The sequence below is a fragment of the Schistosoma mansoni genome (genome assembly GCF_000237925.1).
Source record: "Schistosoma mansoni, WGS project CABG00000000 data, chromosome 1 unplaced supercontig 0295, strain Puerto Rico, whole genome shotgun sequence".
Lineage (NCBI taxonomy): Eukaryota > Metazoa > Platyhelminthes > Trematoda > Strigeidida > Schistosomatidae > Schistosoma > Schistosoma mansoni.
In genome coordinates, this window is record NW_017385996.1 from 1 (window position 1) to 72089 (window position 72089).

Consider the following 72089-nt stretch of genomic DNA (forward strand, 5'->3'; position numbering starts at 1 on the left):
ACCTCACTGACTAGTCCCAAATATAATCAAACTGAGACGGTATAGTAATCATGACAGATTTATAAGTGAATGACGTCTCTACTCATTCTGAACTCAAAATTAACCAACAGTATGTTTTTGAGATGGTGGAGAACATTTGTAGCTCAGGTGAGTGATTTTGGTGTTGGTTTGTTCTCTGAGCTGGATGGTTGGGTTGTGGAGCCCGAAGTTTGTGTTGATAATGTCGTTCAGAAGGACGATGAAAGCTCCACAACCCAACCATCCAACTCAGAGAACAAACCAACATCAGCAGTATGTTTAAGTATCCTATTTCAGTAGTTGATGTAATTCACGTTATTTGAAAAGTACGAATGAACCATGAAGAGCAAGTCATAGTGGACTGAAAATTAGACAGAGAATTGGTGAAGATTTCAAAATCCTTGCATTCAGCGGGTCATCAGATTTTATTATGGACCTACCTAATTTTACATTTCACAGACCATATTAGTGGTAGGCACATACTGACATCACATAGACATATTGTGTTAGATGATTAATCAGTGATTAAAGTGAGTTTGTGGGTTTCGAACTGTTCGTATTTAGCAGAATACAGTAAACAGATGTATCATTCCTAACATGTGTTCATCAAAGTTAGGAGATCGATTCGTCCTATTTGACAAAAACATCAGGCTATTCAACAGATTCTACAATCTGCAGCTTAACTGTCCAACACTTATCTATGAGCCAAGTGAATACACTCATAGTAATCAATAAGAAGTCAGTAATGTTGATGTGAAGATAAATGAATTCATTCACCTCCCAGTCGTTTTTGTCTTCTGTCATCCAAAAGGAATTGTAGTTGCTAAAACTCCATGAACCAATACCAAAGTCAGTCACCAGCCTTCAAGGAATAAACTGGTACTTTCTTCATCACAGGAAGGCACACAAAACCGAAATTCCCTGACAAACTCCAGCGTATTCCTCACGTAAAAATATTTGAGCAACCTGACGAATAACATACTGTATATCCGTGGAAGTGTCTGAAGAGGAACTAACTGCATCACGTTTCATCAACATAAAAATAAACAAAACGTATGGAGTTGAATCGAGTCCTACTTTTATCACTGATACTAAAACCGAAAGAACAAGGGATAGACTGAACTATTGTAATTATTCATCTGGCAGTTCAACTTTCAAACACACATTATTATTTATAGTTAGTATGTTTCATAAGTCATTTCGGCGTTATTGAAAACGCCACGATAAAATACTGATCAGTGTTTAAAGACAAACTCTAGTCATAAACACATCCCCCTTTATCCCTATGCATTTCAGTTAAGTAATATTAGTGAATTTACATTGATGTTGTTACGAACTTCACACTGTTTATATCCACTTAGAAGATGTAGGTGAAATGTACTTACATAAAATGGTAGAACAGAATTACTTCTGTGTAATATATATGTGTACATATACTCATAGATAATCATTACCTTCATACGAGCGTGATTTGATTTCCAACAACAGATCCTTGATTCTCTGATTATCTGGTTCAATTGTTAATGAACACTGACAATAAATGGTAGTATTGTAGTAGGTATCGAGTAGCGACTGACTGTGATTATCGCTACAGGAATACTACGTGCCAGTTACTAGGTTAGATCCTTCCGTAGGCCAAATATTAGAAGGCAATAGGAAGTTGTAGAAAGATGTACGTGTTGGCGATTTCACGATATTGAAAGAATACTGAGATCGTGCCAAAATCCAAAAGCGAGACTACTCAGCGTACGCGAGTTCCTACCAGCTCACAAACGACAGAAGAGTGTTTTTTCGTACTACTGAAAGAATAGGTAGAGTGAAATAATGAAACAATTGATTATAATAATTGCTTCCTTTATACTAATCTTATATGCTTCATTAATGCAGCACACCACAGGGGCCATCCGCTACAAAGTGTTTACACTTTTGTTACCTAGTGGTTTCGTTCGTGGGACTGACCGGCAAACGTGAGATTGTAGGACGAAAGGGCTGATGAACAAGCAGCTATCACTGATCCTTGATTTGTCAGCGAATGTCTATTATGCGGGACGGTACCAGGATTAACGTGCTATATTTTTTGTTTGAGTTAGCTATCAAAAGGTGTAGCTACGTTCAATGACCGATAGTCGCCACATGTTCTCCAACTAACCCAATCCATTTTGCTAACCATGTGGAGGGGTGAGGCCCAGGGACTATGAGAAGGGCGAATAGTACCAGTAGCCAGTAAATTGTCGAACTCACGTTTATTGAAAGCCAATTTGTCAGTGACAGTCGGCAAGGTTTTGCTGCGACTGGGGTCAGTGAGTGACTATGTGGTATACCACACAATTAGTCCCCGATGGGATCTCCTCGAGAGGTTTACTTAGTTGTGGAAATTTCTAAAAAAAAGCGTGGAATATATCGTCACGTGAATTAAATACGCCTGAGATTCGTTTGCTTGAGCTTTCAAGTCTATGAATTTGCTGTTCGACAAAACGTCCATTATCTGCAGTGCTGTAGGAAATGGGACATCGGCAATGATGAACGATGCTTATCACTCTGAGCCGAAAGGCGACTAGCGTGGAGATCGGCGTTCGAGAATGATGTTGAGGCGACTATATAGTTGTCTCGGATGCTAGTTCTTGCAAGTATCTTATCTGCTATGAAGGCACCTGTGTTAGTGTGGTGTCCTTGAGCAGTGCCGTAATGGTCGAGTATATATTTGCAGATAGGGATTCGGGCTATAATTCTTTTACCATTTCGGAATCTGTTAGAGGCGGATACATAACCTGAAGTCTGGAAAGTAACGTATGTTTTTCCCAAACACAAATCAGGACCGAGAAACCTGCTCGAAAACTATAGACCTATAAATATCACTTAATCTATATCACGCATAATGGAAAAAGTGATGCTAACTCAACTATCTGATCACCTACTTAAGGGAGATCTAATAGACCCATCACAACACGGCTTCATTAGAACAAGGTCCTGCAGTACATGTCTGATAAACTTCTTTAACAAGGTTACTCGCATACGTGACAAGAAGAAGCTAGTGATTGTACTATATTTCGATACAAAGGAAGCCTTTGATAAGGTACCTCATAATCTTCTAATCAACAAACTCCAGTCAGTTGGTATTATAAATCCCATATGGCAATGGATTGTCTTTCCTCACAAACAGATACCAAATAGCCAAGATTAATTCCACAACATCTACACCTTGACCAATAGCCAGTGGTGTTGTGCAGGGTAGTGTCCTAGGTCCATTGCTCTTTATAATCTTTATCAACAATATATGCAAGTGCTTTATCACAGGTAAGACCTACCTCTACACTGATGACTTAAAAGTCATCTACAAAACTGACATTGGCGATGTACGTAGTACTATGCAAACAATCCAAAATGAACTCAACGAGGTAGACAACTGGTGCAAACGCTGGGGGTTAGAGCCCAACATACAGAAATGCGGTTGGTTATGTATTGGAGATACGTCTCTCAAAATAAAACTAGCACTTAACAAAAACCCACTGCCCAGACTGATATCAGTAACAGACCTAGGGGTACATTACTCAGACAGTCTTAACTTCTCAGAACATATCTCAACTAAAGCATCTAAAATGTGGAGATCGCTTGGCTTCATTCTTCGTAATTTCTTTCGAAACGAAACCACAATCATTCCATCCTACGCGTATCCGATATACCTAAGGTGAAAGGAATACAGCGAGAATTCACTCGCAAAATACTTAAGAACGACCAACTCACTGACTACAGATCCCGACGCCATATTTAAGGACTAGAACCCCTCTGCAAAAGAAGGCTTAGGTCTAACTTGATTCTTTATTTCAAACTCCTTAAAAACCATACTTATTCCACATGTAATATAGTTCTCTCCCGAGACCCACATGGATACAACCTTTGAGACAAAGTATCCACAGTCAAAACTGAGAAATACAGATCAAAAACTCGGGAAAACTTCTTCCTCATCAAGTATGCATTAATACGGAACAGTCTTCCTTCTGAAATAGGCATGGCAGATAAATTACATACGTTTGTAAGACTTATCGATCAAGCCCTCACCTACATAGATCTAGCGCAAACGAATAAATCCGCGTCCCACACAGGCATCATAGGCTCTCCACATATATAGACTAAATTGCCTTATTTCACTATTTTGTGGTTGTATTAGATACTTTCCTACCCCTGATTTTTTTTTAAAAATTTAAGTATACAGGCAACTCGTTGGACGTATCAATACTCGGTCGCTAAACGACGCTTACGAATACCCTGAAAAGTCAAAAGAAACTCACAATTGACTGCCTACCAACAGTGGTCGTGCATCTATAGAACCTGTTACCCATCAACCTGTTAGGATAAGACAAAAGAACATCAGTACGAAGTTAATGTGAGTTCCTTCTTGTCTATTCTTTATCAGCTTTTTACTCTTCTATACACTATATTGCCTTGCCATTAATATTATTTCGCCACTCGTTATCTTAACTTATCTGTAACTAATATATATCTACACTTTTCCGCCTACTTTGGTAAGCAACTATCCTACATTATACCTTCTTAATGCCTATACTCTGATTGGCAACCTTTACTTCACACTATAGTCAATTCAAGCATTGCATCGAAGCCTTACCCACAGTCCATAATTTGTAACTGTCTGATAAACTTGAAGATACCACCAGTATTGTAGTTTGACAACTCTTTACCAGTAACACCTATAATCGAATTGCACCCACCCAGTTAAAATCAGAAGTCAGAAGCGAAGAGGTTGGAAGACATATTTGATGGGTTATCAATCTATCGCGAAGTGACTGATCTAATCTGGCTAATGATCGTAGGAGATGTTTCCCACGCTGTACTGTAACGTGATCTGGTGCGGATGATTGACCGAACGCCTTCAGACAAACAAGTCCACTTAAACTAATGTGGTCAGCATCCAATGTCGAATACTTACAGAGCTATTGATTTTGGGGATTTATTTACCGCTACAAACCTTTGAACCTCTTTCTAACCTTGACAAGTTTTTAGATCATTCAAAAGAAGTGCATCCACTTTAATTCTTTGGTTTTGTATAATATTTTACTCTATGCTGACTGTTTACTGAATGGCTAATACTTCTCAAGGTCACTCAGGATTCGTTCAAAGGTCGTCCATGAATTATCGTCTCACCGATTTCGAAACATCATTGCCTTTTGTCTCGTGTTACTTTTCCTAAGTGTTCAATTCAATTTTTATAGGGGCTTAGAGCCTGAAAGCCTTTATTAACGTGAATCACTAGGTTATGTAGTCTGTGAACATGTTTCTTCCAAATAATCGCTATTTAGTTAAAACAGTTTGATTTACCAAACGTTCATTTCGATTACAGGGCACAATCGTTTAGTTTTTAGGTCTTATTTCGTACAGCCGATTATTATGTGTGGGCAAGAAAATGTAGTGTGTGGTTTTGGATCGTTGGGTTCTATTTTTCACTCTACTCTTCCCACCGTTCCACGCATTTAATGTCGTATGTGATCCAGCAGGTTCGCCATGTCTTTTATAGACATTAGAGATCTTAAAAATCAAAATACTCAGTAACTCTAGGTTAGTGAACTACCTTCTCAAACCTGTTGCTGTTCCAAGTGTTTTTTGACGCTAAAAGATGTTTATACTGCTTCCTCTACGTGCTTTATAGATATTTATGACTGTCCTCTACTTAGAATTTAAGTTCAAAGTAATTATTGTGAATGCAATCTTATTTTTGGACTTATATTGTATTTAACAATTAGTAGTGGTAGTCATTGTTTAGTTCCGTTTTAGCTTCTTACAGCTGAAGCATGCATGTCTGTTAAGGATCTTGACGAAGATCTAACTTGAAATGGTGCTTCGCTTGAAGTGTTTGAGCAGCAATGTTAACATATTGGGCAGTACTTGTGGTCTAATTCCTTAAAATTTTTTAAGAAAGTGAGGATCATCAACTACTAATTATTTATGTTGCTTTTTTAATTGATTGAATGCATCCTATCAATGGCTTTATTGGGGCAGGTTTTTTAGTTACTTTCACTTCCTATGTGTGTTTTTGACTCTAGGCAAACTTATTTTCAAATATTCAACTCGTGTAGTTCAACTGTTTTAATTCATGGCTTCATTTGCGGTTCATTATTTCGTCATTGGATTGATTTTAGCCATTGTAGGCACATTTTCTATAAGGTAAGTACTTCTTCCTTGTTAATCAAATATCTGGCTCTGTTTGAAATCATGGTTAGTTTACATTTGGAAATCTTTAATAATAAGTAATTCGCGAGACAGCATTTTCACGTTTTAGTGTTAGCAGATTTCGGTGACATCATCTTTAGGGAAAAATTTCCTCAATTCTTTAAGATAACTTGCTGTCTCAAACACTGGTTTCTTATCAGTTGTTAGTTGTATACTAAATAGTGTTAATAATAACTGAAACTCATTCTTTTACACGTTACCGTGAAGTACAGGTAATGTTAGAACATCAATTTTGTAATAGAGTCATTAATCCATGAAAACATTACATTCTCCCACAAAAGAACAATTTGTAGAAAAGTAGAGATATAATTTAATCTCAACCAAGGGCATTAATTAGTAATTTAAAAGTCGAAGGTATAGCAGCGAACCAGTCGGTATGATTGTGAATCCATTCAGTAACTTAGCGTATTTCCATTCCTCATAGTTTTCAAAGTTTTAAGTTTCTGTTCGCCAAAATTGACGGGGAAGACGTATATTATTTCATATAGTAGGTTATAAATCACTAATGTCATGTGGAGGTTGTTGATACTATATGTTATCTAAATCATTGAAATGAGACTTCTTTTATATGAATCAAGGAATTAGTCTGTCTATATTAGTGTCATAAAACATTTAACTGCCATCTAATATGACAGAACTTATTAACATGGTAAATTGCATTGGTTTTGCTGAACATTGTCATTTATTCGAACTTCTTTTTTTTCTAGCTACCTAATTTCGACATCAGACCATCATGCGTCTGTTATCTTTCCATACATAAGGTGAGCAATTTGTGGGGTATTGGATGTTTACATTTATATATCATGCATAGACTATGTTGCTTTTTACCTCCTAATTTTCGGTACTTTTTTCAGTCCCATATTTAGCCGCTTTCTATTCAGTTCGTTCCGTTTCTGTTGACTTGGCAGATATTTGTTTCTTTCTGCCCAGTTACTTGTCGTTGTTAGTCAGTACCTTTGGTAGTCGAAGTCATATTTAGGTTAGGTTAACATCTGGGTAACTAATTATCACATTCTGAAATGTACGCAAAATCAGTTGGATTTTTCACACAATATTTTCTGAAGCAGTAAGCAGTGCAGAGGGAATAATGATCATTTGCACGGGAAAATGTCCAGTTTATCATGGGGAACCGTTTTGTAGGATATGAGTAACTTTGTATTCTTTGTAACACCTTTACGTGTTCATTGGTAATGATTTACGTTGGTCCAAACGTGTCATCCATTTCCATTAATCTGGATATTTTATACTAATATCTAACTCTTAGAAAGAGATCATTGATTTCTACTGCACTCCCTTTGTTTAACGGGGTTCAGTAACAAAGATATACTATTCAGTTATGTTTTTAACTTTTATTGACCGAATGGTTTGGATACATTTTTCACAACTACAAAACTTTACTTTCTTGGACCATAATCTTATTTATAGACAGACAGGATTTTAAAGCTAAGACATAGTACCGTTCTGTAAAGTACTAGTTGGTTTTGCAAATGTGCGAGGAGCTACAAGCTTTAACGTCTAAGTCTTCGCAATATTAAAAACCAGTAGTTGGAGATTTGATAAACCATGTTAAATGTAACCAATGTGGAAATGGAAGTCCTTGTACTGACTGCTAAATTTAGTAAAGCACGGATTGCTATGTTGGAAAAGGACTCAGATTGCTTGCCTAAGTTGTATTAAGTCCCCTGTGACACGGATGTATTCACGAAAAAAGCCGTTGCATAAACTCTTTCTTTCTAGTCTTATTACTGACTAGTTCACCGATATTGTCAGCTGGAACGGTGACCCGTCTAAGTACTAGTTGACACATTGACCGAGGAACAACAATCAAAGCCTTAACACTTATTGGTCCTCAAGCTCCCGAACACTCAGCTAATCAGAAGACGAAATTAAAAAACAGATGCGTTCCTTTTTGTACTCAATTCAATTACAACTCAAAATCTATGCAGTAATGTACCTAAAATGTCTGACCGCACGGAAACACAAAAAAGTAGAATTTATGCATAACTTCGTCACAGATGATACAAAATCAAATTAAGAAAATAAGTAGTGATAAATCTGGAATAATAAGACATGGCAAAGATTTATGGATCAATTGAAAGCTTACAAATAAGAGAAGATAAAAATACAACATTGTAAGCGTCTACTAATTATGCAGTAAGATTATAAATGGTCCTCCATATATTAGTCCCAAAGGTTAACTTTCTGCATCTTTCGCCTCATTATATCATTTTTGCGTGGTAAATTGATTGATATAGATGGAAACGGAAGATAATTGAACAAACGATGTAGTTTATTTATAGTTATAATTACTATACATGCTTTTAGTCCATAGTTTTCTGATTTTGAACCTTGATGCCGTATTCACTTTCTTTACAGTTCTCATTATTGTTAAAATGTATGGAATTAAAAAAATCCACTATTTTGGCGAAATTGATGCTTTAGTTATCAGAGATTCCTTCATTTTTACTTGTTAGAAGATTACAGAAGGTATTTTTCGATCTAATTCATATATTTTAAAAATAGCTTATCAGTAATTATAGGTGTGGAGTCCATATATTTAGTATCAAGTTGAGTAAATACTGTGTTCTCAGGAAGCTCTAATCATTCCATTTAAAATCTTGTATTAGACTGCAAATTTTTGTCATGTTATTCAGTGCTGATTGGGTGATTAGTATTTTTTTTCATATCTTTACTTATTTCCTTCAGAGTCTTCACTTTTACATTTTCTACTGATTATTGATATTATGCTGTTTATCTTTTTTGCTGCTCTTAAAACTTTTTTTACCACGATATCTTATGGTTTCATCTTTGTTCCCGTGTAGGACTTTAACTGATCACTGTTGAGGATAATCAAACCTCGACGAAAACGTTTTTCAGTGACCCTTAGTTTTAAGTGGTCCTTCTTCTGATGACAGTTTATGAAAAACGTTACTTTCTAACTGAACGCTTGAATCGGTTTGCTAAGCTATTTTAATAGCCCCAGACCAAATCTACACGCCAAATCCGAACACAAGAGAAAAAAAGCCAAGAGTGGTGATAAGGATTTATTTTACTCCAAAAATAGATCGAAATGATTTAAGAATACACCACATTTTATATGATTTATTTGCTGTTAGGTTAACGGTCAGATATATGTAAATTGAACTGAGTCGTATTTAACAATAATAATCCAATAACTTACTATGCAAGCATACATTTACAATACTATACAACTAAGCATCTCATCAGGTTCTAAAATTATAAATACAAATCAATAATCCACAAAAAATTGGCCAAGTTTAAGGCAGAATACATCATTTGTGTATTATTAATTTGGATTTATAATTGTAGAACCTGATGAGAAATTATTGAAAAGAATATTCTTCGTTCATATAATTGTGTTTTAATATGATGGGAATTTTTCAGCAACTAAGCATCTATAATCGTTCTTACGATGTGATGGATACATGTCACACATGATTGGAAAAAATCTAGTTCATACATCATTCTCATTCTAATTGATCAGACTATTACTCGCCATATAACTAATTAAAACTATGTCCAAGGAAATCATTTCGGAATCAACACTCCCAGTTTAACACTGCATAAAAATTGTTTACCCGTTTATTTGTAATGTTTAGAAATTTATTGTTTACAATAATTTCAAATTAAATATTATTTCACTACATTTTATGTGTAATTACTATTAGCAATTAAATTCCTCATGAAGCAGGTTGTAATTGGGCCAAAGTTGGGTTATAGTACTCACAAACTGAAATATTGTAAGTAGTAGATATATTTTAAAAGAAATTGAGTAGTTTTATATGTTTTTCAGTTTTAAATTAACTCTATAGTTTTCACACATGATTACCTTCAAAGTTATCAAAGTATATAATAAAAAGGTCAATTTTGGGTGTCATATGACCGGAAGCTTATGGATGTAATTAAGTTTTAGGCATAGTTATTTAACCCTTAAAAATGGTATAATTATAAATACTTCACTACAGTTGCAGAAGTTTTTGGTGACTAGTAAAAACCCCTTCTTACGTTAGTTGTTTTGTCGCAGCAATTTTTAATTGTCTATAGGACAAAAAAATACAATTATAACTTATATGTGTTTGTTATTTTGCTTGGTTATAGATTTCTAAAACAAATACTTTATATTGAAGTTAGATTAATATTTACGCATAATATTCTGATCTACATATCTATTCACCTTTCATAGCGACTGATCATTCCAATCAAACGAAATTTATGTAACGTCAAAATGTAACCCTGATAACTATATTTCACTATATATATATCATTCACAGACTAATATTTGATAGTTCTCTATAGTTATAGACAAATGAGTACTATGTATTATTCCACATTTCATAAATGGTGGTTTTCTAATCTGTAATCCATTAGTGTGATTCATTTGTTTGCCTATAATTCGTAAATTGTTTCCATGCTTTTATTTGGATTTTTGTGTTATCCATGTGAAGCGATTCTCTTGGACTTTTTAAATTAGCCGTTATATGTTTTTAAATTTTGTTTTGTAACTCAGTGATACTGGTGCTCTACCGCCTGAAAGCTGCGTATTTGGTCAACTGCTCAATATATGTTCGTTTCTTTGTAAGTTGTTATTATATCCGTTGTCTTTTGTTCAAACATGACAGGTTTACTGAAAATGTACATTATTTATTGGTGATTTTTTCTTTTTTCTATAAACAAGTGATTGGTTGTTTCTTTGAAGTTTGAGATTTTACTGCAGTTACTAATCAAGATTTTATTTCCTTTAAAATATTTGGACGAATTCGATTCCAAAACGGATTATAAAGCCTTTTTCAGAACATTTGCTTTATAACGAACACTAAGGGGAGATTTAATTAATCTCCTCATCAAGATAAATTAATTGTCTACTTTTACCTTTTTTTAGACGCTTACTATTTACCTGTCAGTGAATTGAACTACATTGAACTGAATACACTGGTTAAGCTTGTTTGTTCACATCATCTAATTCGATTCTCTCATTTGTGACATCAAAACATTTCGTGCTTGCGTAATGAACTTCATTGAATTTTCTGTCTTAACTTTTTAATTGAACTACTTTACATCAAAATAACTCTATTTGTGGACATGTGGTATGTTGTTGAAGTGACTACGTTTCACAAAATCCAAATGAAATTGTTATGTTTGAACGAAGAATAAATGACTGGTTACTTCCAGGAATTATTTATAGACTATTACTATATAGATATCTATATTTATATTTCTTTGGTCATAAGCTTTCATTTGACCTATGAGCTACTATTCTTAAGTTATTACTAATCTACTAATTACGGTTTCTCTCACACAGTCACTTTTGGTTTGATCTTGTATCATTGTTATTGAATATCTTCAGCAGATAGTGGTGTTGCTTTCTTGGGGCTTCATGTTTCCTAGGATGTCGAAAATCACACGGTATAGCTGTTCAGTTAATCAATATTTTTAGGTGGATCCATCAGTTATTACAATCAGGATTCATTTTAGATAAGGGCAAGGATCCTTCACCTTCTATTGTCTATAAATATTGTTTTCATCAGTCTTCATGTTAATTGCGGATAGCTGTCTAGCGATTGCAAGTAGATTTGACTTCGAAATGATACTTAAGAAAACTTACTAGTTTGTCGTGTAAGTGTACCATTGTTAAAGTGAATCTTTTCAGCCTTGATAAATAGAATCTACACAAAGTGCTTACTATTCTCGCACAACACTTAATTTGTACTTCATTGTCATCTACGCTGTTTGTATTTGTTTATTTTTTTACCACAGCTTTTGTATGTATTTATTGTTGGTATCTACATGAGTGCAATGTAATGTACACACTTCAAGGACCTAACTCTCACATTGTTTTTGCACGTCTTACTTGCATCATTGGCTGTCTAAGCGCACTGGGAATGTCGATTGTAGCTAATTTCCAGGTATCTGCTTTTTGTTGAGGTTTTTATTCAGTGTATAAGATTTTGGAGTGAATGAAGGCTACAAAAATTAGGTGCGTGTTTTAAATAGCTTGAACAAAGCATGGTGGGACTGTGTTATAACTTGTGCTGCCTGGATGCCCTATTAATGTATAACGTGATAATACTGCCAATTAGGGAGCAGTGATTTATCAATCGGACCAAGGATAAGAAATAAAACTACAACAGGACTGTCATAGGTTTCTATTCTGATGCATGTCCGATAACGTCTTAAGCCACTAATTTGCACCATCTCTTGGACCCCAACCAGAGGATTATGACGGACCGACAGATATCTCTCCTGTACAGCTTTTTTATATTACGGCTCCAAGTCATAAAGTAATCTCCTCTCCGCTTTTTAAAACCAGCTCCAGTGTCGGAAAATTATGTTCAATATGGAAGTCTAACAGATCAGCACAACAATTAGGTGTTTGCACAGATATCTTCCAGCCCTCCAGATCCAAAGTTTCGAAGTACATACCATACATATGGATACTAATCACCACTTGATGAAGTGCACCCTGGGAAAGTGTATCATCATCTGTGTACTCGAAGTCAAAAGTTTTATCTCTGAGCTTCGATCAACAGTACTACTACTTTCTTTCTTTATTGGTATTTCCAAAATGTCATTAGTAGGAGCATTACAGAGGAGTGGTTAAATTTGACAGTCCTCCCCAACCCCACTTCTCGATTGGAACAATGAGGAGAGGTGGTTACCTACCCTCACATCGCCTAATTTGTTTGTATAAAGAGCCTTCAAAATGCAGATAAACTTCCTTTGCACACTCTTCCTCTACAGGTAATCTTATTGTTCAGTTCTGTGGAACGAATCGAATGTTTCCAAAGTGATAGTAACCTCTAACTACCAGATTTTATACTCTGTAAAATTTGTATGGGCAGGAATCTACGTCTAACTTTGAACTCATTACTTGCCTGAGTAGACTAGCTTGCATCTAAAAGTTTCAAGGAACTTTCAAAACTTCAGTGCTCATAAGCGGAACGTTCATGATTAAAGTTCCTAAGCTGTTAGAAAATAATGATGTGAGGTCCTATCTATCTTCGTTTATGAAGTGTCACTATAGTCGATTCTTTTACTTTTTATCTTATTCTTAATTATTATTGATGTCCTCTTTCTGTCCTGATATTATTTCCCGTTGATTCAATGATAGACGCATATTAATTCTGTCTAAAAATAATAATACTATCGAAAATTCCGACTATAGGGATATGCTCTTCAAATCGTCTGTAAATGAAAAATATTTCAATCAACTAATTTTTTGTATTCAAAATTGATCGCAGTAGTTTTGACTTATTCGTTTTACAATACTATTATTAAGCATCATAAGTGATACAAGTTACACGTGTCATTATATGTGTTTCAAGTTATTAAATGTTTATTTTACCTGGATTTATTAGTTTTCATTGACCATTAAATGCACATACATATACCCTATAAATGAAGTGATTTTGTGATGTTTTGATTAATTCTGAACCGTATCTCTTTGTTTTTAGTATTGTTATATGATGTAACACTTTTTAAATTCAGAAGTAGATTGCATGTTTCAGTTTCATTATGTGTAGGTTTGATGGATTGTTGACATTTTGAACTCAACTAATATACAATGAATTAATTTTAAATTTATTTAGATCATTTATCACTCTTATTATATCCGTAATGTCTGTGAAATTTTATACCACCAATAAAATCATTCATGGTCGCGAAATTCGTATTGTTATTATTCGTCTCAACCTAGATAGTATGTCACTTTAAGAGCTATCTAAAATAATTAATAACTGAAGTATCGAATATCATTTATGTTAGTGAATTTTGGTTTGGATGTAACTTCAATCGAAATCTCTGAACAAGATATCTGGAAAAATGAAAGTATTTGAAATTAACTCATTGACTAGTTGGCTTAATCCAAACCAAGAAATTCTTTCTCAACCAATGATTATTGAGGAACTTCAATTAATTAAGGAATGGACGACGATTTACTAAAGGTACTCTCAACTTTTCCACAGTACAACGTTCTCTCCAATTCTGATTAGTGACATTATTTAGTATTCTGTCCCTTCAATTTCACTAATTTAGACTATCATATGATATTAGCAACTTCGTGTGGAATAATTGTTTTTGCATCATGTTCTTGAATAAATCAGTAACCGACTGTCAAATTCAAAGTAAACTGTTACCCTAATTTTCATGATCAGAATGTTACTTTAAATGCTTCATCTACTTATTAGTAGTTTGGTTTAGGTTAGACGATTTTTTCTCCATATAACATGTATTTAGTTATCTTTTCATTTTGTTTTAGGAAGCATCTTTAATAGTTGTTCATTTAATCGGTGCAATGATGACTTTCGGATTGGGAGTCGTATTTTCAGCGTTAGTCACCTATTCTACACGTAAACATTTGGAATACAATTTCAAAATATATGTATTCCGTTTAATCTTAACTATTTGCGGTTTTCTCGCGAATCTGGGAGGTGCGTATAATTTTAAAAGTGTTTACTATTATATCAATCTTTATTTTCATTTATAATATTTCATGGCTTTTCAGTTAAGTTACATAAAATGTATCGGGGTAAACGTGTATACACATGTCCAACAATAACATTGACAGTTTTTACTTATATCTTTGCTTTACACTTATTTTTTTCATTGAGCTTAAAATTATTTTTAAAAATTCTGTTGACTATTGATAGCTGTGATTGATTTCTCCAGTTTCTCTCAGACAATAAGTTCAGTAAAGTTTTTTTATTATCATCTGATGAGTACACATCTAAATTGTTTCAAAAATCTATTGGAGATCAACTCAATTTTTTTCTTGTGTTTCCGAGGGTAAATCATTATCAGTTTGCTCTTATAAATACTTGTGACACAGTCTAACAAAATGGAAGTGTATATTTCTCAGGACAAGAGTTCTCAGTATTTGATTAAAATTATTCTTTATACATGGGAAACAGTTCTGATAATCACCTATTATATTGAGCCTTACAGTATAAAAGACGTCGCACTCTTCCCGTTGTTCAGATTATTCATTACAAATGTTAACTCAAAAAAAAAGAATTCTCATGATCAACTTCCCGTCACTATGTCGTTTTTTTTGTAACAAATTATCTTTTTAAACAACCATATTTATATATTCTCAGGATCGTGAACTTTGTGTTATTGTTTTTTTTTCATTAATTCTAGTGTTCATTTTTGGGCATTTATCTGGGGAAATCCACGGTCCATTCCCTAGAAAATGGGATCCATCTGAAACGGTAAGCTTATTTAGCTGCTGATACACTTTAAAACCAGTATATATATATATATATATACGGTCTTATTTTATTTACCTTATTTTTATTAGTGCTAGTTTAGGAGTTTTTTCTTTATGACTAATGTTATTGAGCTACAATTGTTTATTATAGTATAACTAGTAATCAACTCATAAGGTTTTAGTCTTAAACTAATTTGTTTCATTCCGCTCAACAATAATGTTTACTTGTTGCGGTCTCCTTCATCGTAACACTATTGAATCAACTCATTCCACCCTTTTTCACGTGTATTTATATCTCCCACCTTATTTCCTTACTATTTTTATTTTGATCTATGACTGCAGATAGTCACTTCAGCTATTGTGAACTGTTTCATGTTATTTTTTACTCAGTTGATCATAGATGTCATAATTGTTTACATTTATTTGGTAATTATACACGAAATTATTTTATTTTCTTACATGTATATTGTACATGTAATTATGATCAAGTCTTATTTAATTTATTTCTTCATAACTTGTGATCATCTGATGAAAAAATAGAACTTAAGTAATTAACTATGCTCGATTGTAAATAAGAAAACTAATTGTTGTTATGCAATACAGTGATTTACTTTGTATTGTTTAATTTATTGATCCTATATTCAGTTATACCGCACATCTGTAAATAAACAGAAATAAATTACTCTTTTCTTATATCTTTATGGTTACATTAATCTGGACATAATTCATTCATGTCGATTACAGCGGAATTTGTCGACTGTATAACTGAGATTCAAATGATTAGATTATTAAATTACACTGCTGTATCCGAAATAAAATTTAGTTTTACAGTCGTGATTCGATCCAATAGATTTAATCAAATTATAAAGTGTATTCTTGCTCATTTTTAGTTTTGTATAGATTACTGTATATTTTTGGAGGACTCTTACCTAGTGTTTTCCGCTTATTATTTCTAATTTAATCATCTGAAGGAATTGTAACGGATCATATTCTTTTTTGAGAACCGCGCTATGATATAAACCGCACTATGCTAATACATTACTCTATATTATTTAGCTTTTGGCAGTAATTTTAAACTTTCTATAGCTATAAAGTCTTAACTTTTTGTCAGTTTCTAGGAAAGTTCAATAAAGTTAAAAATCACTTATATCTGATGTATAACCATATTTTATTCTCTTTCTTGTAGGGTTTTAAATATCATGTAATGAGTAGCTTTTGCGAATGGTTAATGTCCTTCACATTTTTACTGTTTTTCGCTTCTATGATATTCGAATTGAGAAACTATGAGTTGGAATCGGTTAAAGTAAGCTTTTACTATTGTCATTATCATTTATGAAGGTAAAATTTACTTTACGGAGCAATGTTTAATGAGAACAAATATGCAGAAATATCATCCCGACACTCAGAATTTCCAGTAATCAATGTATCTCACTATCAAATTTCGCAAAGTTGGTATTACGACTTACTTATTCTAATATAATGCTCAATTACATTGGAAGAAATTTAAATGACTCAGGTGTGATATCGCAACGACTAAAACATTCTATTTCTGACTTTTTGTGACCTAATCCTAGTCACTTCTTCAAAGTCAGTAAATAAAATTTATTTTGTTCTAAAATAGTGTAGTGATCATATAATAAACTGAAAGTTCATCATGATTGTTTATGTTGTTCAGTATACCTAGAAAACCTAGGTAGTCTAAACAATACACTTAAAAGTGATGGAAATTTCATGTCAACCAGCATCATCAAGAGTTTTCTTGTTTGTCAAAAACACATACTAGACTCACCAGATGTAAAGTTTAACTCTTGACTACTTTCAGTAGTCACAGTGCGAAAAAATGATAAAAGTAAAGCCTCATATTTTCTGGATTTATAATTAAGATTACATACCCACAAAAATTTTGTTCGGGAGAAATAAAAAACTGAACCTGTTGATCATATCATAGGAGTAGCTATCAATGTTATCATCATCACGTTTTCAGTTCATATGCTTTTTTAAGTAATCCCAACTAATTTAATAAGAAAAATGAGTCATTTATCTTAGTTAAGATTTAGTAGCCCTATACCTGACTCCGATGGGATCGTATGAATGATTGTTGTCGAAATATACATGCCGCCGATTCTCGTATATTATTATCAACTCAACTCGCGTCAGTGAACAACGGGATTAAAGTAAGTCAAAGACAAGAATGGATTTCGAATACGTATGTTTCACAGACTCGTTGATCCAGGCACACGGTCAGAGAAACAAGATGACACGCAGTGGAGAAGGCGAGTGAGCCAAATCAACTTGACCAAGTTCAAACCCATATTTATAGTCATTAACACACATACGATAATAAAAAGTCAGGATTAATAAGCGAATAAATGACAGGGCAGAAATGTAGCTTCATGAGAATAAACAGACTGACCTGTCCAGAGGCTGAAATAACCCGTTGTTTATAATACTTTTGATCTATAGTGCCTAGACCTGTGTGGTGGTTATGGAATTATTACCATTATAGTTAGATGTAAACATAGACCCAGTTTTATTGTATTTACACTTTTTTCCCAGTTATTTGTTTATAATTCATTATTAAGATCATTCTGTTTAATGCTTACAGTACACCAGCTAACTAGCAAAATGTGTTTGAATTATGATTTTAAGTTAATGACTTTGACAGACTTATTAACATTGTGAATGACGATTCTTAACAGGATGATTAATCTGTCTAATTAATTTTGTTTTCTATTAGATAAGGCGCATAGTTATCGCGCCTGAAAACAATGAACAAGCACCTCTACTCGCTTAGGCCATCACTTTCTGTTCTTATGTGACTATAATTCAGTGAATAAGAAAATACTTTGATCCATTTCATTAGGACTACAATTTTCTATCATACTACGTAACAGTCATCTTTTTTACTTAATACACTATGTAATCTATTTCTTTATGTTGATTTTGTGATTTTTTTTCTACTTTTATCGGAAGAACAAATTTGATTCAGAAAAATATTAAGCCTTCTGTATTTTTTGGGACGGGAAAGAAAATGACACTTTGAAGATTCTTCCATTTTAGCGATGGTTTAACTTATAGGTCAATTACATATTCTAGTAGTCAGCCTTGAAACTCACAGTTTGTACAGGTCAGTGATACTGTAGTGAACAAGAACACAAGTGGGACAACCGAATGTATTTAGGCACAAAATTACAGAATATCTTAGTAAAATATGAGAAGTATATAGTAAACAGTTAATTTGCAAACTACCAATCGACTATCTCAATCTTGACCGTTTCTTCTGCAAATATCAGTCCATCGTCTCAGATGATTATTGTTCATGCATTTTCATGCCAATTGCGTCCCGTTCTCTCCTTATCGATCTTCTACTGAAATACATTCAATGGCCGACCATCGTTTCATACTACTTAAGTGGATATAAGTAGCCCACACCACAATACTACCCAGCCATTCGAACCGAAATTTTTGGCCCTTCCTCGAACCTGAGATCAAATGGCTAAAAGATATGTTATGACATTTGCTTACTAAATAAAACTCGCGATTGTTATCTACAGAATTGAGTTTATTTTCAAGCTTGGTGAATTCAGCTCCCATACATCAAATGCACTGGCCGAGTTATCCAGTAAACCTACCGTACTTTTTGCATTTTACGTAATGAGCAAATGAGAAAACCAATCTACGTCATAGTACAGGCAGATTTCCTCAATTACCAAGTGAGTGTATCAAAATGCTGGTAATAAGTTCAAGTTCTGAATGCCTCTCAAAATCTGCAAAGGTTAAGTTATTAGATTGTTGGTCACTTTTTGGTATGAATGGTGGTTTATGTGCTGATTTTTTAAATGTAATGTTACTTCATTATAGTTCATATGTAGTATTTGATCATAAATCTCTTCGATTTATGCACTGTCGCTAACTATGCTTTTGAAAAGTTAGAAATTAATGATCAGAGAATTCACTTTCACTGTTGCTAAATATCATACGACGTTATACATTATGTATATCCGTACCACATCTGAAGATCCCTTGAGTTATATCAGTGCAAGAAAATTAAAAATGCACAATTCCTTTTACTTGCAACTAAGTAGCGATTGTTGTAGATTCCAATCGACAATCTAAATCTTAGAATCAATTAATGGACTTCGCTATTCCTCTTATATCGAAATTTGGAAAAAAAACTATCATTCTCGGACTACCAATTCTAGAATACTCTTATTTTAGTGATTCTAAAAAAACAAATAGTTAATTTATGTTTTCATAGCTTTAATTTTTCTCAGCAAGCAATGAAAAATTATTCGCGGTTGAGAACCACTTCATAATAGTTTGATTTTCAATGCCCTGGTACAGCCGAGGGTGGGGAGAGTCCGCTCTCCCTCTCCAAATGCTCTCATATGGCCACACGTATATAGTCTCTGCCAGGGAAGTCTTACTCACTGCCTTCTCGTGGTGGGGGTGTTGTTTACGAAATTAACACAACGAAAAGCGAATGTCCGGTGCTTTAACCGGGTTGATGGAAACGGAAAGTTCACCTAGAGGAGTTGGAAAACCCTGATTTCAAACCAATGGTGCACATGGGCTCCAGTATCCTGAGAGAACAAATGACATATGAACTTATTGTTGGTCACCGGTTACCATGGTACTGCATCTCCTCACGATGCTCCACTGCCTCGTGGATCAGACCTTTAGGTCAAAGGCTCGGGGTGTGGCCCCCCAAGAAAACCATCTGTTTCAGTTTAGACACCTGGGCAGTATCACAGCCCTCACACAAATAAATGAAATGACAATTTTTTGTGTGGCGCATACATATCCGGTTCCCCCTTGTACCAATATTTATGTGTTCAAATAAATAAAATTCATTTTCAACTCATCAATTGTAATATTATTATTATCTTTTTAATCTGCTTTTGTTTGGATATCTATTTATGCAGTATTTTTATCTCATACAAATAGTGTAAAGCCGTGTATTTGAACATGTACATAATTACTATATCACAATTAACAAGTGTAACAATGACATCAGGTATAACATTGAAATACACTATCCTACATAAATATTTATTTTGTAACTATCAGACATTAACTTTGTTGGTTTTTATTCAGTACAATTGAATAGCAATAGACTAAAGTACAAGAACAATATTATTAAACTATCAACTATTCTCTCTTCTAATTATGGAATAATTCGTCAGGATTCTTTTTTTAAAAAAAAACATTTACAAATAATAGCCTCATTTGACTTTTAAATATATTCAAAAGTACACAGTTTCATAATCTAATCTACTAAACGTATCATCTATTCCTGGATCGATGTTTGCTTTTTAGCTTTTGCACATCATAATATCATTTACCAAAACAAGAACAAACTTTGTGAAATTTTTTTTTCCTTCATGGAATTATAGTGAGATGATTACAGTTTATATGATGATTTGATGGATAAACAGTAACCAAATCTGGAATTGATTATTTATTTTAGTTAAAACAAAACGACAGGTATACATGGTTTTTTTAGTTGAGAAAAAATAATGGGTTAGTTAACTATGTAAATATAATTTCATAAAAGTTAGTTAATAAATTATCTTCCTTCGATTGGATAGACACCAATAAAGAAATCTTAAATATGAAAGAAAGCAGTAGATATATAAGAGATACGTTTCGAAATTCATTTTCTACTTAATAGAAGCTTAAATCTAGAAGAAAAAAAAACATGATCCTAGGAAAGCATATTTTCATCATTATTATTATTACCATAATTATCAACACTAATTATACTCCATCGACGAACAATCTATAAAGATGAATAAAAAACAAATTTCATTACTACTGACACGTAGATTTATCAAATATATATACCGCATAAGTATTTTTATAATAATTAACTAATACAGTTTGGTAAGCAAAGATGGATAGTGGCTGGCAGTGGAATCCAGGACGCGCGTTTTGTCCTATTCGGGACTCGTCAGCCGGATGTACCTGCATCTCAGAGTCTGGTTAATTATAATTTATCCAACTTTAGAATAGAAGAACGGTTTGATAATCAGATAATCTAATCACTGTTTTATTTCGACGTTTGTTTCTTTTTTATTTAAAAAAGACCCACATACTTTCGTAAAACATTAAGTCGTTTTTTCCTCTGCAGTCTGTAGTTATTTCAAACAACAAGACACTGATTGGTTAATATTTTTATGAAAAAGTTAACTGAGTTCCAAGATGAAAAAAGTCTGCTTGTGATAAAATGAATGTCCTATATGCTTTGTCTAGACTCAATTAGGAAATGGTCTTAAAAGTACTTTGATTTTATGTATAGCAATATTAACTGATTGTACTTTAAACTATAAATCCATATGCAAAAACCTTGGACTCGGCCCTTCATGGAAGCGAAGACTTAAACTAATCTTTTTCTTTGAAATACTCAATAAATTTTTTTCACATTCACTGGTGCAATTCAATATGCAGGAACAGTTATAGAAACGATCTCATTCTAAATTTTGCTAAATGGATTACTTTACAACTAAATTTTTGAAACTCTGGAATAATTTGCTGCAATCTCTCCATGTAATAAAATCACTTCTATCAATTGCACGTTGTATCTATGACTTAAATGTGCTTGTGCCTTTAAGTATATCCCATCCTACTAGAGAACTTATAGGAACATCAAGTGCTTGATCGCTGTTGTCACGATGCCACTCATTAAACGTTAACTACAAATATTTTACACCTAAGGTGTCCCCGGTATACTGAAATAATTTAAATGATATCTAACCCGAACAGTAGATCACTAAACAACATTGCAGTTAATGCTATTGTTTCTTGCTTTGTTTGTTTTATTGTCTCTACTTATAAAATTATTATAATCACTCCATTATGGCACTGCAAATGACCTTGAATACACTTTACGCATTAACAGGATGTACGCTTACAAATAATTAACGGTTCACAACTGATACCTCGTACTGTTGTAATCCATGTGAAAAATGTACTATCTAAACAATTTTTAGCCATAAGAATTCAAAAAATCGAAGATCATGTATAGTTTCTTTATGTTTAACATTGTTGCCTATATCAAACTGATCATGTCTGTAAACTGGCATGAAGTCTGTAATCTTTTTCAGAAAATATATTTATTTTCATCTAGACTCTTTTTGGAGGTGTTGGATTGTGCAAGATATATAGTTTGATCGTGAAGCTTTCGTAGTCTTTTAGAAACGCATCATTTATACGATATTTTGACCAACAGCTTATTCTGCTTACATCCTGTCTGATTGCTGTTGAGAACTGTTTTCATAGTTTGTACACAACAGAATTGTAGATAATCAATGAAATATTAACGTGATAGAAAAAGTCGTTAAATATTTGCAAAAAGCTTCCATTATTTTTTTTTTCTCTAAAGTATGCTCTGATGATGTTTTCAGAAAGAACAATGAAAAGACTAAGGTCATAAAATGCAGCATTTTCAAACACTTTTTCTCCCTCTAAAGTACAAACCTTTGCAAGTCTAGACTGACGTCTTATTTTAGTGGAATTTATCGCACCTTATTCAGTGAAATTTGATGAGGTTTCATAAATCTAATTATTGCTATGAAATAAAATCCTAGAAATTGTAATATATAATGTTTGTATATGTAAAATATGTGATTGGTACAAACCACACTCGCAATAAAATCATAAAAAGCTCTACAACTGTAGTTATGTGGGTATAAATGTATAATGTACGGGATATTGTATTTCGTCTATGTATTAGTCTAGCATAGTTGAGTTGATCACATATTTTGATCCCATACAAATATTTCTGTGTTTGAGAGAAGTTTAGAACCAAATAAAACAGAATTATTATTAACAAAGATTATTCACGTTGTTTACCCCATAAAATTCAAATAACTGTGAACATATATACGTTTAAATTCGTCTAAATAAAACAGCTCCACATTATTTCTTTACGTATAGATACTACTTCTAAAGATTTTAAAAGAATTCAACGTTTTGATTACTGTTTTAGTAGAAAAAACCCAATAACAATGGTAATAGATATAGTAAATGACATACCTTTACATCGTGTACTTTGTAATCTTTCAATTCCCATACCAGTGTAAAAACAAAACTTATAAATGATAAAGCTGTAATCCATTCCGATATGCTGCTTATTACATGAAACGAATAACCCTATTAGTAGTTTAAAAAAGAAACTGAATAGTTTGATGCCAAAGTTCATTGACCAAAAACTAAAAATAAGATTAAACTGAAATAGCCTTATTAATGAAATAAAACAGTAAAACTATATATCTTATAAACAATTATCAAATGTTTATAAGTTATAGTCAAATTAAATATTATTATTTTGTACTTATACATAAATATCACTATCAATAATGTTAATTAAAAATCTGACATTAAACTGTTACATTAGATAAACGTCACTAATTACCATAATGTTTCTAGACAACGTAAAGCTACAAATCATCATTAAACTGAGTACATACTTCTCTCAGTTCCGAATGTTGAACACAATCACATTTAGTTATCAAATCAGAATCTAATGGTTAATACTTATAACTTTAATGAGTGTATAAGAAAGTGTGATCTTCATCAGCCTTTATGACATCCAGTTTAATAAACTTGACAGAAACAAAATAACTGTTCAAATAATCTTGAGTTTTAAATGATTTATCAACTAAATACTATGTTGGAATTATACGAAATTTTCAAATACCACTATAATTTTTTCATATCCCTTCATTTAAATACAAGAAAAAGCAGTGAGGTTAATGGTGGTTGAGTTTCTATAATGAAGCAGGGAAGCAACACACCCATCCTAATGATGTAATGCGAAAATGATTCAATTTAAAATTACTGACAGACTATTGTAAAATTTCTGGTTAACAGTCAGAATGAAAAAAGTCTGATTAATAATACGTTATATAACTGTCATGAAGCATGAAAATTACAGCCTTATGTGTATATTTTACTCGCTGTAAGAGAGTGATAATAAGCCGGGCTGATTTGAACCAGAAAGGACAAGTGATAGTGAGCTTCTCAAAAATAATGGGCACAAAGAAAATTAAGAGTAATCTACAAATAAAGACACATTAAAATGGAACATTCTTTTATTAAAGATAAAGCCAAATACGTACAATAGGTTTGTGAATGTATCATCTCAACTAATAAAACGTAGTTACAGAAACTTAGTTTACACTAATTTTAGTGACTGAATAATGAATGTAGATCCTAGTACAAATGATGAATCAATGGGTTAATGACTCTGGGGAAAACATAGACTTCTCAGTGTTAAAGAAATATACTCGATAAAATGCTTTATGACTAATTTATATTAGCCAAAGCATGTGATAAGAAAAACTGAACGATTTCTTTATGCATTTAATCGAATACATTAAGTAAGAGATCTAAAGACACGGATCGAGAATTATGCAACCAACTTTATTTAGCCAGAGATACATATGAATACTACTTTAAGTTCATTCTCTATTACAGTATCACAGAATAACTATGTTAATTAGAAATACGAAAAAACCGATGGTATTCAATCTATGATTTACTATGAATATTTCAATTAACACGACGACAGCTAATGAATGAATAAGATTGATAAGTGGCACGGAATATATATTTATCGAGCATTAACAAACATGTAGATTATAACATTCAACAAGGTCAAACCAGGACAAACTAATAAGTCAAGTTATCCATATATATTTGTAACATTTGTCCGTATTGTAGAAACTATCGATAATTATAATTGAAGTATGAAAGCACATTAGTTTATCATTTAAGAAAAACATATATTGACGAACAATATTGTTCTCAGTTAGATCCTCATCAGTCTTAAGTCCAATATATAATAATATTTGTATCCATGTATAAAATTATTAAACCAATTACGACAATTCATGAGTCAGTAAAAACATTGGAATAGATTACATAAATAAACAATAAGTAAAAATCAATTAGGTTCGAGTCCCAGAGTGAACATCAACTCTGAGATGCAGGCACATCCGGCTGACCAGTTCCAAATAGGACGAAACGCACGTTCTGGATTCCAATGCTAGCCACTATCCATCTTTGCTGATAAAGCTTGTGATTTCAGGCAATATCGAGGCAGTCCGCATACGATGCACGTATGCCAACAAGAGACTGATCAATTGCAGTCCAATATAACAATGGGAAGATACAAGTAAAACAACAACAAATGAATATCAATTTATATTGGTTATTTGAATCTTCCCATTGGTGTTTGGGACTGTATTTGGTATATGTGCATCCTGTGAGGATCGGTGCAATCAATCAAGCGTAATAGATTTGAGCTGCCTATTGTTTTCATCACACCCTTTCTAACCACAAAGAGAGGCGTTCACTAACTTGTCGGCTCAAATGTAAACACATCCCTTGAGAATGTTTAACGACAAAAATAACACATTTATATTTAAACACTAAGCAAAAGTGATTCAAACATTGTGTGACATACCATTACGGATCATTCTTTTAGAAAGTAAACCCATTCGACCATTGACAGCAGCGATATCGATTTTATTGAAAAATATACAGAAACAGCTCAAGTAAAAATGAATATTGACTTTCTAATTTAAGACTCTTTGAAGATGGCTTTTAAAAACGTAAAACAAAACTGAGTTGCGACGCTGAATGAATCAATATCTTGTGTTGACAATAAAAAGAATACCAAGACGCTCCTATTTTTAAATGTATTTTCAATTGAACCATACATCTTGATGAATGTTTTTCATGTTCACTTGTTTACATGTTGCACGATCTTTTACATTTCTTTTACTTCAAATTTTCCTCATTTCATTTGTGTGAGGAACTTTTTGTAGTCCCATACATTTTATTATGAAAACGAAAAATATACACGTGGACACAACCAACAACTGACCACCCAAATAAATAATAATACACACAATTACAACACACACGTATGGTGAGCTGTTTCCTACATGAGATCATTAAAAGTAATTCGAAATTTCAGAGCACTGTTAAGTCTGATAGACCAAATGCTTAAAACAACAATCACCAGATACGCGTAATCTTAGACAACTGAGTGCAGAATAAAGTCAGAAGGTAACTTTGCCTACAAAGTTAAAGTAAACAAAACAAGGTTATATACAAAGTGACCAGTGACTTTGAATTTCTATAATCTTTTGGAAGATATACCAATATTAGTAATAATCTAGGTGCCCGGTTAATCACACTAGGGATGAATGCGATTTGTTAGTTTTTAGACCTTTATGAGCATATCATAATGCTAAGAGAATATTTCAAGCATTTATAGATGTCTCCTAAAAATACTGAATTAATCCAACTAGAAAATAAAACACATTCCTTATCAGGATCTTGAAATAATACTGAATGCTATCAGTTATCAAACTAAAAATACTTATTTTATCTCACCAAAAGAAAGTTGGTGTTATTGTCATTAACCAAATCAAATAACTAATTTTGCAATCGGAAATATTTTCACACGGAAGATGTCAATTTAGCTAATAATAATGAACACCATAGTAAATAAAATCAAACTAAAGATGTCCTCAAATTCCAATACGTTTGAGCAAATTCCTAATATACAGAATGCCAATTAACAGTTAAAAAGGTACCACATGGTGTTAGAATTTCTGATACATACCTAGTGTTGAGTAGATTTAAAACAAAGATAATAACTATTTCCACAAGTAACTGTTCACTACATAGTACATAAAAATATGAAAACTGTTAGGAAAAGATGAAAAACCAGAAGGCCTAAATGTGTTGAGAACAGAAAATATGAGAAATTTCTAACCTTATTTGACGTAATTTATTTGACAAGTACAGATTTATTTGTTCAGCTTTGAGCTACAATCCTTTGATAAGCTCATGTGGGATTAATTGGCTCCCTGAGCTGAAATATTATGAAGTTAAGTTCAGACCTGAAGAACATTCACGAATACCTATTTGAGTTAAATCACTGAAAAATGTTTTTATCAATTTTTAGTGAATGTGATGTGGCTGTTATGAAGTAGACCTAACAGACACACGTAGTAAGACTTTCTTGTCTGCCAAAAATTCATTTATTTCATGTAACGGCTTACTATCTTACACATTCCTCCCAATGGCTACATAAATACTCATGAGGAATGACAACTTCCTTCAAGACTGCTGTCCACTTCTTTTATTCTAAAAACATTTCGTCACTTTTGTAAAGTAAACAGGGTTGTGGGAAATATACTTCTTAGTACAGTGAGTGTAGTTGTAGTACGCTAAATGTGGCTAATAGATTAATGATAATAACTATCAATATAAATGATAAACTTCTACCAATATATAACAAATTATTATCATGATCTAACGTCTGCAAACCACAGTTTGAATGTATTTATATACAAGTATAAATCATCAGACTGATTTATTCCATTAGAATAATTAATATATTGGTATCTTTTAGGATAATATCTAGGAGAATTCATTATTCAAAAGTCTTATAGGCCCCCAAAAAGTCTCAGACTATTTGGTAGGGTGTTTAGTTCCAAGTTTCTATGATAGTTGGTCGGATTTCACCAGTAAGATCTGTTTGCAACCTTGAGAAAAATCCATATCGTAAACTGTCTCTAAATCCATTTACTAAAAAATTCAAGAAGAATATACAGTGTGACAATTTTAGTCGTTAGCTTACTATCTAACCTAAATAAGTCTGCAAAAAAATATTACAAAATTATTAATCTACGAAAACAAAGCTTGACTATTTCTCCAAACAGATTTTGTCGAATTCAAGTATAACATCGAGAATGTTAGGTAAAAAGATACATCACCTATTTTCACATGATATATATATATATAGGCTGTTACTCTAGACCTTTAAAAAACTTGTTAGTGATAAACAATATTGATTGAAAGCATCGACGAAGTCGTTAACATAAACTGATGGATTTTATGTGAGCTTATTACAAAGAACAGAATGAAATAATTCATCATTTTAACACATTCGCAATTGTTGAACGAAAAAAGGACTAACTTGATCAGTTGGTTTCCATTTTCTAATATTATCACCATCATACATGATACGTGCGACTAATCCAGTTGTTGGTTCTAGTTTTGTTATTAAAAATAAATAAATAAATTTACATTACTGTGAGATAGACTGTAGAATCAAACAGAATAAACAGCTGAAACTCCAAAAGCTTAAAACCATAGTCTCATACAATTGGATCGCTTTATGAATTTGAATATAGCCAGAACAACAATTGAGGCGGAATAATATGGATTCTTTATATTTAGTAGTTTCTCATCAGCTGCGTACAAACATATATGTATTGAAAGGTAACATTGACGTAGGGTATAGTGTAAAACAACTAACACAGATGAACTAAAAGAAATAGAATGACAAAGGTTATCAATAATAAATATATATTTATTTATATATGCAAGAACACGTTAGAGGCCATTTGGTGCTGGGATTTAAAAACATAAAGAATGGGTGATGCGTTAATTAAATAAGGTTCGGAAATAAGTAAGATAGATCGAGTAATAATTTTAAAGGTTGTGAAGGATCTACATAAGATTACTGGAATTAGAAATTGATAAGATGGATTGCTCAATAATTGAACAGGATTTGAACAAAAACCTATGAATGAAGGAATGATTTTGTTGTACATAAAATAAGAATTAGTTTGGAAAAGACCACATAACAAAATAAACACTTATAAATTAATAATGATCATAATAAAAATAATTTCTGGATACATAAATCAGGTTTGAGTATTATTGTTGCTACTGCTTCGACAAACGGGAAAGACATTGTTTTTTTTGTTTGCTAATAATTCTGAAGGCTTGGGAAATGTTAATAGTATGCTCGGTGTCAATTGGATGCCAGGCTAGTGTACTGCTTAGAGCTGTTGTGGCATACTACAAAGACCCACCACAAGAATACATGAAGTGGAGTTTATCTAAATTACAACAGTTTCTGTCCAATAAGTTACAAAAAGGGGATTGTACGAAAACTTTTTGGTTGCGCTAGTAAAGTTTATTCGAAGGAAAGTCTGGAAGAATTAGTCTTATATATAAGAAGCAGTTTTTTTTGTCTACTGCATCATATTTAACCCGTACATTAGCTTTGACATAATTCTCGATTAATTTGATTGGATATGTATTTTCACGTAGGTAATTTGCAATGAAGAACTACACAAATTCACAAATAACGACACGTACATCATTTAGTAATACTGTGTGCAAATTAGAAGGGAAAGACTCATATCTGTGAAAAAGCTTTTACTGCTTATAGACGAGGCGAGTAATTTACAATAAGTTCGTATACGTAATTATGAAACGCTCTGGAACACCTCAGAACAATATAACATATTAAAACGAAGCATAGGAACTTCAGGTTCTTAGAGGGTATTCAGGGTGAACATCAGTTTTGTTTGAAGACTGATTACGTGACAGACTTATAGTGACTTCACAATTTGATATATATATATATATATATATATATATATTCCAGTAACTCAGTTACCTTTGGGGTTTGATTATAAATGGGAGTATGTAGACTAACTTGAATTAAAGTAGGTCAAACTACGCGCGCTTTTTTCCCATACTGAGAAGGGTATATTTATACAAATGTTAAATTTTAAATAATCTTTTCTGACATTAACAAAAATTAAGGTTCACTTTTCTCAAATTTATACAAATATTATTTAGTATTGACTTACGTAATAAAAATGAAGAAACCGAAATGAATGCCAATACCAAACGAGTAATCCGAATTCGACTATGTCGAAGATATTTATATGTAATATATGTAACAACAAGTGCATACGCTGAACCACCACCAAAAAGTAGACCTGCACCGAGGAGATGCATTGACCAAATAGCTGTTTCCTAGAAGGAAATTGGATAAAGTACTGAATGTATAATGTCGACAATGAGCCTAAGATGACATTGTTTCATTAATCTCACAATAGTAACGATACATGTGTTTCATACAATTCAACCTTTATAGAAAGTTTAAAACATAGGACTAAGTCAGCTAGAAGAGAAACATAAAAAACAAGGAGCACATATTTCGTTGCTAAAACAAAAGAACCTTAAAGAGCCGCATGTCATCAAACAAATTGCTCGGATCATCAGAATGAATAATAACTAAAAAAATCCCTGTACCACGGAATAAAGACAAGTCATAAAAGCATAAATAATACCACCAACATCTAGAAACTTTTTTGTTATTGATATACAGTTTGATAAAAGTCTACCGAATCCTTAAATAATGCAGTCAATATTACATTGTACCAAAAGAGTACACCAGAGTAGGATCCTTTGTCTTGAATAAAATATTGTAGATTTCACTAAGTTGACAAGATAGCATGATAATAATTAGATTATAAGCAAAGATGGATAGTGACTAGCAGTGGAATCCAGGATGTGCGTTTCAGCCTCTTTAGGACTCGTCAGTTGGATGTACCTGCATCTCAAAATTGATGTTCACTCTGGGACTCGAATCCAGTACCGTTCGCTTTAAACACCATCGCGTTATCCTCTACTATAACACAGAAGCATGTTAAAAGTGTAACAAATACTCCACCCCTTGAAGGTTTAGGGGACTGTTATACCTCTCACTCCGAAAAATAAATCGTAACACTTACTGTCTTACAAATATCAAACGCTATAATCATATATCAACTTTTATTAATCTAATAAATTCTTCAGTCGTGATTTAGCTTGTTTTTTTTTAAAGTTAGATAGGATCATATGAGAGAAGACGAAGTTGTGTCATAGTAGTTAGAGCTAAGAATATTGGGTTTCCCATTTCATCAGATAATAGCTAGTTTTCAACTGATAATTCGCTTCCAAATTAATAACTGTTCGCTCGGTTGTTCAGCAATATATCAACAATACCAGAAAGGTGATAGTAATTAAACATATATAACCTGTTCATACTACCGCCTTTTTATGAAAATTTCCCATTTATAAAGCAGAATATAAAGTGTAAAATCCTATACCATTTCACTTAACCTCAATAAATAAACAAAGGGAAAGAATTAAAAGAAAGAATATGCCAAGCTTGGAAAGACTACACTTTTACATCATACAAATAAAAGTTAAAATATAGATGCTAATCAGAGAAAAATATCCCAGACATGAAAAACATGTCCTAAATGACAAACTGGGATTTATTTACAAATGATACCGTTAATTTAGTCACTTTTTGCTGTAAATTCTACTTTGAATTTTTTTATTGTCCCAGTGAAACGATTTTTGTAAGATTTAACGACCTATATCCTCGCAACTAAAAAGATTTAGGAGGGAAAAAGAAGGGCTGTGTAGGGAGAAAAATTCTATAGATATTTGAAGGCTAAATGGTCTAATAAGCCAAAAAATCAAATATCCAAATTTGATGTATCCACAAAAACCATCTTTTGGAAACTGTTCCAATTTACAGAAACTATTTAAAGTCAGAGTAAAATGATTAGTGACAACATCAGTTTGCTTACAAATGCTAAAGAGGTACCCCAGGTGCTGCTGTTGTTCTGAATCATAATCTTCCGTTCGGAAGGATGAGAAATATGTTCGATGAGTATTTCTAGACTATACTTCTGTCTTTGACTCTGTTCCAAAACCACTATCATTTAGAAAGTTTGCCAGCGTTAGCACTGATAGCCAGATAACTGACTGGCTGTGTTTATTCCTCTTTGTTAACTCAACCCGATGTTCCATGAGGAGCTGCTCTTTCGCTTTCCTTTTCTCCTTTCTTTCTCATGACCTCCTATCTTCTACAAAAATCACTTTTTAAGTATGCGGATGATCTCCCTGTGTATACAAAAGTTTCTTCCTATTAAAATAACCTTGAAATGAATGAGTTCTTAGCGCTTATTGAACAACGGTCCATCTTTATTGGTCACACTTATTTTTTCTAAATCTAAATTTGTTAGCTTCAACCTGATACATGAAAACTATTTAAACATTGATTTTAATTATTGGAGATTCTGTAGTTAAAAATATGTCAAAGTTCATTAATCTTGGGGTACGTTTTTCCTCTGATTCCTCTTGATCTCCTTCTGTTATATGATTCTCGAAGAAATTCATCTGTCAGTCTTATGTGAAGAGGTTACACGCTTTTGGCATTAACCGACATTTACTCTTACGATTTATAAATTCTTGTACATTATATATCATGCTTTACTGTCTCCCATTATTCATTTTTGGACTTTTGAGAAACGATTTCGCTGTATTGTGGAGAGTGCTAAAGGCAATTAGTAAGGTATGTGATTAATCTTTGATGCCATTGTGAAGGTTTGTAAATAGACATTTTAAATCTTGCAAACTTCTGGGGGTGTTAGTTTATCAAATACTAATCACTCACTCCATTTACATCTCTATCCTTGTATTCCCCCGACAAAACGAGACGCAGATACATTAGAATTTATGGATACAATAAAAAGTTTAAAAGCTCTGCAATACCGTATCTAGAAGAAAAGGCTGCAAGAGCTGACCTAATTGAAAATTTGTGTGCTTGAATATGTTGTTAATTCATAGTTGTATAGACTCTTATTTTCTTAAAAATACTTCATTTAATTCTGGATAATTGATTTACTTATGTATGAGCATACAGATATATATTTCCCTTTTGGGGAAGTAATGGATGTGGGTCAATGATAGGAAAAATTAGCTGTTTAGTGATTTCTAGTTGTTAGCGCGAAATAAACCGGATTAAGGCATGTTATGTGCATGACCGTGACGGCGCATGCTGATTGGCTAATTCTAAACCAATCAGCTCTGGCAGATTATTAGAGAAGCATCTAGAAGCTTCTTATGCATATACTATAAATACATGAACGTTATTCTAACGATTGAGTGCTGTTCACCTGCCCTTGTTATTTTGAATACAATTTCGTTCCTGTTCAACGTGTTCTGATTTTGGGATCTTGTCGTCTGTCATCATATAAGAGTACTAAGCAATAGGAGTAGCTGGGTCGTTAAATAATTATAACACTAGTTTTCAATTGTTCGATAATCAAAGTTAGTCTTTGATCTGAAACTTCGAAAAATAATTTACTTGCATATACAACACCAAACAATTTGGAAATAATTTTAACATAAACTTATTACAATATTCATTATTACACGTAAATTGACAATAGTCAAGGAAATATCTGAATACAAGTATACAGTGATGTTTTTAAAATTTGGAAATTATAAAATAGTATAAGAAATATATGTAATGATTTATAATGTTGGCTTACTTGAAAATTCGCTACTATACTTATACCAACTGCACAAATAAGACCAAAACATAAAGCAACTCTAGCCAGTTTAATTTGACGATAAGATTGTTGATTAAATTTCTGACTACAATCTAACAAATGTTTATGCCATGAGTAAAAGCATAAACCTGCTTTATTATTATAACGAACAGAAGAAAGCAGTAAAAAAAGACAAATAATACATGATTGTAAAAGGATTATGTGGGAGAGAGAGAAAGGCAACATGTATTCCTAAATAATGTTATTAAACCAAGTAACAAATATGAGATCAATGAAATAATTACAAATATTGTGTAGCACGTATACAATATTACCCCCAAGGTATCTTGCAATTTTTCATATGGTGATTAAAAAATAACCCATTCGACTAGTTACTTAAATTTATAAACAAATGTAAAAGCTGACAAATATGTTCAACGGTTCAACTTGCCACATTTCACATCACAACAATGGGAGAAATTTAAAAGGTTCAGTAGTGATAAGTGAAAATAATTATACCGATGGTAATAGGAAACTAAACATAACCGTGTAAATATATTTCTAACCTAATTCTGCACTATCCATCAGAGTAGCTGATACGGTAAGGATGTCTTCAGCAAATAGCTACACAGGTGTAAAAAATAAACTAGGCAAGTTTGTCCTAATAATTTATAATATATCAATAGATTAGGTCAACAAAATTAAGCAAAGGTTATATTTTCAGTTAAGAATCCAACCATTCTAGTTAGCTATACCAATTAAACTTGTTAATTAATTGAAAACTTTCTTAATTTTACTATCACTATCACTGCTAATATCAGGAAATGTTGCAGTTTATGTATGTTAAAAATGAAAGAACTGTTACAGTATCCAAGTATATTCAGATGAATTATAAATTTTTTCAAAACATTATGAATGTATTTTTTACTAAAGTAACAAAGATTGTTGTTAGCCAACAATCGAACAACTAATAGTGATTACAAATACTGCTTTGGTTAATAATTATTTGACGATTGTTTTATGATGTCCATAGTCGAAATACAGTATTCGATTATCAATGATGTTGAATATATTACAAACTGTATCATTGCGTATAATGTAATAACACGAAACAAATAAACCAAACATGTAGAGTAAGAGACATTACGGTATTTATTGTTAGATAGATATCATTTTAGAGAATCCCAGTAAGCCCCCAAATGCCCTGGTACGGCCGAGAGTGTGGAGAGTCCGCTCTACCTCTCCAAATGCTCTCACATGGCCACACGTGTATAGTCTCTGCCAGGGAAGTTCTACTCACTGCCTTCTCATGGCGGGGGTGTTGTTTACGAAATTAACACAACGAAAAGCGAATGTCCGGTGCTTTAACCGGGTTGATGGAAACGGAAAGTTCACCTAGAGGAGTTGGAAAACCCTGATTTCAAACCAATGGTGCACATGGGCTCCAGTATCCTGAGAGAACAAATGACATATGAACTTATTGTTGGTCACCGGTTACCATGGTACTGCATCTCCTCACGATGCTCCACTGCCTCGTGGATCAGACCTTTAGGTCAAAGGCTCGGGGTGTGGCCCCCCAAGAAAACCATCTGTTTCAGTTTAGACACCTGGGCAGTATCACAGCCCTCACACAAATCAAATGAGATTTGTGTGGCGCATATATATATATATATATATATATATATATATATATATATATAGTGCCCCCTTGTACCAATATTTATGTGTTTAAATAAATAAATAAATAATTCCAGTAAATATGAGGGATGTAAACTTTATTCTGTCTAATCTCAAGTGTCGAAAAGAGCCAGTCTATTGAAACATCGACAGTTGACTCAGTACTAATTACATTGGATTTCTTGATCCATAGATTTTCTACCAACAATTAATATCTTATATCGTTACTATACAATTACTAGATGATACAGTTAATTAACACGGATAGTGTCGTATACGATTTAGTGAGGATAATAAATACTTTAAAGTCTAAAGACACACAAATCTCTCATACAGATAAATGATAAGGATGACACGCAGGTTGGACTACAACTTGGCAATTATATTTACATATCAAATCTTTAAATATATATATTGAAGTACATTACATTAACAGAATATTAGACAACATGAACCATGTTATTTTTTATTTACCCAAAACTGAAACAATATTTAATAATTGACCGAAAATACAACTTTCTGGGATCTTTGAACCAGCATCACTTAGATATTTTAAAGAAGAAAAAGAAGAGTGAAAAGAAAACAGTTTAGATTCACTTGGAATTTCTATTTTTAATAATGGCAGAAACAATGAAAAATAAGTTATTCTTGCCTTATATATGTTTACTTTTTACGGTATTAACTATGCAAAACATCTCCTAAAAGAAATTAGCTAAAGTTTCAGTCAATCATACATTCTTTTGAGAGCCACTAAACTATAAACCATACTTTCTGATTGGCAGTGGAATTAAGTAGGTGTCTTCTTCCGATTTAGGGCTGGTTAGTTGAATTTACTTGAATCCCAGGATTTATGTTAACCAAGAGACTCAGATTTAGTATCCATTGTCTTAATGATAATCATAAAACTTTTCATAAGGAATAACACATGCCCTCTAGTGTTATATTCTTGCCAAACTGGAACCTGGTCGTCCCAAACAAATTGTAAGTTAAAACAGATTTTCACTCATTTAATGGTTCTGAATCGATACATATGAATCAACACATAAGCATTCGCTTTTTATCATCTATTAAGTCCTGAGTTTTATTTTTATTTCGTACTATTTATCAATTGCATTCACCTCCTGTTTTCGAAACGTATTCTCCAAGTGAATATAACTTCACCCCATTGCATAGGCAAGTGGCTATCAGGACTCAGTAGCTAAGTGGATAACGCGATGGTGTTTGAAGCGAACGGTACTGGGATCGAGTCCCAGAGTGAACATCAACTCTGAGATGCAGGGACATCCAGCTGACGAGTCCCAAATAGGGCGAAACGCACGTCCTGGATTCCACTGCTAGTCACTATCCATCTTCGCTGATAAAGCTTGTGACAATAATGAGGCAGTCCGCACCGTATACATATATGCCAACAAGAGACTGACCAATTGCAGTCCTAAATAACAATGGGAGGATACAAGTAAACAACACCAAGCGAACGTATTCTTCAATGTTTAATATTTCTCACCATCAATGATACTACTATTACTCCGGCAGTTTTGTTATGCCCCATGTTAATTTCTTCTTTCCATGTTTATTTAGTTACGGCAACTTGGACTAACACATATTTGTGTCAGCTTCTGTTGTTGTTGACTGAAGCAAAAATCCAAGCATAAATAAAAGCGAAAACAAACTATCCACGTAAATTATTTGATAAAACCGTTAACTTCAAAGGACTAATAAGATTGGTAACAGTATTTCCTTTAATTGACTATCATCAATATCGATAGATTTTATATGACACTGCATATCTTACCCAAATGTACAAATAATATGCCGAAAATCGTAATCCATAAACTTTGGAGTGGTTTATAGTTTAATTACTTAGTCATTCACTGTTAAGTTACTAACAAATTCACTCAAAACAACTAGATAAAATAGATATTTGTTAATTCACTCATATTGTATCTTGGTCCCTATCCATATAAGATTTGGGAAAATGTTTCAGGTTAGTTATATTATTCGCAGCATAGAACTTGACATATATGTTCATCAGATCGTTGTCATACCACACTAATACAGTGAGATGAAAATTATCAAGAAACCCTAGAGTAGTAGAAGTAGTAACAGTATCATTAATAGTAGTAAGGAGTAGGTATAGGAAGAGAAAAATAGGTATAAAGACTTCAGGACTCAGGTTCTGAAGGAAAACAAAGAGTAAGTGTATCTGTACTATTGCGAACGATTCTGAGCCATGTCAATCTTAGCCTCTAACCATTGCTTACAATAATTACGCAGACTCTGTGACTAATCATTTATTCCGACATGCTTTTACAAATCAGTTATAGGTCACGATAACTATCCTATTTGATTAGATATTTCATAGAGTTTATCGCTGGACCCGATTTGATCGCTAAGAAAAATGTCGACATATACATGCTATAGGAAAATATAAATTTCCCAAACATACTTTGATCAATAAAATTTTATTTTCTCCAATATTCTGAAAACGGAATCGTTTCTAACTAGTCCACTTACGCATGCAGCAATTCAATTACCAATATGTACTAAAATGCACCTTTTCCAACTATTCATGTTAGATAAACACGGTACCTTAGTTTGAAACTATGCTATGTATAAAAAAAACGGAAAAATGTATGTAACGTGACCCAGTAACCAAGTACAAGTTTATGCACTCAACAGCGGGTCACACATTTGTATGAGGATTAGTGATACTATCTGGCTGCACAGACATATGTAAATGAAAAAGGGTTTTGATCACTATACCCATTACGCCAATGCACTGAAGTTTGACGAGAATGATATTCATTGTACAGAGTTAACTTTTGGCGGACACACTTTTCAGTCATATAATATTGAATAAACCACATGTATATAAACCATTTAAAGATATCATGAACTATGGCTTAAAACATATTAATTATATTTAGTTAATACTTTTTACCAAAATCAAGTTGGAATCTAGGTAATGACAAAATATGACCTATATGTATACACATGTATATATTTCAGGGAATATCACAACTGTAACGTTATAAACACACTTTCTCCTTTTCGTCTGATTGATATGGTTAAACGTTTGACAGCTCCAATTACAATAATTGTTAATTTACAAAGTCGATCATTATGATTACAATTGTATCACATTTTAGTACATTTTGAGCCAGTCAATACCTACTCAAAGAATGAATTAACAGTAGCTTGGAAGTATTATTTTCGTCCAAATTCAATGAAACATGAGGTTTCTGGTGCAGTTTATGTGTTATATATATATATATATATATATATATATATTTCAAAATCCTGGAATGAGTCGATAGTCGTTCCTATCTCTAAAAAGGACTTACGTCACCCATTCAAAAACTATCGGAGGATAATTCTATCGGAGGATAATTCTGTTTTTGATGGTGTCCAAAATATAAACCTCCGTCATACTGTGTAGATTGTTCAAGACCCTGGAAAGATTGATTTGAGAGGATCAGTCCGGTTTTCCTTCTGGTCAAAGATGTACTGATCATATCTTCACCCTCCACCATATGTTAGAACACTACCATACTTATTACAGATCAACAGCCGCAGTGTTTCTTGACATAAGGATCTCCTGCGACTCCTTTGGAAAGGACTATTCTCTGTGATTGTCTGTTGAAGATGGGTGTGCCTGAGAAGTTTATTAACATCTTGAAAGCCCCATACACAAGCACTTTAGGCAGAGTGAAGACAAACAACCACTTCTACCCATTGTTTCATTTAAAGAGTGGTGCTAAGCAGAGTTGCCGAAATGTCACCATTCGTCTTCAGCTTTGTCATCGATAACTTTCTGGAAACAGCTCTGATGGATGTAGGTAAAGATGATGTCAGCCTGTTGCCTGGAGAGAACTTTTCAACCTTGAGTAAGCCCATGATGTTGTATTACTGTACGATGATACTCAAGCCATGCAACCCCCACTTAGTCAGTTGGCAATCAGTGCCCACAGGTATGACATGTGCTTTGCACCTTCCAAGAGAAAAGTAGTTTAATAAGACTGGCAGGACCCTGAACCTGCATTCACTCTGGGTAGTGAGCAGATAGTAGTCGATAAATTCGTGTATCCGGGTAGACGCGTAAGTCATGAGGTCAATTAAAGTATAGTGGAAGCCAGAGAGGTTTATTCCAATCCGGGTCATCTTTGGCGCCTTCGTGATGTTAATTTGCCTGTAAACGGTCGGATCTACGACGCGTCAAAGAGAGCAATTTTACTATATGCTTTTGAAAACTGGCCTCTCCGAGTTGAGGATGTTAAGCGACTTTCTGTGTTTGATCATTGTTTTTCCTGAAGGATGGTTGATATACAGTGGCAACTTGTTGATAATGAGGAGATTTGAGAACATGTTTTCGGGGGCAGTGAAGATAATTCAATTGGTGTCACTATCTTAAAACACCATCTTCCGTGGCTTGGGAATGTCCTACGGATGTTATCCCAGCGAACCCAACATCGTGCATTATTTGCGACGCTGGGAGTAGTTGAAAAAAGCTGAGGGGGTCAGTGAATGACATGGTGTCATGGTATGAAAGAAAGTTCCACAGGAGTGGCTTCCGTCAGACCTTCACGACGACCTGGTTGAAGTCCTAGAGGTGAATTAACACAGTGGCTTGAAACGTCACCAGACATAGCTCATAATAGAAGCCAGTGGCGATTAGACTGTAAGTTTATTTTACTTTTTTCATAAAAGTGGGAGGAATTTCTTACACTGAAAGATTCCTTTTTGGTTTTATTTTTGGTAAATGAACTGCCTCTCCTATTATTATTGGTATTCTTTAATTTTGTACACTAATTTCTGCCCGTTGTTCTCTTTTTACACTATACTCGCCTTTTCATTATCTATTCAAAATCTCATTTTTATTTTAGTGCCCCTTTGTACCAATGTTTATGTAATTAAATACATTTTAAAAAATACGAAATCAACAAAAGTACATTTACAATACTGTAAAGAAAAGATGAAAATAATCGGTGCTAATTATTTTAACACTCTAAAAGCCATCATTTGATAAAAGATTGGTGTGTTTCACTTTACGAATAAAATTAGTACAAGTTGAACAGCTTATCTCTAACTAAATGCCCACATCACTGAATGATATCACTTAAAGGGCTAGATAGATGCTATTTTTTAATTTCAAACGGCCAAGTGTTTATCCTCTAAAATACAAATAAGGAAAGAAACTAATTTACGTATAGGTCAGCAAGTGAGCTTGGCACTCAAGCTTTAGAGCGCAGCATGTTAAACTTCTTATATTCTTCTACACTATTAACTTTTGGCTTAGTACGATACATGTATAAATGTTTAAATAACAAAACTTCTCAGATTTCAAAATAAATTCTTACCTGATGTACGGAAAATACGGTGATATGTGGTCTTGTGTAAGGGAGAGAAAATAACTACAAGAAAAATCGTGTGAATTATTAAGTAGCGGATACTATATATATATATATATATATATATATATATATATATATATATATATATGAAAACGGTTGTTACAGAATTAGATAATTAAACTTGTCTACATTTCTGTTTAGTGTTACAAATAACGATGGATGAACATAAATTTGTATACGATGATAAATTTTAAAAACATGATCTCAAAAACCGAAAACATCAGCCTATCGGTCGAACAGTTACAACTTACGCGTATTACACGATTAAAGACTATTCTACAGCCATAAAATAGCGCAAAGTGAACAACCACTCAGTACATACCCAATTTATTTAAACACATAAGCATTGGTACAAGGAATAAAAAAATATGTATGTGTTACACTTCGTCAATCGATGTGCGAGGGCTGGAATACTCCCTGGGCACCCAAACCGAAGGTGATTTTCTTGGGAGGAGGGCACACCCGGAGCCTTCGACCTAAAGGTCTGATCCACGAGGCAGTGGAGCATCGTGAGGAGATGCAGTACCATGGTAACCGGTGACCAACGATTGATTCATACGCCATTTGTTCTCTCAGGATACTGGAGTCCATGTGCACCATTGGTTTGAAATCAGGGTTTTCCAACTCCTCTAGGTGAACTTTCCGTTTCCATCAACCCGGTTAAAGCACCGCACATTCGCTCTTCGTCCTCTCAATTTCGTAAACAACACCCCCGCCACGAGAAGGCAGTAAGACTTCCCTGGCAGAGGCTATATACGTGTGGCCATGTGAGAGTATTTCGAGAGGGAGAGCGGACTCTCCCCACTCTCGGCCGTACCAGGCCTTTTGGAGGTATATACTCTGTTGGATAGGTAGCCCATTACGATTTTATGTTCTGAAGTACCAAACTGGTTCACTTTATTAGCAGGGATTTTTATTAATTATCAGTTTATTATGACTGGTGAAAATTCGTAAATAAATATAGCGATTCACGAAAACAGATACCTCATCATTCTTAAACTAAATGAACGCGGAAACTACCCTTGGGTTATCACCCTGTATTTGATGACTGCAATGAATGTCAAACACCCAAGGGTTCTCGGTAAAAACAGTTAGAGGATTTGATAGGTTGCCAGTATTTTGAATTGCAACACTGATATAAGGAAGTACAACAATTATCTCAGAGAATCGTCCATACAAAATACGTTTGATAACACATATTGATAATTATTTTTAAACATTATTATTCACATCCCTAGCAGATCACAGTAAAATGAGTTGCAAGCTAACTCGACTCTTAAATTGAGTAAATTTTTTTCTGACAAAGATAAAATGATAAGTATGTCAAAACTGATTATAACATGAAAAACAGAAAATATAGTAGAAAATTCAAAACCACCTACCAAGTTGTGACTGCAACAAAGGTGAGGATACACACGAGGATTGGTAACAGATGCAATCCAATAGCGCCTGAACAAAAAAGCATCGATTTAGATATCCCTCAGAAATACTGAGTATAAAAAGTGCCTGAAGTATAGAATGCATAACGATATAATTCATAAACAGAACAATCAGATTTTACTTACTTGGTCATTTAGCAACAAACAACTACAAGAATCAGAAAATAATTCGATGATATTATATAGGTAGTGCATAAGTTCACATAATATTCACCGTTGTGACGTAGTACAAATGAACTTGGTATATTACAATATTCAAAGTTGTGGCTTAATGATTTATATGTCCGAACTACAACAACTAGTTCCTGACACCATCTGCTTCAGTTTGAGTAGCCTTACTAGCATTTACATCAAGTGTAGCTTGAAGTCGACTACATGAGTTTGTACTTGATACATAAGTTACATCGTCACTGGCTGACAAAATGTATGAAGAACGGAGTCTACAAACATTATTGGTTCAAAGAGAACCAAATGAAAACCAGCTGCATGGTTGTAAGGAGAAACTCTGTGTTAGTGCTCACAGTTTATGCTAATACTTCATTAATTTGATTAATTATTAATTAATCATAACAGAAAAGCTTAATGATAATTATTTGGAATAATAGTTATGGCACTTGTGAAATTTGTTACCATGTCGAGGAACTCTACACTTCAAGCGAACCCGTGTAGTTATGAGAAATCCCAGTGTAGTTAAGGGGCATATAGTAAAACTTGGATGCATACAAGCTCTCGTGAAAATTTACACAACCACTCCTAATACACTGTAGTTAGGTATTTATTACGTGCGACTTTTTGCTAAATGAATGAACTAAGACTGATTGGTCCCAACTGCAAGGTATATCTATTCAATGGTTACCGGTTTTTGGTTGCTAAGAAGACATAATTCTAACGAAATACCGTTTTACATGACAGAGAACACACTGAGTATAGTAATGAGCTGATCATTTTGGGAAAAACTGACAGATCTGTACTTCCTCCACGGTGCAAAGATGACTCCATGACTTCACAGAACAGCGCTACCTACTGGTTTATCTCCTTTCTCCAAACTGTTTTTCTTTATGGCCAGTGTAGCACATAAGTGTAGGTTGTGATCACGTAAAGCAGCTTAATCACTACAATCCATAAAGATTCAAGTTTGAGTCGTAACAGTTAAAAATTTACGTATTGTGCTTTTGAAGCAAAGGTGATGTTAGTTGAAATGTTGTGGGGAAAGTGCTTTAGCAGTGGTTCCAGCAACAACAACAACTGTACGAAAGACTTCTTACGCTGTATACTTTAAGTTCAGTCCCTTAACTATACACTTTCAGGGTGAGGACCACAGTGATCTACGGATATTCAATGTGTAACATTTACAGGTATCTTGACTAGAAAGCTATAGAAGCTCATGACATGCAGTGCTGATTCACTAAGAACTATGTTGTCTTTCATTTAATTTAGCGAGAGGCCGTAAAATCACCATTTTAATTTCACGAAGCAAAGAAACATAACAATAAGTTTACGAATGTGCACTGGGGGAAGACTAATGGACAAAAACTTCGCGTAATCACATTTTCCGCACTATATATTATGAGATGACTAGTCTTAAAGAATGTTAATAAAACCCATCCCCCCTCTTTTAGGGAAACTTTAGGGTTTCTCCCAAAGTCGTGTGAAGTTGGGTAGTTTTCCCCAAATTGTTCAAAGATTCTGTGGAAATATTGGGTAAAACCCAAAGCTTCCTCCAAGCATTATGGAGATTTCTCTGAAACCTTGAGGATTTTTCACAGACCTGAGGAACTTTCGGAGTTTTTGTGCAATTTCCCCAAAATGTACCCAAAACAGACATTTTCCCTAAAAAAAAATAGGGGGACCAAGAAGTGTTGAATATATGCTGAAGCATTAGTTGGCGGCTGCGATACCCTCCACGATCATTACCAAAAACACCAAAGCCCAGATATTTGATCACAATTCCGAAACTTTTCATACAAATTTTATTTATTTGCATACTTTGTAGGCAAACCGACACAACCGAAGAAAGCACTTAGAAAAATTTCCGATATCGTCGACGGATTTTCATAGTTGGGACTACCTGAGAACACTGATACTACTAAAGCTCTCTTGACAGACATGATGGAATAGTAAGCGTCGGAAGACCAAGGTCTCTTAATTAACCTTGAGTTTTTAAAATCCGCTGGCTTGATAAATCAAGTGTTATCGTTGTTAGAAAAAGCCTTCTGTACAATGTCCATTGTTGAGTACAATATACCCATCAGCCCTCATCTTGATGATTATCCGGTTTATACCAGACAGATTTTTCCATGCTGAAACTTTTATTCCTGTAAAGTGACACTTAAACGCTAACACTCCGCACAATTCAAAATACTACTAATTGCAACAAACTGAAAGTTACAAAGCCGATTCAAAATAAACTTAAAACCAATAAAATCGATGTTCCTGATTGCATATCTGTAATAAGATATTATTCAACTTCGGTATAAATTCGCAGAATAAACGTCATATTGGTATTTGTGTATCTCAAGATTTAATATACATTATATGATTGTATTTACGAAGCTGTAAGGTAAGGTTTTACTTCTTAGACTAGCATATGTTCATTTGAAAGTCAACGCGCTATTCGTTAAACACCCATTATATGTGACAACCAGCCTGTGACAACAATGTATGGAAGAATAATTAGAAGAGTTGTAGTCAACGACAACCCAATGGCATGATGTAATCTCATGATTTTACAGTGACTTGGACCTGAACAATAAATGATTAAACTCACGTCGTATGTGCAACTTTCTGTGGTCCCTATATATTTCATTCATTTTCGGTAGAGCGTGAACCTTCATGGAATTACTACCGGTGTTAGTGACTGACGTTGCCCTTACGATGACAATACACGCAATGCTTGTTTGGGTTCAAATTCCATATTAAGTAACAATGTTTAGTGAATAACGCTTGCAGCTTGATGAGTATTTTCTGCCACCTGGATGGTGTGGCGCCACTAAATTTTGACTAAAGACGAAAATTAATATACGGGATGTGGCATTAAATCAAGTTTGAAATAAAACAGAAACTCTAGCAAACCACTTCTGAACATTTTGTTACAACTGCAAGTTAAGTGGTCCATGGAATAAATCAGGGAATAAGAATCTGTAGCACCATAAGTTGTTTGGTTTGGAGTTGACCGCAAACATCTTGGTAATGTTCAAGCATTACAACTCAAGTTATCACCCACTCCTTCATTTGTATAGGCATTGTAATTCCTATCCTATTGCATTAAATGTTGACTGTATGCAGTCCATGGTCTAAATAAAGATCTATTCACTATGAGTCTAGTTTCCTCTGTAGAGCTAGTTACATAGGCCGTACTCAGAGGGCTTTATCCTCGTGCATTCGTGAACATGTACCAGCATGGTTGGGAAAAGGAGTCACCAAATCCATTAACAGCACCATCCTTTCGCACTTGGTAGACAGTGAACATCATATCAAAATAGAGGAAGCCTTCTCTGTTTTATATCAGGCGCCGAAAACTCTACTGAAAACTCTACCTTAATTACTATTATACTGATTGTGACTGGACACTTTATTGCAAATCATTCTGACCTTTGTTAAATGACCTTTCTATTTTGCAAACAACACAATTTTGAAGTATATGTGTCATAACAGATGCAAACGTTCACCATTTTTAACATATAACATTGTCAAATTAATTAATACATGCCTCACTTCGGCCTTTGTAAAATATTATAATTATGGACCTATGTTTTTACACATTGTTTTTTCGTTTCGAAGTATTCGTGTGGTAGTCATTATTCTAAAACGTTCATATGATATAAATATAGTAACCACATACAATATGTCAGACTCAATACCAACCGAAAACCTGGAGGATAAATTTCACCTGTCACTGGTAGAGGTAGACATTGTTATAGCCACGTAAGTATGACTTCCGGAACTTGATTATAGTGACCCTAAGTTGTGGTCTGTTCAACTGGAAGATTGTTTCACGAGACACAATGATAAATCTTGGGGAATCAGCAACCCAGATCCATGCTCTTTCCTCCCTCATTCGGTCGCCAGAGAGGTCCGTGACTTGATTTTCAGCCCACAAACACCACAACCATACACCATTTAAAGATGGCAAACGGTGGGCCGTCTATCTTGTCAGATGGTTAAAGGGTTATTATTATCAACATTATTATTATTATTATTCACAAACATCTTATGGGTACATAAGTGCCGTGAAGAAACCATTTCGGGTTTCTTCAAAAAATGCAATAATACACAATTTTCAATAATGTTGGCATTACATTTGCCATGTTTGAGAAAGGAAGGAAAAATAAAATATTAATAATAGAATAGTAATAATAAATCAGGTTCTGAGTAATTAGCAAGAATTTTGAATTGATTTTGAAGGAGGAAAGGAAGAAACTAAGGAAATAGAAATGAAGGAGTCGCGGAATACGTTAATATCTTAACGCAGAACAAGAATAAACAACTATGTATGTATGGCAAAAACGAGTAATAAAAATAAAATAAAACAGAATAAATTAATAAGTAAATAATTTATTATTGCGGTAAGATATGACGTTAGAATAAGTGTTCGTGCGAGCACAGTCATAGTTTTGGGTGATGCTATGAAAATCCCAATTAAGTGCAAAAGATAATCAATGTGTATGAGGTGTATATACATAGTGAAGATAAAACGAGTCTGATAAGTTGAATTCAGCGTAACACAAGTTATTGTCTTAATCTAAAACTTCGTAATCTTAAGAATAATATGTATTTAGAAGGAAAAGAGAGAGAGAAAAGAAATGGACACATAGTGAAAGGGTCCAACCATGATCATAATAGTGTAATGGTTATAGATTTTTGAGATAAACGAATAATTTAAAAATAATAATAACAATAATAGTAACAATAATAATAAACCTTTACTGCACTCGGATAAATACGTGTAGATTTATGTAACAGTATACAGAGTGAAACCAGGTACTATTATGAACATTAGTGCAATAATAGTTTAGAATGATGCTATGATAGTCACAATTAATTGCAAAGGATAATCAAATCAAAATTTCTATATGTTATACATATATGTTGTGAAGATTAAAAAATAAAAATCTGAGAATTTATTTGTTTAAGTGTAACACAGGGTTTTTTGTTTTTAGTTGTAGACTTTGGATGTTTAGGAATAAAATATGTTTAGAAGGACAAGAAGAGATGAAAAGAATATCTAATGTGTCGAGAGACCAATAATGATATTAAGAACAGTGATAATTATAAATACGAACATAAGCAGACTTCATATATTAAGATAAATATCAAATAAAATAGACGTGAAAAGTTTCGAAGGTTTCACTTTGCTTTTCAGTCAGTTAGATAGATGACGGACCTTTTTTGTATATATCATTGTTAAGCACGTTGATATTCAATAGGTGACACAATCCACTTTCGGAAAGAAAATCATCAAGAAGACTTCGGAACCGGATTATAGTTTCACTGCATCGGAGGTTCATTGGTAGTCTATTCCACATGGTTGAGTAGCGAATAACGAAAAAATTCCGGCGTAAATTTGTGTGGGTTTTTGGAATCGCTAGAATATTTTCCTTATTGCATAGATTGTGGGACGGTATCATAGAGTATGAAGGGGTAGATAGCGAAGAGTAAGAAATACCGTTAAGAAGCCGGTAGAGAAAGATAAGGTTTAATTTGATACGCCTGATCCAGAGAGGTTCTAGTTTGAGTTGTTGACATCTTTGGTGATAGTCTTTGTCGTCAGAATACCCCAAAACAGCTTTGGTGAACCTTCTTTGAACACCTTCAATTTTAATCAGGTCATTATGCCTGCAATTACTGAAAACCAAAATACCATATTCAAGAATTGGTAAGATACATTTTCTGTATAATAATAATCTCGATTCGGTATTATTGAAATTATTCATTATAAATCCGATGAGCTTTCTAGCTTTGGATACTTGAGATGCAATGTGTTCAGAAAAGTTCAAACTGTCGCTATATCTTAAACCCAAGTCACGAACAGCGTTGAGAGGTTTCAGTGTATGTTTTTGTATAGCCAGATTTCAGTTAAGGCAACGGCCGATGTTAATAAATCCACTTTTGTCAACATTAAGTGGCAAATTCCACGAAATAGTCCATTCGTACAACTTGTTTATTTCTTCTTGGATTACCGTTGAAATATAGCTTTCTTTTGTGGGAGATGAGAATGAATAAACCACTTTTAGATCATCGGCAAAAAGAAAAGGTTTACCATATTGAAAGAGGGAGCAAACGTCATTGATAAAAAGGAGAAATAGTAATGGACCAATTACACTTCCGTGTATAACCCCACTGGTTACATTCACAGGTTTGGAGTAGCAAGATCCAAAGCGGACAATTTGGCTACGTTCTTCTAAAAATGACTTGAGCCAAGATAAAAGGGGATTCTGTATTCCATATGAAGAGAGTTTTATAAGAAGAAGTTTGTGTGAGACGCTGTCGAAGGCCTTACTAAAGTCGAAGTACAGAATTATCACTGATTGACCAACATCTCTTCTCTGGGTAATTTGATCAAAAAATTCCAGGTGCGATGTGAAGCATGAGCGTTTGGTCATAAACCCGTGTTGGGATGGGCTAATCAGATTAGCCGAAAGCAAAAATGATAATAGCTGTTTGTGGATTATTTTTTCCATAGTTCTTGACAGCACGGATATCAAATTAATTGGTCTGTAGTTAACAATATCACTGCGTGATCCGGTTTTGAATCTGGGGGTGATAAGAGATGTTTTCCAAACAGATGGATAGGCCCCATATTCCATAGATAGGTTGAAAAGTTTTAAACAAAATAATGGGAATTCTCTACTACCATATTTCACAAATGATGAGGGAATCCCGTCAGGTCCACCGTCATAGGACGCTTTCAAGACAGTCATGGCCTGCTTGATGTTGGAGGGTACGAAATCAATTTTCGACAGGTGTCTGCACGTCAGCATTGGAAATGTATTGATACAGCTTTCAGTTCTAATGTTATAGCACTGCGAGAAATGCTGACTGAATTGTTCGCAAATAATATCGAGGTCATCAATAATTCTTCCGTTAACTATGAAGAACTTGGTTGCGCCAAGAGAATTTGACTTCACACGCGATTTAAAAAGCCGAAGTATTGATAATTCTGGGCTTTTATTACCTAGGGCTTTATTTTCTATATTCACAAAATACTTGCGTTTAGATGAAGCACTCTTGTCAATTAACTTAAGTATACTATGTAATGCATACAAGTCATTATGCTTGTGGTAACGGTGTTTTAATTTCCTCAGCTTTCTTTTAAAAGTTTTAAAATTATTCTGGCCCCTATTGGCGTTATAAGCCACATGACTAATAATTGGAGCAGTGAAGTCGAGGCAGTGTATCAAGTTGTGGTATAGATCAGAGATCGCAATGTCAATATTATTTGTGGTAAAACAAGTTTCCCATGGTAAACAACGAATGAGACTTTCAGTCCGTTTCCAGGTTTGTCGATCAAAATGTCTCCTCTTGTACATCATTGCAGCTTTAGAATTCAATTGTATGGCGTCGAAAGAATGAATGATACACAATACTACTCTGTGATCACTCTTGAAAAAATTAATGACCGATATGCACTGAGATAGAATCTATGTTGACTGTAAATAGTAAATCAAGTATATTATTTTTTCTAGTCGGTTGTCGGACCTGTTGGACCCATCCATAAAGTTCTAGCGTTTCAACTAACTTGTCATGTCGACCTGAAACCGGAGTCGAATCCCATGTAATGTATGGCAGATTAAAGTCACCTCCGATGATTTTAAAAGTATGCGGTTGGTGTGAAGCAATGGAAAAGATGTTTGTTAGTAATCTGTCAAACCTAGAGTCTGCGTGGGGTGGTCTGTATATGCATCCCACCAGTAGATAATTCTGAGATCCACAGTTTACAGTAGCCCAGGTGGAGTCGTCTATAGCATTAAGGGATTTATCCTCAAATTTGCAGGCCTGAATATCCGAACGGACATAGATAAGTGTACCGCCCCCTAATCCATTACATCTATCGGTTCTAAAGAAAACATAGTTATCTATATGCAGGGAGTGATCGGATATAGATGAATTGCACCACGTTTCCGTAATAAGTACAATAGTTGGATTTACAAGGAATAAAAGGGTTTTGAGGTGAGTAATTTTATTGGTCAGAGAGCGGGCATTGAACGAAAGAATAAGAAATTGAGAATTACCATGGTGAAGCAGGTCAGAGTATAAATCACAATTGGTATTTTCATGAATACTCGTAGGATTAGCTAAGGTGAGAGTTGTGTTGCAATCGGAAGTAGATTCAACAACTTTGTCATCATTTGAAGTAAGTTTACTGTTGCCGGCAGAAAAGCCGGGGGAAGTACAAAAAAAGTCTTCTCACTGTTATTGTATATAACATTTGGTGAAGGAATAGTATACATATTTGGAGCCGGGCCAAGAAGGCCATCAAGTCTATGTGTGCGACCAAGTGGCCGTTTACAATTTAGATTGCTATTTATACCTGACGTATAGGGAACATGTTCTAGACGCTTATTTCCAAGGTTTGTGGTTGATTTTGGCCTCTTCGTAATTTGAGGAGGGTCGTGTATTGTTAAAAATGCTTGAGATGGTTTGCAAGGTTCGAGTATATCGACGTTAAGCGTGTGGTCAGGCAGATAATTTTTATGACCAGTTTTCCCGTTGTCTGTTGCACAGTCACTGTAACTGGTTGTTGCACTAACAGCGATTTGGACTGTGTTGTCACATTCGTAATCAGTACAACTACTTGGGGTAGAATCTAAGTCAACATTCTTAAAAGGATGGGCATCACCTACATTGAGACTACTTTCTTTTGGGTTTTGAACTTTAGGAGATTCAGAAGAGTTTTTCGGTGGTTGCATATTCAAAAAGTTAGATGTCTGCTTAGGATCGGACTTAATTTTATGACCTTTAGGATTATGATACGCTTGGGTGTTTGATGCTGGCAGTCTGTAGATATCTCGACCTGCTTTTCGTTGGCATGGTGTTCTATCTGGTAGAATCTTAATATCCTTGAAAATCTGTTTCTGTTTCAATGAATTGGAGGAATTTAAAAACTCACTAGCGTCTACAGATGAGTTGAATTTGAACAAGATCGGTGAGTGCATATCAGGGTGGCTTCTTTTTAATCTTGTGCATACACATGGTATGTGTGTCATATTGCTGGCTCTAAGCAGACTAGTTTTGATATTTTTAAGATCATTTGAGTCCGGTATATTAAACACAATTGCATTGCTAGATCGCCTTATTCTTTCAAATACCTCTGATGCAACACGATCTAGGAAGTCATTTATGTAATTCATTTGATCTGGAGTCTCTGTGAGGTTAGGGTTGATGAGATACTTGAGGGGATTCAGAGTGTTCATGTCAACTTGCAGTCTTTTAATATTATTCGCATAGTTGCAGTTGTGATTATCATCATTGTTTACCAACAGAGTCTTCAACACGTCTGGAATGGAGACAACCGGTAAAAGCTTGTCTGCTTCCGGATGAACGGAGTAGCTCGTCTCGCTGTAACTGTCAGTAGCAATTTTAGATTGTGTAGTTTTCCTACGTTTGGCTGGACGCCTACAAGCAGCGGTCTTTATTTTCTTTTGTTGCATGATAAGAAAGTGACGCATAGCAGATGGATTGAACAAAATTTTGAAAATAGAGATGAAAGAAAAAAATCAATGCCAATGACTGAAGTCTAGTAGTCAAAACCTATGCTTAACACAAGGGTGGATGTATCGTGAGGATCGGTGAAAGTGTCGAAAAACAATGGATAAGAATAGCAGGAAGATATTAACGGTGACAAAATATACTGTCATAAAAAATAAATAAATAAACGTATGACAGACTCACCGAATTGGACAGGTGATTCCGGAAATTAAATGAGTTATAGTATCCAAATACAATGAAAGTATATGGAATAGTGAGTACAGTTCTCTGTCATACACGATTATATATATTTCTAGATATTAGGTAGAGATCCGAATAAATCCTGTGAATACATAAAGTACGTGTGTTGTAGCATCCAAACACGATATAATGAATAGAATACAAATATGAAATTATATTCCTCGCCGAATATGATTATATACGGTTTTTGGAATGACAGAGGAAGGTTATATCGTATAGCCAAAATGAATATACAATTATTTGATCATGAGTTATTGTATGAATATGATCATATATACCATCAATAAGTTAAAATTAAGATCTTATCGTATAGCATAAAATTTGCAGCCTAAACGTGAACAGATCAGAATTAAGTTATCTTCCGTAATTCCAAGAAAAGATAATCCATCCAGCTCAGTGAGGATCCCAGTAAAAGAAAAACTGTAGGCCACGGCCAAAAAGTTCATTGACTTTTTCAAAGAGACACACTAGGTGCTATGTTGCCACAGTTTTAACACCATCTTCATGTCTTAGTGGAGGAAAACACAGTGGGCGAAACAATCCTGAAGCAAGGATGCTAGAAGCTCTTTCATGTTGCACTCAATACTGATTGGATGGGCAAGTTCCGAACACATTTTTATCTTTTTTAGCACGTTTGGCATATAGAATAATTGAATGAGGTCATTCAACTAGATCTTATACGATGCACCATACACAGAAATAAGAATCATCAAAAGATCCTGTCGTAGCAGAACTTATTGCGAGTGTCGAAATGTGACACAGACTTCACCCAAAGTACATACAGATAGTAGAAATAAGAGCGGATCATCACTGAGGTCACAAACGCCCAGACAATCTAGACAATTTTGTTGGTATCACTGGAATTTTGGCATGTAACCAACCAGGTGCAGTCAAAAATGTGCCTCGCTTAAACAGATTCCCAAGGATATGGGAAGAGAATTACCCCCTCCTCATTGGTCTCGACGACTGAGAAGGGTGCCTGAATATTTGTTTGTTTTATGTTAGAAACGGAAATCCATACATGAACTTTTCGGTGAATACCGGTGAAGAGCTTAGTATCATTCTTCAAAACGAAACTGATCTGGGTCGAAATATTTCCTTGATTACACTTCAAGATGCCAACAAAACTGAAACCGTAACTTTTCGGTAGAAAACGTTGGATACAGAAATGAGGTTTATCAGACGATTTCCCTGGGTTTTCACTGTAGCCGATTTATATCTGGCGATGCTCAGAATGGACTTTTTGAAGAGATATGAATTTCTAGTCGACGTTTATAAACGACTTTTGATACTGAGAGAAACCTCAAATTACACAAAAGATTAAGAAAGTCACACCATATCTCTAACTTCGGTGCAAACTCCACCAGTAACAGCTGCGAAATTACAGGATATACTCGCAGAACTCCCGAACCTAACCAAACCGAACCCTCAGACTTACAAAAGTAAACTAAAAGCAAGTCATATGATCGAAACTGAAGGCGCACTTATGCTTGCTAGACCCAGGAGACTAATATCAGAAAAGCCTCAAATCGCCACAGCTGAATTCGACCACATGCTAGAACTGAGTATTATCCGCCCCTCTGATAGTCAATGAGCATCGCCTTTGCATATGTTCCCAAAGAAAAGCGAAGGCGATTGGAGACCGTGTTGAAATCATAGAACAATGAACCCACAATTGATTACACTGATCAAAGAAGAGGTTGGGTGCAATTAAGCGATACCCCATACCTAGTTCTTTAACACAAATTAGAAGTTGTTAAATTTTTGAATAACTTTTATAGAAGATTCTCACCCGTCTGCGCACAAGTAATGCGACCGTCGACAGATTCCTTAAAAGGAAAACCAAAAGAGTTTAAGCTGACTCCTGAGGTTGTCAAACAGCTTCAGGTCTTGTCTTGATCAAAATTACCGACCCATAAACATAACCTCAGTGGTATCTAAAGTGACGAAAAAAGTAATTAACGTGGCGGTAGTTCGACATCTATTTACTGTTAATGTCACCTCGATCTCCCAGCATAGGTTTCCTATGTCCATATCATGCGATACATGCTTAGTAGACTACCTGAGTGACATAACTCTGAAACGAAACGGACTCTTTGCATCAGTCCTATCCTTAGACTAAGAAAGCTTTTGGTAAGGTCCCATACAAAAAACTTCTCGTCAGACCCAGTTCTTTAGGAATCAACAACCCACTATATGGTTTGCTTCATTCTTAACAGAATGTAAACAAACGGTAAAGTATAATGACTCCCTCTCACCACTTACATCAATAACTAATGGATTCACTCAGGGGAGTGTAATCGGTACACTCTTGTTTCTTATGTATGTAAATGATATATGTAACACCATAAAATTTGGGAGATCATACTTATAAGCTGATGTTCTCGAAATAGTATCGACTTTTAAGCCTGAAGCTCTAAGTGGAAGTGTGTCCTAGATTCAAAGTGACCTCATTAATCTAACTATCCAAAGCGAAAAATGGTAATTGCCATCTAACCTCAACAACAAGTGTGGGATTATGTATTTCGAAAAGTATCCCTGTGAACTACAACTCAGATAAAAGTAGAGTTCAAACACTCAACTTGGCGCATGATCTAAGTATTAGTTACACTGGAAGCCTAAACTTTGAAGAATATGTCTCCTTTATTATTTCTAGATCTAGACGGTTGATTGGTTTCATAATGAAAAAAGACTAAGGTTACCCATTACAAAATATGTGTACGACCCTCCCCGTATATTGCTTTTTTATCTTCTCAGACATGAACAACACGTAAAAGATAAAAGCACATGTTAAAGGACGCTTCATAGGCCGACTGCTAGGGTGTGACTCCACTTTCAACTACACTGATGGGTGTATGCACCTCTCCATATAACCTTTATTGTACCGTGCGCTACGGAACAATATAATGTTTCGCTACAAAAAATACATGAACTCACATTTCTAACTTCCTGCGCAACTACGATCCATAACTCAGTGTCCAGACTCAGAAACAACTCATATACACTGCTTACAGTAAAACACCGAAAACCGATGCTTTGTAAGTTTTTTGCAGTGTGGTCGCCGATGCCGGTCTGTAACTGAGACACTATTCCCAAGTTCAAAAGACTAATAACACTATTATTGACACTAAAGAACTTCATCAACTAATTCCTGAACTTCCGTCCATCAATGAAGCACATTATTATGGATCGCTTAATATCTGGACTGATCATGAATATAACGGACTCACATTATCAATAATATGAACACATCGTTTACCCTCTCCCGTTATTCACTGATCAGTAGTCATCCCCTTATACTCCTACTCCTCACTTTTAGATTCCGAATCTCTCTAATGCTTAAAATTGCATTATTCTTCATAAGTGTCATGTACTTTTTTCTGTCACGATTAGGTGGATAACTCTCTAATCTCATGGATGTTGATCAACTATGGCTGATAATAAGAGGTCACAATGTCCCAAATTCGTATGAGTTGCTCAATGTTTTGTTTTCTCTCTCTGAAAATTTTACAACTCTAAACTCTTGTATTCTTTGATTTGCTATCTATCTTTACCATCTCTTAACCACACATAATATGACCAGTGTTTGATGACTTATACCACTAGTTATCTTCATACCACTGTGATATGCTAAATGGTATCTCACCTAACATACAGAAGCTTTATCATCTGATTTTCTTGTAACATAGAACTAGTAGAGACGCTGTGTTCCAATAAGAAGCTTAGATTGAAACAATATTCACACACATCACAAACATAAGGGAGCCTAATATCACAAATTAAGAGAGAGGTTGGTGTAACTGGCCGGCAAAAATGATGGTGGAGAGATAACTTCAATCCACTTATGTCCGTAGGGCTCCTTGTGGTCAAATGGGATGTCATAAACCAATGGTACTGGTGTTAATTTATTATGTAAAATACCTCTTTCAGTTGTGTTTGTGACATTGAATTGGTTCCATTTCTTTCCGAGTATTCCTATTACTAGCAAAACTAAACAACTCGCTAAAAACGAAGCCTGCTCATGATTCTATAAAATCAACAAGAATAGAAATGAGCTAAGACAGCTTAGACAAAAAAGGGGATAGCCGGTGAGACTTTAATTTGTGGACGAACCAGTGAAGTATAATAAAACAGGTCTCATATTTTAGCGCGAAATTCGCCCATTCATTTGGCTATAAAGAGTTTTAGTATTATAGCTGATGTCAGTTCCTGATGGAAACTCTAAATCTAATTCTTCAGCTTAAACATCAACTGTAAATCATAATTCTTATTCATCACACAGGTTGACAACCATCATTTGGTCCTAGTTATTGGGTGGACACTCCCGAGATCAGTCTAGCGTCTCTCAAAGTTCATCCATAAATTATATTCTCACTAGACAGCCATTTGTGTATCACAATTTTGTTTTCGGTACTAAATTTCAAAACTACACATAATCTCAAACTTTCAGCTTCTTTTTGAACCACCTTCATTTGTGCAGTATTTTGCCCACTCATACCTTATTTAGGCTTATTTTCTTCAACCTTTTAGAATGTCCTTGCTTAAAATGCTTTATTACCTACTGCCATATTGACAATGCGAATCTTAATAATATTATTTACATTCATATGTGAGAAGTGTTTTTCCCCATAATTTTATGATCAGTGTACCCTACAAAATATCAGACCAACTAAGTAATCCACCAAAATGAAGACTGTATCTTCTGAAACAATTTGATCTTGCCTGTAAACTGACATGCCTCATATAACAGACTTATTTGCGAATACATTATTATTAATATTTCGTTGTACAAAACCATGTTAGCACAGACGTAGTAGGTATTGATAAGCTGAAACCGGGTTATCTAGGTAATGAAACACCATATGTAGTATTAGATCGCCTATGGAGAAAACTAATATGGTAACTACTATGGCAAACAAATATCCTACACTATACCTTTCCTAATGTCTATACTCTGATTCGTAACCTACACTTTACTATATAGTCAATAAAAACATTGCATCGAAGCCTTACCCACAGTCTATAATTTGTAACTGTCTGATAAGCTTGTAACATGGTACTTATAGAAATAGTGTTTTCCAACAGTATGTGAAATACAGAGCACTGTGTGAGGTATGATATGTATCCAAAAAATAAGCTTAAATGAGCCTAACATCACAAAAGGAGGGAGGGTGGAGTTACTGACCAGCAAGCACTGATGGTGAGGGCGATGATTTCAATCCACCCGTGTTTGTGGGGCAGAACATTTTGTTTGTATCGGGCTCTTTATGGATGAGAACAAGTCAATAGATCTGTGATATTGAGATTGTTCTCCTACACTCACCATTCAGACTCATGTTTCTAATTTTTGTGCTGGATTAACTATTCTACTAAGACAAACTTTAGCATGCTAACTCGGACTTTTACATGAAAACTGTGTGGCAGGCATCGGATGATGAAAAAAAACTGACTGTAAAGGATGTGGTTGCTATTTTACTCAACACTCTACTCTCTATATGCACTCTCTGTTCTTCCTCATTCCAACCTTGACTCCCCTCCTTCATTGAAACCCACTCCACCTTGATAAATATCACAACTCATTGTTCTTTATTACTGCATTCCCTCCTCTGGAGCCCCTAATCACAGTTCACTCTTGCAACATGAGCTAGTATCAATTTAATCTAATAATTTATCATACCCCCATCTATTCCACTAATAAATGTTAAGCATTGGTTATCGTTCATATCCAAATGCCTTGCTGCTCCTCGGTTTCTTTTTCTTTTTCTCTTCAGAATCTTGCTCTGAGGGTGAAGCTATGTAACTTCTGACATCTGGAACAAGCTCGACGAACGCGCTTTCCCAAGGTCATAGTTCGAACCAGGCGCTCCACAAGCCTACTTTATAACAACTATAAGCTTAAAAAGCCGCATTACATAAATACTTAGCACGACCGAAACCCTAATACACTTTTTGCCGAGATTGGATCTGGTATGTAACGTGGACGCCATGCCCCTTTGGAAACTATTCTTATGAAAACACATTATATCTGAACGAATGAACTGCTATCAACTTTTATAGATTATAATTACTAAACAACCTTGCTTGGGATGCATACTGTGAACCAGTATATGTTGTAAATTGTAGATCATGCCTGTAAAAATGGTGTGTACCTGCTGTCGCAGAAATATATTATTATTAATAGCTGAATTGACGAATAACACCAAAAATTCTCTAGATGTTATGAAGGATGTCAGATGGACATAACAGTTATTCATGTTGCCATTCGAGATTATATTTGACTATTATTGAACGTTGAAAAACTTAGTGTGTTTGATAAAGATAGTCTCGCGCTTGACTTTGTGCACTCTCACGAAATAAATAACGATTAATTGGCTACTAATCCGGTTTCTTCTACTAATAGAACGAGGAGTCCCCATCAGCACGAAGAATGTATATAATATTATTACTCAATTTATTTTAATTACTGCAAAATGCATGCACTTATATTCACTGAATTATTTGTTATTCGAGTGTTGGTTAATTTTTTTACAATCAAAGTAAGTCTTGGATAATTATGCGATTCGTCAGTTATCATATTTGTTAATATCATGCAAAACATATTTGGATTGAAACAAACTGGAAAATAACGAAACCAGAAACAGATGCAAATTTACTCATATAACTGTTAACAGACTCACCACCAATCCATACCGTTCAGTTGACTTAAAGAATAAGAAACATAAATCGATCTAGGTTAACGAAAGAGAATGTATCATACGGGTTGGACACAACCAACATACGACGTGCAGAAAGTGAGTTCTACAATTCTTGCACCACTTCTGGAGACAAAAGAACGTATCTGTAATTTGCTGCAGTAGTGCTGATTCAAAGCACCAGCGTAAAAGTTGTGTCAATATTAAAAATCATTAGAATTATTCTACAGTTAATGATAATAATGGTAGCATCGCTCCTTCAAATGTCTGCGTAACGCATGAAATTGTCTGAAAATCCGTTGAAAATGTTTTATTTGATGGTGTCGTTATTTTTTAATCCATCACCCTGTCTTTTAATTTCTCAGGACTATTGCGACCATCTTATACATTCCATGATCGTATTTGTCTAGGTCTTCATTATAAGACTTTAGTTAGGATCCGCCCTGATAACTTGATTTTATGTTTATGTAATTCCAAGCCGTCTATACTAAGGTGACATCTGACTAAATTCTTGGTTGCCACATGGGACAGTTGATAATTATTAATCACTGATTGTCTAATGATAATGGTTACTCGAATTCTTACAGATGGTTACTTCATCTCAGACAGTTAGGAATGAGCATGCTGATTTTCAGCCGCCGAACGTTTACTTTCCAATCATCCTTTTTACCACATAGTGGATTATTTTGCGGTGGAAAGACCGACTTTGTGGATGAAGATATAATGTTTGAGGTATTTTTACTTTCAATATAATTTGTTTCCATATTAAATTAGGGCCGAATAAATTACTCGTGAAGGTTGTTTGGTCATAGTTTGATTCAAATGACTCTTATAGACTTTTTACGTTACACAAAAGAACTTTAATTGAAGCTGGCATGGATTTATACACTTCGGTCAAAGAAGTAGCTAGGATAAGAAAACAAAACCGATCATAAACCTTTTCCCTTCTCTTTAAGCTCGTCTTCAGACAAGTACTCACCGCGAGAGTCTCGACAACCAGACTACATTTCGCAGCTAACTTCAGATATTCAACACATTTCTGGAGCAAACATTGTAGTTACAGACGCCTTGTCTCGTATAACTTCCTTGAACAGTTTCCAAGGGATCGACCTTCTTAAACTCGCCCAGCCTCAAAAAGACGACACTAATCTTCAGTACCAGTCATCCCCAACAACCCTTAAACTGCGTATTAAACAGATGAGAACAGGTAAGGAGACCTTACTATGTGACACATGTACAAGTAAGGATCTCCCAATTGTGCCGAAACATTATCGATGCAACGTCTTCAATACGTTGCACAAACTTTCTTATCCAGGTGAGCGTGCATCCATCAAGCTTAAAGCAGGACGGTTTTGCTGGCCTGGTATGAATAAAAACGTGAGGGAGTGAGCACGCCCCTGTGTAAGCTGCCAGAAATCTAGTGTCATTAGACACAACAAATTTCCTTTAAGCTCTTTCGAAACTCCTGATGCTCGTTTCGACCATGTTCTACTGGATTTGGTAGGACCTTACCAGATTCAAATGGATACTCTTATCTCTTAACCTGCGCAGACCGTTTCACACGATGGCCAGAAGCAGTACCTATTAAGGACATTGCTGCTGAGACAGTGGCCCGAACGAAATTCCGGCTGCTCTTCAACCATCACTACAGACCGACTAACATACACAAGCAAACGGGTTAATAGAACACTTTCACTGATAACTAAAATCTTTACTGTCAGCTGCAAACGTTTCACAGTGAACCGATGCTCTTCCACTCGTCTTACTAGGTATCCGCAATGCAGTGAGAGCTGACATTGTATACACTGCAGCTGAACTCGTTTATGGAACGACACCTCAACGTACAGGAGAGTTCGTGGATCCTTCGTCTTCTTCAATGAACATGGATCTAAACTTCTACACGATTAGGCTCACAAACGCAATGCGTTCAATTAAACCTGCTTACACTCGAACGCGATCAACTAATGTTTTCGTCCAACCTGACTTACGACATAGCACACATGTCTTCTTACGTCGAGACTCACACCGATGACCCCTCGAATCAGCACACGAAGGACCCTTCAAGGTTCTTCAACGTGAACCTAAGTACTATGTAGTCGATAAGAATGAAACTAACGATAGCATTAGTATCGATCTCCACAAAGCAGCGTATTTAGAAGTAAATCCTATCCACGTCAATTTTCCTTCGGTACAATCGAACGACATGGCTCCTACGCTTGTAGTACCTCATCCGACAGCCAATATGCACGATGGTACTTGGTCAGTACCTGAAAACAGACTTAAGACGACGCGTTCTGGAAGAAGAGTAAGATTTCCGGAACATTTAAACGACAATTGCACGTAAGACACCAGCTAACATTTTGCTTTATCTCCATTTTCGTTTGTATTATATGTAATATAAAAATTTAATATGCGTATACTTATATATTTATTCCAAAAAGTGTTTTTTACCAATAAGCGTATGTTTGAATTTTTTAGAAACAGAACGAGAAAAAACATTTTTTAAATTCGCTTTTACGTTGTCGCAAGCGTATTAGTTTATTTACCCTTTTCGATCGCTTTTTGTCTTTATGCAAGTACGAGTGTATTTTGACATGCACTTATTCCATTTTTTCTTTTTCAGGACGGCTGGAAAAGAACAATGACGTTTATGAAGAACTGAGATTTTGATTGCACTTTGTTTTACGATTACTATACTGTATTTCATTTCCGGTTATGGTAAAGAAAGTAGACCAGACGCTGCTAAACATAGCTAGCTATCAGAAGAGTGTTTACCAACGACAAACTATTTGAGTTTAAACTTCTGGCTGGCCACGTCGTAGGGTCATCGCTACCGCACTAGGTGGGAGTAATATGTAGCTGTAGATAAATCCCCAAAATCAATAGCTCTGAAAGTGTTCGACAATGGATGCTGACCACATTAGTTTAAGTGGACTAACCTAGCTGAAGGCACTCGATCATGCACCCGCACCAGATCACTTTCTGGAAAGGCGGGCGCAACATCTCCTGCGATCACTAACCAGATTAGATCAGTCGCTTCTCGATATAATGATAACCCATCAAATATATCTTGCAACCTTCTCTCTTCTGACTTTTGACTTCACTGAGTGGGCGCGTTACGATTCTAGAGGGTGTTACTGGCAAAATGTTGTCAAACTACAATACGTGAGGTATCTTCACTGTTAATCTGAATCAATCCTTGTCAGTGACGTCAAGAGTTCGGGAATACAAACTTTAGAAGGGGTTTGTTTAATAGGCTTTCAGATTTCATTGTCAAGTGCCTTTACACATTTTAGCCATTCTCATACCTCGGAGTTTTTTGAGTGACTCCAAGGGAATTATTGCAATTATCTCTTCAAATTCTTTTAGTATTAGGACTTCTGACTTCTCAATGGTGTTCACTAAGAATTTGTAGATCAACAAATTGAGGACGTTTTCAGCTAGGTTAAACAGTTCCTTATGATTGGCTTTGGGAGAATATGTCGGTAATTCTATAACTTGAAGTATCAGGTCTAGACTGTTCTCTAATTAATGTTTGGTCAGCACCCAGTCTATGTTCGGCTGAGAAATGGAAATAATGGTAGCCATATCAATCTACCTCAGTAATGACTAAACATTCTACAGAATCTGATTTCTTGTGTCCTATCTCTGTCTGCGGCATATAATTAAATGATCTGATATGACACTCAAGTAGACAATGGTGAGCTGAATATTACTCAATCGCGACTAAATAAACCTTCAAAAACCACTAATGAAGTCTATGTACGCCGAAGCTTCGGCGCAAATATCGCATTGCGGCAAATATTGATGATCTTGACAAACACGGCGACTTGCCCAGTTACAACTGTTGCGGGAGAACTGAAGACATTTGGCTGATTAAAACTTTTTTACTGTACATCAATTTTACTGTGTTTTTGGATGTGTTTGTTTTACTTAACCTTTGGACTTGTTTGTTTATATCATTCTTTTCGGACATTTTGGTTTCTTTTGTCATTGGTTTGGTATTTGGGAGTTTTTGCTCCGGGAACCTACAAAATTGAAGGTTTGTTTTGTAATTGTTATAATTATTGTTGTTAGAACGACTTTGGTCGATTATTTGTGAATTGCGAATAAACTTGGTATCTTATTTGGAGTTTTGGTTCTCTTGCCTACTTGGGTTCGTGATTTGCGAATATCGACGGCCAGTACTTCAATAGTTGGAACGGGCAAAAACTCATAATTGGACGTAACAACAACTGCTGTTCCTATGACTCTGTCATAGAAAATGATGCAAGGCATCTTAGATGATCTACTCTACATCTTAAACACTATCATGCTATAGGAACGAGAAGTACCAATCCGGATATCAGCAATTGAAATTGTCTACACTGGTGTCAATGTGAAAATAATTCTAGCACAGACTGAAAGGCTAAGTAGGATAAAATCACCATCGAACTTTAGAATCTAAAATATTGGACTTGTGGGAACAGTAGAGTGCCATCCGGTAGTCGAGTCACTTATTGTTGAACAAATCACCGACTCTCGAACACAAGTAAGCTCATAGGTTGTCTAATTCGTAATTTCGTAAGCTCATACACACACAAGCACTCTTCAAATTTAATTTCCCGCTCCACAGAACTGCCCAATTGTAACCTAAGGAAAATAGAGTTAACAGACTATTTAATACAGCAATCGAGATACAGTAATCACCTCTTTGAGAAGGACACTGTAGGGCAAGTGAAATGTCACTGTGCCCTAGACTGATCATCCCGCAGTTGAGTCACTGCTTGGTGAACAGTTCATCGATCTTTGTCAGGGCCAAGGACAACCAACGCGCATCAATTAACAGTACATAACGGACTGACTCGTGCAGTGGTGATCGCACTCCTTTCTTCGTACCTACGTTTACCAACATATTTCCGTGATAACGTCGTTCGTGTTGTGCGGTCACCAAGGTAGCCGAAATTCCTAGATATTATGAAAAAGTAATCCACGTTAGATACTAACCGTGAGGTGTGATTTCAATGTGAGCAGGTTGGTAACATTTCCGTCTAACTGCAGTAGGTCACCAATCATCTACACTGGTGAGCAAGAATTCGAATAACACACCCTAATATTATTGAACTCTACACTAAAGGTTCTTCGTTTCCATCGTCCTTCATTTTTGTTAATTGCTGTGAACATTCGCCGTTTTATCTCAATGTTGATTGGTTCTCAAGTTCAACTAACCCAATCGATCGATAAAATAACTGATCGACGACGTAATTGCTCTAGCATTAAATGTCCTGCACACCATCCAAATAAAGACCTATTCCTTACTAGTCCAGTTTCTTATATCAAGAGAACGATGAGGAACCAGCCGGCAAGAAGGGCACCCACTAAATTCAAGAAAAATACCCGAAAAAGACAAACGCAATTATATTCAAAAATATGGAAGACCGTAAAAATAATATGACAGTTTCTAATTTAACGACCTGTTTGAGTAAGGCGCCCTTAAACCAGTCTCATCTTATTTTATAAACCCATTACAAGATTTTATGATTATATCCGTAGCGAAATTTATTCTAGCGGAAACATTTTTTATTATTGGCCAAGCTATCTCTTTAATGTTAAAGTTAAATTATGCAGAGCTATGGTCCTTATCTATATTATTGAGGTCAAATTCCGTTGCTGAGTCAAACCTAATGGTCGATAATGTACCGCTTTAGTCAACCACAAGAATCAATACATCAATAAAATGAGTAGCTCATGGTGCCATTGAATGAAAATAAGGGTATTTCAGCTCAGAAAAGTTTCTTTTAGAGATAATCATAACGATAGGTTGTACAATCTTGTTTATAGTTAATTAACAGTCGAAATAGTATTTTTTTTAAATAGTAGGAAGATCATATTTTATGACGTGTCAAGCAAACATGCCTAATGATCAAGAATTTGGCGAGAAATAACAAGATGATTTCGAAAATGAGAAGTATAAGTGTCCATTTGACAAGTGTGAGAAGGTTGAAGGATGAATAGAAAATGTGGCGAAAATGAATAATAAATTCAAAAATCTAGAAGAATGTAATGACTGAAATTACTGTTTTGGAAAACTACGTGTTAGGATAATGAAAGAATGATGTCTCTTTTGAAAAGGTAAATTATTAGGGCTTCTGCTGTGCACAAGTTGCTGTTTCCCCCTTTTCAAATCACACTGCTTGACTAAACAGATGATTTTGGAGAATATGTCAGATGGTTCTGAGTGACCAGAGGCAGCAAAATGTTCAAATATTGAACTATTGGTTGTATTATTGCCACTTTTCAAAGGCCACTGAGGATATTGTTAGGAAATGCGTTTGGAAAGCGCTCATTTTGTGTAGCCAGTGTAATCCATTCCCAAGTAGTAGACTAATATTGCCATGATGTTTGGATGATGCATTTTTCCTCAGGAGCCTCTTTACTTCTGTACAGATTGTTATCTACCTGATCTATATCTGACCATTAACGAATATATAACACATGTGCTATGGAAGTACAAGAATTCTTACGACCAGTGGGCTCCATAAAAAACCCGTCTTTAGTATCAAAAATCTATCACATTATCCACTATTTTTCATACGCGTGTCCCTACATGACACAGCATCGTGAACATCCTGCCCGAGAAAGTAAATGGCTCGGAACGCTCGGTAGCTGGTCACGAAATAAATTCTTAATCAAGGGTTACTCCAATTTACGTCGGTCTTCATTCGATTGGTACATCAGTTTACACACCATATATTTTACTATTCCACATTGTTTTATTTCCTTACTTATTGTTAATATATTATCATATTTTTCCACTTTCTTTCTAAAACCCTTGAACAAGGCCATGCGTTTTCGAAAAATCATGCTGAGCGTATCTATCTGGTTTGCTTCATCGGCACAAAAATAACATTATTCTTATTATGTCGAGGGAGAATAGCGAAGTATTCAACTCATCATAAACTACCACTTTCTATATCATTTCCTGTCGATTCCCATTGAGTGAGTATTTATGAATGCACGAGAAAAGCCATGCAAGTTCGCCTCATTGTTTAGGTTTTCTCTTGACTTTCCCTAAAATGTATCGTCCCTTCTGTTGTTAACTGTGTCTGCACATTTTTATCTATCTTCTCTCTTATTTTCAGCCGTTATTTCTATACTGTTCGCAATTTCTGAAATATGTTTGACTTTTGGACGTTTTCAGGTCACTGACTGTTATGACAGTCTTGTTTTACCTAGTACTGTGACTTGGTCGTTGGTTAATCAAATTACTGTATTCTACTTGTGACTAAGAAAACCGATTACTCCTTTTTTCTGTAGATGATATTGAAGTGCTGTTGATAACCAGTAACTAATTGTAATTTTCATGCAATTCTCATGGTCGGTCGTTCGCAACTGAAGAAAACTTAATTGACCTACCCTTTCTTGCTGGGTAGAATATTATTGCTTGACTGGATAACTAGATTTTACCAAACTTCCGTACTCTTTATTAAAAGTATCGTCCAGATACCTTTAGTTTTATTTGAACGTACATTTCTCCTAATAATATATCTGTTATTTGTTGTTCGTTTGTCACGTTGCTATGTCGAGGTAACTAACTATCGTCCACCGTTGATTGCCATTAAGGGGGACAGGCATGGAAATACCAACATGTTTCCTCAGATTCTAGATTAAACACCCGTTTCCATTGATACTTCATGTATCCGTCTTACTGGAGCTTGGTTAGTTGATGATTTCCGACTTCATCTTCACGTTTAAATCTTGCACTCTCGTTGTCGTGTAGATTTACAACCTATAGTAACCTCGATATTTAAGGTTTGTGATGAGTTTGTTTTTAAAATTGTGGTAATGAGGAGCGACTCAACAGGTTTGCTATTATGATCAACAAATGAGTATCTCACGCATCCTATAGTCTGCAGTTTTGTACTTTACGTGAATGATTACATAAAGTATCTAGATGTTCTACTTTTTTTGATACTTTCTTGTTGTTTTCCAATACTTTGTTCATCGTGGTAAGCTAGCTACTTCAAGATTCTCCGGTAGCACTCTTTATTAAACGAATATCGGTTATTTTTACAGATGGAGAGATTTTTAGCACCGATAAAAAGGATGATCATCATATCGAGAAATAAAACATACACAACAAACAAGCTATATAATAATAACGTGTTTCGAAGCTTACAGCTGTAGCCCTGAATCCATACAAAATTTGGTCATTACTAGAATTTATTACAACAACAAGGAACCAGCCAAACCCGGCCTCAACTGCCATTAGAAGATGTAGCCCCACAATATCTCTCTAGGATAATTATATTTTTTGGCCAAAACATTATTTGTTTCACAAGCACAATAGAATCTACTCAAAGTACCCAGTTTAAAAACCATCAATTATTCCCAATAGATGATGATCGCTGAACAGAACAACTCTAGCGAACAATCAGCACTAGGTTTGTTTACTAATGAAATCCAAGGATTCGCCACATATCTGAACATCACTATCAGTAAACGTCCTACCTGTATACACAAAGTCAGATAGTGTATCACTAGGAACCTCATATCTCCATCAACCTTCTTCAGGAAAACTATGAACTGTTGAAAATCGGTTTCCAAGAAATGTCTTGAATTTAATGTTTTCATCCATGATGTAATGTAATACAATCATAGAACCTGTTCAGAACGTTACACCTTGAAACCTCACGTTTGAGGATACAATGCACATATGTATGTGTAACAGCTCAGGTTGGTTGGTTAAGAGTTGACTCCAAACAACCAAGCATATGCCAAAACAGTATTGTTCAAGTATTCATTCACTTCCTTACTTTTTGTAAGCGTTATATTCCCTATTATCTTATATGGAATGTTGAGAGTCTTTGTTTGTCTGAACAGATAATCCCACGCTCCACTGTGACTGCGCGAAGATCGAATTAAAGGCCTATTCACTACTTCTCTGGTTTCTTCTATCAATAGCACGAGGGTTACCTTAAGGCACGAAAGTGGTGAGCCCTTTTTGAACACAAATTTAACCTCATTTCTGTTGTTAACTTTTTTTTACTTAATCGTAAAAGTAGACCTGATTATCCGTAAACTAAGTTGAGTATATAACTAGTTTATTCCGTATTATCTTAAGTTATTCGTGTTATAGTAACCATTTTTTGTGCTAACTTTATTGCTATATTTGTCACATACCTCATGTCAGACTCAATAGAAACCCATAATCTGGAGGATTTGTCACCAGTGGAGATAGACACTGTTATGACTACGAAATCCCGACTTCCAGAATTTGATCGTAGTGATCCTGAGTTGTGGTTTGCTCAACTAGAGCATTATTTCACGAGACACAATATCAAATCTGAAGGGATTCGCTATAGAGACTTGTGTTCTATCATTCCTCCTTCAGTCGCCAAAGAAGTCCGTGACTTGATTTTAGATCCACCATCACCACAACCATACACCAGCTTAAGACGAGAGATAATGAACCGTTTATCATTATCAGATAGTCAAAGGATCCAAAGACTTTTTCAAGGTGAAACACTAGGTGATCGGTCGCCGTCACAGTTTTTGCGTCACCTCCAAGTGTTAATGGGTGATAACACAGTGGGTGAAGCAGTCCTAAAACAAGGATGGATACAAGCTCTCCCATGCTACGTCCAACACTGTTTGGATGCACAAGATCCTGAAACCTCATTATCTCATTTCAGCGCGTATAGCCGATAGAATAATGGAGAGAGGTCCTCCAACTGGACCAGGCACAATCAATCACACACAAAAAGTAGAATCAGCAAAAGACCCCGTCATAGAAGGACTCATTGCGAGTGTTAAGAGTCTCACTGAGGCTGTCACCAGAATGCAAATGGGTCATAGAAACAGGAGCAGGTCACCACAACGACCACGATCCAAGTCACAAAACAGGTCACAAATGTCCAGACAACCTGGGCAGTTTTGTTGGTACCACTGGAAGTTTGGTGTCAACTCAACCAAGTGCATGCAACCATGCGCCTGGCCTAAGCATAATTCTAAGACAGCGGGGAAACGAGTAACCCCTCCCCAGGTCGCGACGACTGAGGAGGGGCGCCAAAACAGTCGCTTGTTTTATGTTAGAGACAGAAACTCTGGCTTGAATTTCTTGGTGGATACTGGCGCTGCTCTTAGCATCATCCCTCAAAATAAAACAGATTAGTCGAGAAACATCGTCAATTACACTTCAAGCTGCAAATAAAACTAAAATTGCGACATTTGGGCAGAAAAACTTAACCCTAGATTTGGGGTTCAGGAGGCAATTCCCTTGGGTTTTCACGGTAGCCGACTTAGATCTGGCAATACTGGGGATGGACTTTCTAGAGAGATACGAATTTCTAGTTGACACCAAGAAACGGCGATTAACACTAAAAGAAACTTCGTATTACAAAAAAGGCAAAGAAAGTCACATCAGCTCTCTTAACTTGATTCAAACCCCTCTAGTAACAACAGCGAAATTCCAAGATATACTCGCGGAATTTCCAAACTTAACTAAACCAAACCCACAGCCTTCTAAAGACAAACTAAAAGTAAGTCACACTATCAAAACCGAAGGTGCACCGGTTTTTGCAAAACCCAGGAGACTAGCACCAGATAAGCTCAAAATCGCTAGGGCCGAGTTTGATTATATGCTACAACTGGGTATTATCCGTCCCTCTGATAGTCAATGGGCATCCCCTTTGCATATGGTCCCAAAGAAGAATGAAGGTGACTGGCGACCGTGCGGGGATTACAGAGCCCTCAACCGTCAAACCGTACCAGATCGGTACCCAATACCGCATATCCAAGATTTCACAAACGGTTTACAGGGTATGAACATATTCACTAAAATTGACTTAGTCAGGGCATATCACAATATCCCAGTGGCGGATGAAGATATCCCCAAGACAGCTATTACAACACCCTTTGGCTTATTCGAGTTTGTACGCATGCCATTCGGCCTGAGAAATGCGGCACAGACATTTCAAAGATTCATAGACAATCTACTTCAAGATATGCCATTTGCGCAGGGGTATATAGACGACTTGTTAATTGCCAGCCCCGATTTGCAATCACACGAACAACATGTAAAAACAGTGTTAAAAAGACTGGATGAACATGGAATAAACATACATCAAAGTAAGTGTGTTTTCGGTGTTCAAACTTTAGAATTTCTCGGTCACACAATAAGCTCAGAAGGGATTAGACCGATCAAAAAAGAAGTAGACACCATTAAACAATACCCCATACCTAGTTCTCTAACACAACTGAGAAGTTTTCTAGGTCTAATTAACTTTTATCGCAGATTCATACCAGGTTGTGCACAATTAATGCAACCTTTGACAGATTCACTAAAAGGAAAACCAAAAGAATCCAAACTGTCTTCTGACGCTGTCGAAGCTATTAAACAGCTTAAAGATAAATTAGCTCAAGCAACTACGTTGATGTATCCGAATTCTCTTTCCCCACTTGCTTTGATGGTGGATGCTTCAGATAAAGCAGTAGGCGGTACCCTTAACCAACTGGTTAAAAACGCCTGGAAACCAATTGCTTTCTTCTCAAAAAGACTCGCTCCAGCAGAGACAAGGGATTCTACCTTCGGGCGAGAACTTCTTGCAATCTACCTAACCATTAAACACTTCCGACACATGTTAGAAGGCAGGGAATTTATAGTCTTTACGGATCACAAACCACTAACGAATGCACTAAAAGCGAGAGCTGATAAATACTCACCTCGAGAAGTCCGACACCTTGACTATATATCACAGTTCACAAGCGATATCCGACATGTCAAAAGTCAGGACAATCAGGCGGCAGATGCTTTATCTAGGCTAGAAATAAACGTGCTACAGCAGTCTACAGTAAACTTCGAGACGTTGAGAAACGAACAAGAGCAGGATCTAGAATTACAAAACCTGCTTAAAACAAACAATTCAAGTCTTAATTTAAAACAGTTCCCATCACCTGTCGATGGTATTCTAATCTACTGTGACACGACCAAGGCAATGCCGCGACCTTTCGTTCCCAAAAGTATGCGAAAGTTGATATATAATGACTTTCATTCTTTGTCTCATCCTGGCGCAAAAGCTTCAACAAAACTAATCAATGCCAGATACATATGGCCGAATTTACAGAAGGATGTACACAAATGGGTTAGAGAGTGTTCAGCATGTCAACAATCAAAAATAAATCGTCACACAAATTCACCCATAGGTGTTTTCTCGCAACCAGATGCACGTTTTGCCCATGTGCATATCGACTTGGTAGGTCCTTTACCACGTTCAAACGGTTTTAATTATCTTTTTACACGCATAGATCGATTTACCAGATTCCCTATAGCCATCCCGATAACGGACATCACAGCGGAAACAGTAGCCAAAGTTTTCATGCAGAACTGGGTAACCATTTTTGGTTCACCCATAACAATAACGACGGATAGAGGAGCGCAATTCGAATCCGAACTATTTAATAACTTGGCTAAACTTCTAGGCTCCAATAGGATACGCTGCACTGCATATCATCCTCAGGCTAATGGGATGGTAGAACGTTTTCACCGTCAGCTAAAAACCGCTCTTGTATCTCACTCAAACCCCAATCAGTGGACAGAATTCCTACCGTTAGTTATGTTGAGAATACGAACATCTGTCAAAACTGACGCACAGTGTTCAGCTGCGGAACTGGTTTTCGGAACAACTCTGAGACTACCAGGTGAATTTATTAATCCTAATACTAACAGTCAAAAACTTAATTTAGAAAATTATGTAGATCAACTACGGGACCACATGTCTAAACTTAAGCCGATTAATACTCGTGAACAATCGCGCGCCGTATATATACCTAAAGACCTAAGCAATTGCACGCACGTCTGGATAAGATGTGACAAAATAAAAGCACCACTCAGTCCTCTATTTGAAGGTCCTTTCAAAGTCGTCTCAAGAAAATCTAAATATTTCGTGATAGAAAAACATGGAAACATCGACACAGTAAGTATTGATAGGCTAAAGCCGGCTTATCTAGATCATGAACCACCATACGTGTTGTTAGATCGTTTAACTGACAAATCCATTACGGAATCGAAATGTAAAGATGATAAATCTTTACAAATGACTAAAACGGTTCGCTGGGCACATCCGATTAGTCAGTCAAGGATGTTGACAGTTTCGGCTGCAGGATAAATCTAACCACGTAGCTAATCAGACCCTGCATCTACTTAAAAATAATTTTTTTCCCTCATTCAGCCTCAC

The 72089-nt window shown here is 35.0% G+C and overlaps 4 protein-coding genes across 4 annotated transcripts; 2 read left to right on the plus strand and 2 right to left on the minus strand.

Annotated features, from left to right (window-relative positions):
• Positions 1 to 1310: 1310 nt before the first annotated feature.
• Positions 1311 to 1478, minus strand: Smp_182780 (hypothetical protein; the record flags this gene model as incomplete). Its single annotated transcript, XM_018792847.1, has 1 exon — positions 1311 to 1478. One exon carries the CDS (start codon positions 1476 to 1478, stop codon positions 1311 to 1313), a length of 168 nt encoding a protein of 55 aa, XP_018644519.1.
• Positions 1479 to 5137: 3659 nt separating this feature from the next.
• On the plus strand, positions 5138 to 18473 carry Smp_006750 (fasting-inducible integral membrane protein tm6p1-related). The gene is made up of 9 exons (XM_018792848.1): positions 5138 to 5151; positions 6072 to 6192; positions 6966 to 7019; positions 10787 to 10854; positions 12034 to 12182; positions 14534 to 14705; positions 15415 to 15485; positions 16671 to 16787; positions 18222 to 18473. Exons 2-9 carry the CDS (start codon positions 6122 to 6124, stop codon positions 18276 to 18278), a joined length of 759 nt encoding a protein of 252 aa, XP_018644118.1. The 5' UTR covers positions 5138 to 5151; positions 6072 to 6121; the 3' UTR covers positions 18279 to 18473.
• A 2718-nt stretch (positions 18474 to 21191) lies between these two features.
• Positions 21192 to 44377, minus strand: Smp_006760 (fasting-inducible integral membrane protein tm6p1-related; the record flags this gene model as incomplete). Its single annotated transcript, XM_018792849.1, has 9 exons — positions 44304 to 44377; positions 42179 to 42302; positions 40743 to 40796; positions 35860 to 35927; positions 33709 to 33860; positions 30181 to 30349; positions 28488 to 28561; positions 23522 to 23638; positions 21192 to 21266 (listed from the first exon to the last, which is right to left on the minus strand). The coding sequence occupies exons 2-9, from the start codon at positions 42259 to 42261 to the stop codon at positions 21192 to 21194; spliced, it is 792 nt and encodes a 263-aa protein (XP_018644119.1). The 5' UTR covers positions 42262 to 42302; positions 44304 to 44377.
• Positions 44345 to 44353, plus strand: Smp_125860 (ubiquitin-specific peptidase 48 (C19 family); the record flags this gene model as incomplete). Its single annotated transcript, XM_018792850.1, has 1 exon — positions 44345 to 44353. The coding sequence occupies one exon, from the start codon at positions 44345 to 44347 to the stop codon at positions 44351 to 44353; it is 9 nt and encodes a 2-aa protein (XP_018644120.1).
• Positions 44378 to 72089: the final 27712 nt, after the last annotated feature.

Coding starts and splice junctions, on each gene's coding strand:
- Smp_006750 (XM_018792848.1), top strand. CDS start 6,122: ATGGCTTCATTTGCGGTTCATTATTTCGTCATTGGATTGATTTTAGCC. Junction 6,193..6,965: donor GTAGGCACATTTTCTATAAG/GTAAGTACTTCT, acceptor TTTTTTTTCTAG/CTACCTAATTTCGACATCAG. Junction 14,706..15,414: donor TTTTCTCGCGAATCTGGGAG/GTGCGTATAATT, acceptor CATTAATTCTAG/TGTTCATTTTTGGGCATTTA.